This window comes from Oncorhynchus kisutch, linkage group LG22, assembly GCF_002021735.2.
Source record: "Oncorhynchus kisutch isolate 150728-3 linkage group LG22, Okis_V2, whole genome shotgun sequence".
NCBI lineage: Eukaryota > Metazoa > Chordata > Actinopteri > Salmoniformes > Salmonidae > Oncorhynchus > Oncorhynchus kisutch.
In genome coordinates, this window is record NC_034195.2 from 23,904,735 (window position 1) to 23,965,682 (window position 60,948).

At 41.9% G+C, this 60,948-nt stretch overlaps 1 protein-coding gene across 1 annotated transcript; it reads left to right on the forward strand.

Annotated features, from left to right (window-relative positions):
- Positions 1-37,309: 37,309 nt before the first annotated feature.
- LOC109867456 (NEDD4-binding protein 1-like) lies at positions 37,310-60,338 on the forward strand. The gene is made up of 7 exons (XM_020456626.2): positions 37,310-37,855; positions 39,527-41,052; positions 54,329-54,459; positions 57,428-57,524; positions 57,699-57,806; positions 57,936-58,037; positions 58,145-60,338. The coding sequence occupies exons 1-7, from the start codon at positions 37,538-37,540 to the stop codon at positions 58,524-58,526; spliced, it is 2,664 nt and encodes an 887-aa protein (XP_020312215.1). The 5' UTR covers positions 37,310-37,537; the 3' UTR covers positions 58,527-60,338.
- Positions 60,339-60,948: the final 610 nt, after the last annotated feature.

Here is a 60,948-nt window from a genome sequence, read left to right on the forward strand (position 1 = left end):
TCCTAGCCACCGTGCTTCTACAGCTGCATTGCTTGCTGTTTGGGGTTTTAGGCTGGGTTTCTGTACAGCACTTTGAGATATCAGCTGATGTACGAAGGGCTATATAAATACATTTGATTTGATTTGATTTGAGTTACTAATGCCATCACAGTACATCACGTTTCTACATAGAAAATTGTTCTCACACACACACACAAACATACATACAAACTTACACACACACACACACACACACGCGTGCAGGCTCACACACGCACATTGTATTACTGTAATGAATACCACTATTCTACTTATACTATTGTACAATAATACAATTGAAGTTGCATTCCATTCATGTACAACAAAGTTGTCTAAAACTTTACCTTATCTTATCGTCCTCCTCCCCTCTTCCTTACTTTCTTTGTGGCATCTCTGTTGCTGTCTGCCTCTCCCCATCTGCTCTGGCCACTGCTAAATTGGTTGACATCAGACATTTACACCATGGATGGAAATATCACACCCAATAATAGCTTGACCCTCAAAGGCCCTGCTAGCCATAGAAGCCATTTTCCTTTTGTTCACTGAGACAGAGGACAATATGGAGACAGAGATTAGACGGAGGAAGGAGGGATAGAATCAGACATGGGAAAGATCATGTGTGATTTCTCTGACCACAATTGTAGTCTTCCCTCCCTGGAGCCCAGAGCGCCATTAAAAACTCATTTTTACCTATTCATGATAGAAACCAATCCTCCGAGTGACTAATGGTCTCATCCACACACCGGTCATTAACGATCTGATCATCAAACATTAGGATAATTACTGTACGTGCCATTCTACAACTACCCTAAGCATTAATGACTTGCCTACTTTACAAGAACCAAGACAGTGTCAATCCAGTAATGTATTACATTTTAGGATGACATCGGTTGACACAAACACATTTCTGTGGTTTTGGTCACATTAACACTAAGAAACCAGTGATGTGTTAATGTGTTGAAAATCCCTAATTCTTTGCATAGTCAACTTACACACAGCTCTGACACACACACTTACCCCACCACACATGACACCAGGGGTCTTTTCACAGTCCCCAAATCCAGAACAAAGTCAAGAAAGTGTACAATATTATATAGAGCCTTGGTGCATGGAACGCCGTTCCATCTCATATTGCTCAAATAAACAGCAAACCTGGTTTAAAAAAAACAGATAAAGCAACACCTCACGGCACAACGCCTCTCCCCAATTTGACCTAGATAGTTTGTGTGTGTGTATTGATATGTAGGCTACGTGTGCCTTTCATTTCTTTTTGATGTAGTTCTGTCCTTGAGCTGTTCTTGTCTATTAACGTTCTGTATTGTGTCATGTTTCATGTTTTGTGTTGGACCCCAGGAAGAGTAGCTGCTGCTTTTGCAACAGCTAATGGGGATCCTAATAAAATACCCAAAAATACTGCTTTGGCCTATCATATTACAGAATATCCCTTGATGAACAGGGTGCTGTGAATGACGTTGTCACTTTTTGTTTTTAGTCTCACTGTTGTGATTGATTATATTGGTTTATATTGTGTCTCCCCAACAGGTGTGTATACTACCCAGCCTGTTATTTATAGTGTTCAGAGAGTCTTTGTCTCCTTCCATTCAGTAGCTCAGAGGCTGATGCTGTGTCTGATGTGCACATCAGTCCCATGAGAGGAGCAGGCATCAGACTCTGTACTAGACTGTACTAGACCACAGGCAGGTCAATAACGAGGCTGATCACCGGAGAAAACCACAACTCAACAAAAACTGCTCCTGTCTGTATCTCTCTCTCTCTCATCCTCAATCTCTCTCGTATAATGTATCTGTTGTGATTGGCTATTTGTGCCACAGAGACGGGTGAACACCCTTTTAATTCCTTGCTTGGCATCCTAAGGCAGAACACATGTTTAAGAAAGCACAATAATATTTGGGAAGTAAGTGGAACCATAAAGAGATGTAAATTAGAACCACCATAGTTAAGGGGGAATGGAGAGAGGTCAGAGTCATTAGGCTAACAATACTGTTCCACTCTACTCATTTGGTTTTATTTTATCCCGCAGTTTCAAGAGAGAAATTGAAATTTACCACACTCCAAATCCATTTTTCCCCTAGAGAGAGTAAACACAACCACCACTGTGTCAACATTAAACACAAACATATAATGAATAGACTACGGACATACCCCTCAAGGCCCTCTAGTTTGAAGGACGCGAGACCCTTTGTTCTCTTACCAATCTTGTATTGTGAAACTGAGTGACATGCTCTCACAACAAAACACTTGAACACAAGTCTGTGGAAAATCAGTGAGGGTTGCGAGAGAGTGAGCAATACACATCTGAAGGATGGGGCAAAGTTCATAGGTGACAGTGTCCAGCTGTCAGCTTGTTCATGTAACCAGAAGCTGCACAGAAAACCCTTCCTCGCTCATCTCCCTCAACTGCACAATTACAGGTTCTCTTCCTCGACACCTGGGCACCATAGCCAGGAGAAAGGTAGAGGGAGGGAGATGGAGGGAGAGGGAGGAAAGAGGGACAGATCAATCACATTTGTATTGTATGTTTTCTTTGTCTCTGTTTTGATGTAGATGCCAATGTGTGAAATGATTTGGCACTGCAGATCTCCTATTTGCTCTGCCAGTGATGTTATTTGACTTTGAAATTTGGATTTGGGAGAAAAGGGAAAGGCTTGAATGATGGGTGTGGGTGAAAGAGAGATGGAACACAAGAGAGGCGAGAAAGCGAGAGAGTGGAGAAAATCTGTAAAACAAACACAGAAAGTAATAACAGAGACAGAGCAAGTGAATGGAGGAGGATGAGGAGGAGGAGGAGGATGAGGTGAGAAGGATATGAAAAGAACAGTAGAGTGGGAGCGGATCAAAGCAAGCTAGGGATGAAAAATGAAATTATGAGATGAAAAGAGACGCTCTGAGGGGTTAACAAAGTCATCGGTTGGGGGAGGAGGGGCGGGTCCCTCTCTGTAGGAGATCCAGTGGCGACCTGTCATTCAGGGTGTGTGGGGCAGCCCCACCTGTTTTACATGTTATTTTGGCATTAATTCATGTCACATATTAGTTTGCAAGCAATGTAAAAAAATACAAATAAAGCCACATACAAACATGGTCTCTTTGAAGCTGCCTTACTCAAGAAAGTGAAAGTGTTTAAGCCTAGCTCAGTCATTTGTTTTGGTGGAGGGACAGCCAGCAAAAATACAGAGCGTAGGCGTTGGTAATCTTCTCTAGTTGCGCCATGATTGGCTCAGTGTTCTGTCACTCATGAGGACACTTTGTCAACGTCAAATCTACAGGGAGAGCTAGGCAGTTCAAGCCCCCTTGGGTGTTGCCATAAATATACATTAGTAGTGCCCGTCCAAGAAGGCTGAAGGTTGTTCACCACAGATAAGATAACGTCAAATTAGGTTATATCTACTGTAGCTTTGATTGGACTGACATCATACTTTTACAATCATAGCTAGCAAGCTAGACAAATTATGAAATACCTTGACAATCTACTGGCGAATCCTTTTCAATCCTTGTCATATGAAGAAAAATGATAGATAAAACGTATGTGTGCTCATTGACCATTGGTCATAAACATTACACAACAAGTCGGAAATCGCAAATTCAACAATGAGTGGTTTGGAAGGAATCAGTGGCTAACTGCAAGTATCGCAAAGCAATCACTATTTTGCTTCCCCTGCCTGCTATTTGGTGGAGAGGGTGTGTGGTCCAAGTCTGGCTTTAAGGATTTAAAACATCTGTCTGAAAGGGTCTCTTTTCCAGGCTTAAAAGGATAAACATTCACTCGTAACACCATGGGCCAGAAAAGGTTGAATACATTGGCCATGCTATCAATCCAGCATGACTCTGCTACGTTCAAAACAACTGGAAACTCGGAACTGGGAAATCTCAGACTTCAGTGCGTTCAAGGTAACTGAGAACTCTCAAAAAAATTGCTTCGACTGGCAAAATACGTTTTCAAAGGTCATTCAACTCTGAATTCTTTCAAGAGCTCCGACCTGAAAATCATTGATGTCAGTTCTCTGTTGTTTTGAAAGCAGCATTAATCCAGAGAATGACAGACTTTGATGACAAAGTTTGCCCAAAAAAAGGACTGCTGCAAGTAAAGAATATGTCTTGAATAGAGCTGCATAAATGATGTAATATGCCAGGGAGATATGTATACTGTAACTAAGAAAATAATACTAAGTGTATAATGTATAGTAAGCTGTTGGTAGCACATGTGTCTCACCATAAGAATTTGTTCCCTCTCCCCCTCAGAACTTAGCCAACTGTTCTGACTTGGTGGTGAACTTGTTGCCTATAGCCTGTTTTTGAGAAATGTCATCATTGAATATTGTTGGGTCTGTAACCTTGTTTGCCAGTGACAGTCTCTTCCCATTCAAATATTTTTTTCTACAAAAAGTTCAATAGACCCATGAAATTCCAGATAATATTGCGAGGGTTGATTTGGTTTTTGTCTGTTCGTCTGTATATTGTCTATAAAAGTGGATCTGGTGATTGTATTTTCCTTCGTTTTTAGACCACATAGGTCTAATAAAATTTTACAATATTGTGTAGTGGTTTTGCTGGCATGCATCTAAAAAATGTTTTGGAGTTTGCCCCAAGATTTACATGCTAAAGATTTACATGCTAAAATCGCCACTGAGGAGGTCAGAGGTTGGCTCGGACTCCTGTCACTTCGCCCTGCGTTCACACTACACACACTACACACATGCATCACATACTACACACCATATCAGCCATCACACAAAAGACAACACTGTTGCTGAGGCCCACCTATTTTCAGGACCTTAAGACGTATTTGCTTGGCAGATACACACACCCACCAAGTTGTGCTGTGTCCATGCTGTCCACTACTCCCAACATCCCCTAGTGGTAAGTGAATGAGTAGAACTGGCAACTTCCCTCTCTCTCTCTCTCTCTCTCTTTCTTTGTGCTATTTAGTTTAGCAGTTAGTTTCTCAATTCTGCAGTCGGTCCCAGACAGTGCTGAACTCAGCCAGACTCATTGTACAGATGTAGGAACTCCATTTCCTCTTTTGTAGATGAGAATTTTCCTGCATAGCTGGAAATGTAGTGTATTCAAGGTTTAAAAAGGCTTCAAACATTTGTAATATCCATTAATTATAATCCACATAATAATTCACATTTCCTGTTGCTGCAGAATTATTTTCCTGCTGTAGCAAACTGGCTCAAATCAAGATCCTACATCTGTTGTCTTCCCTCTCTGCTTCCTGCTCTCAGGTTTCTCTCTTCAGCTGTCACGGATTTGTTGGCGTAGCATAATTCTCCGTTACTCCCCCCAGCTGCTCTCTCTCTTCAGGATGCCTTTCTTATGTGTGTAGTTGTTGTTAAAGGCTAACTTTAAAAGGGAGGGGGCACTCCACTTCGAAAAGTTATTAATGGGTCCTTTTGATCGTCCCAATATTTCAACCGCTGGGGGGGTGAGATCTGCATGTTGCCATGGTAACAGTGTCTGCCCCCCCCCCCCCCCCAGATGCAAGTAAATGAGTCTGCACAGGTAAATGTGGCAGACCATCTCTGTCAGGTTATTGGTTCGCCTTCTACCCCCAGGCACACACATAGACACACACACATGGACACACACACATAGACACACACACATGGACACACACACATAGACACACACACATGGACACACACATGGACACAAACACACATAGACACATACACGCAGACACACACAGACACAAACACACATAGACACATACACGCAGACACACACAGACACAAACACACACAACTCTTTCATTTTTATGAGGGGTTAACACACATTGTGTGTGCATGTGTAACTTTAGTGTGAAAGCTGTGCTAATGTAATTGAGTGTGTCTTGACAAATCAGAGTGTCCGTCTGTGCATTCTGTGAGAATATGGTGACACAATAGGCTTTTTGTAGATTATCTCATACCCTTATTGCCATCTCCTTTTAGGTAAATAAACACCTTTCTTTTAGCACAAGGCTAAACACAAAGTTTTGCAAGGAGCTACATATACAGGCACACATAATGTTTATTTCCCTCTCACTGTGCCCTGAAAGAAAAGTCGATTTGGAAAAAATATATATTTTCCCTCAGCCAATCGTGGGCCTCCACGCTTGCTAAATTGAGGAGTTGAATGTCATGAATTCTTAATGCTTAATGAGCCCATCAGCCCTTGAGTAAAGGCGCTGTGTAGTGCTTCAGCTAATTGGCTTCAGTGGCTGTGCTCTCCAGCTGTGGTGGACTGGAAGTGTAGGAGAAAGGGATGGGGAGAGAAAGAGAGAGAGAGAGAGAGAGAGAGAGAGAGGGAGCGAGGGAGAGAGAGAGAGAGACAGAGAGAGAGAGAGAGAGAGAGAGAGAGAGAGAGAGAGAGAGAGAGAGGGAGCGAGGGAGAGAGAGAGAGAGAAGAGAGAGAGAGAGAGAGAGAGAGAGAGAGAGAGAGAGAGAGGGAGCGAGGGAGAGAGAGAGACAGAGAGAGAGAGAGAGAGACAGAGAGAGAGAGGGAGCGAGGGAGAGAGAGAGACAGAGAGAGAGAGGGAGCGAGGGAGAGAGAGAGAGAAAGAGAGAGAGAGAGAGAGAGAGAGAGAGAGAGAGAGAGAGAGAGGGAGCGAGGGAGAGAGAGAGAGAGACAGAGAGAGAGAGAGAGAGAGAGAGAGAGAGAGAGAGGGAGCGAGGGAGAGAGAGAGAGAGACAGAGAGAGAGAGGGAGCGAGGGAGAGAGAGAGAAAGAGAGAGAGAGAGAGAGAGAGAGAGAGAGAGAGAGAGAGAGAGGGAGCGAGGGAGAGAGAGGGAGAGAGAGAGAGGGTGCAGGCAGAGAGTTAGAGGTTGAGGGAGAGGAGCAGGTTTGTTTGGGGAGGTAAGGTGAGCAGCCAACAGGTCCAGTGGTCCTGGTCCATAGCATTTGTACCATTAGAGGTTTTCCTCCACTTTGGTTGTTTTATTGGACTTTTGTTTTCATATCAGTGATGTTTCATAGCAGAGCTTAGACAGAGACGGACAAACACATACTGTACACACACACACAACAAGCCTCATTTTCCAAGCTGTTTTGGAGCCTAAAGGTAAACTATTCAATCATGTGATTTGTCCAAAACATTGGCCAATGAATAGTTGCAATAATATGTTCATTCATCTTTGTGTGTATAGTTACATGGAAGTTAGTAATGTGTACAGATTACACACAGAAGAATGAACATTTTAAGCTTTATTGACAGATACACCATTCAATCCACTGCCTCCCCCTCTGTGGTCACTGACATATGTGGGTTACTACACTTACTCCTACTTTCCTTGCTTTCTCTACATAACCACTGCAATTGGTGAAAGATGCACACAGGCACACACCAGTAGCCCCTCCTTACCCCCTCATCTCCCTCTCTAGTGTCCCCCCTCCTGTGCTCTCTGTGCCTGTCCCGACACTTGCACCAATTACTGGGAAAGCGCAGAACCATGCCTAAATCTGTGGTGGAGGTGGAGAGGCATGTCTGTCCATGCTGTCCTGTGGAGAGGAAACAGACTCACCACCAGTCTGCCGAGGCTGCAGGAGGCCTGGACAGGATCAGGCCCATGTGGCAGGGTTTCCTAAACTCAGTCCTGGGCCCCCCTGTGTCAGCGTTTAGATTTTTTTGCCCTAGCACTACACAGCTGATTCAAATCACCAACTCATCATTAAGCCTTGATTATTTGAATCAGCTGTGTAGTGCCAGGAAGGAATTTTCTTTTTTATATATCATGAATTCAGTGGGTAGAGTCGTGATGATGAGGGAGAATAAGAGAGCTTTTGTATTTTCTATCTCTTGTCCTTCTGTAAGGACTGTCGCATTTCTCTCTCAATGGTGAGATGCACTCCAGATCATCACGGTCACTGAGGAAGTAGTCTTGTTGGTATGTTGAATAGTAATAATAATAGATGTATTTTATATAGTGCTTTTCGTTACATGTTGAATCTCAAAGTCGCTTTGAAAACAAAACTAACAGAAAACAATTTAACAAAACAAATGTAGGAAGATCTGGCTGTTCTTGGTCTTCCACAACTTTAGATGTCAGGCAGTTCAGAAAGTTAGTATCTTGAGCGTAGGCAGCGTTGATGGTACAGCCAGGAAGGGAGGTAGACACATCTGACAGACAGGCCACAGAGCTCTTCATTGGGCACCTCGTCGTCTCCGATGTTCACTATTCTTCCTCTGTAGGTAGGCTGGATTGTCCACTACTGAAATGAAGCACCCAAAGGGGGTACCACAGGTTCAAATGTGGTGTGGCAAAATGTGTATGTGGCTCTTCTGGGGCCTGGAGTTTTCCCTACTGTCATTACTTGGTCAGGTCATTGTTGTAGATAGCTTCCCTTTTCGTCTGTGCTATGGCTATCGGGCTGGGTTTTTCTTGTCGGGTCATGTGAATTGGAAACACTCCTGGCCTAAGGTGGATCTAACTTTTTCAAACCACCACAAATCTCATTAATATTCATTCTGAATCTGATATCAAAAGAGCCACCACATTTTTTTATGTGTAAGTCATAAAACCCCTAACCTTGTGTTGTTGTCCTGGTCTCCATCTGGCCCACCATAGGTTGGTTCCCTGACGCTCACTGTAGGAACTGAATGCCTGTCAAATCCATATATTCAATCATTAAAACAACTACTTTCAACATTTTAATAAAAAATAATATCCCCCATTTCCTAAAGTCGATTTTATTGAATGTCACTCATTCAATAGGCTACAGTGAGTAGGTGAGGGTCCTGGGAAAATGGTGCAAGGAAAATAACCTCTCACTCAACATGACCGCAATGGAGAAGGTGGAAAGTTTGAAGTTCCTCGATGTACACATCACTGACCTGCCCTCCAGGACACCTACAGCACCCAATGTCACAGGAATGATAATCAAGAACATCAACCACCCGAGCCACGGCTTGTTCACCCCGCTTTCATCAAGAAGGCAAGGTCAGTACAGGTGCATCAAAGCTGGGACCGAGAGACTGAAAAACTGCTTCCATTTCGAGGCCATCAGACTGTTAAATAGTCATCACTAGCTGGCTTCCACATGGTTATGCAACCCTGCACCTTAAAGTCTGCTGCCCTATAGACTTGGAATCACTGGCCACTGTAATAATGGAACACTAGTCACTTTAAAAATGTTTACATACTGCTTTACTCATCTCATATGTACTGTATATACTATATTTTATTCTACCGTATTTTAGTCAATGCCACTCTGACATTGCTCGATCTAATATTTATATATTCTCAATTCCATTATTTTACATCCGTGTGTATTGTTGTGAATTGTTAGATACTACTGCACTGTTGGAGCTAGGAATACAAGCATTTTGCTATGTACAGGGTCAGTGTGTTCATATTGTGTTCATATTGTCTGTGTAGACTGGTCTGTGGCGAAATTTCTACTTTTGAGACAGTTAAATGTGAGCCACAAACATTTTGTGACCAGCTGTGGAAATAAAATAATACGTCAACATTACTGGACAAACAAACTGGCTGACTAACCTTTTCAGGAACTTCGGTATCCCTTGGCCTTGGGAAACAACAGCAGACCGTATCATCTTCTATATCCTGTATCAAACACATTTATTCAGTGAGTTTAAATTATTAGCTTTAGCTGCTGTCTGCATGATTGCATCAACCTAGCTAGCTAATGTTAGCTAGCTAGCTGTCTAGCTAAGCAACTAAAGCTAACGTTAGTAGTTTTGTTAGCTAGCTAGCTATAGATTGGATCTATCAGGAATCAAGGTAAGACGCAAGTGCAGACTGTGTGAAGTAACAATGTTTATTGTAACAACAGGGGCAGGCAAGTGACAGGTCAAGGCAGGCAGGGGTCAGTAAACCATCGGTGCGGTAACAGTACCGTGCGGCAGGCAGCCTCAGGGTCAGGGTAAGGCAGAGGTTGGTAATCCAGAGGGGGGCAAAGGTACAGGTCGGCAGGCAGGCTCAGCGCTTCCGGGTTCCAGCTACCCTCCACTGCTAGCATGTAGAACTCCACCACATAATCTGCTACACTGAGGGTGTCCTGCCGAAGCTGGAGTAACTTCCAGGCAGCCTCGCTACGGGACATCGGAGCCTCTAAAACTTTTCTCACCTTAGCCACGAATACCTCCAGACTGAGGCAGATGGTGGATTGTTGCTCCCACACCACCGTGGCCCAGGCGAGTGCCCTGCCGGACAGTGTAATAATGTACACTATCTTTGAGTGGTCCGAGGGGAACGAAGAAATCTGCGGCTCGAAAACAAGGGAGCACTGGCAGAGAAAGGCCCGTGAGGTTCTGGAATGTCCATCGTAGTGCTCCTGGGGAGGGTAAGCGGGGTTCCCGGGAAACCGGGGTGATGGCGCTGCTACCAGCTGGGTTACTGAGGGCCTGGGAGGTTACCGTCATGGTAGGCCGCCTAGTAGGTAACCCATGGAATTGCTCCCGCAATGCGTCCAAGGTAGATATGCGTCCATTGCGTCCGTTGTTGGCCCTTCCCAACAATGCAGAGAGAAAATATAAAAAATAATAGACAAGGAATAAATACCCAATGAGTAATGACAACTTGGCTATATACACTGGGTACCAAGTTCATGGTACGAGGTAATTGAGGTAGATATGTATAGTATGTAGGGGTAAAGTGACTAGGAAACAGGATAGATAATAAGCAGTAGCAGCAGTGTATGTGATGAGTCAAAAAAGTTGGTGCAAAAGGGTTCAATGCAGATAGTCCAGAAAGCAATTTGGTTAACTATTTAGCAGTCTTTTGGCTTGGGGGTAGACGTTGTTCAGGGTCCTGTTGGTTCCAGACACTTGCCGTGTGGTAGCAGAGAGAACAGTCTATGACTTGGGTGGCTGGACGCCTTCCTCTGACACCGCCTGGTCTAGAGGTCCTGGATGGCAGGGGGCTCAGCCCCATTGATGTACTGGGCTGTATACACAACCCTCTGCAGCGCCTTTTGGTCTGATGCCAAGCAGTTGCCATGCACAAGCGGTGATACAGCTGTATAACTTTTTGAAGATCTGAGGGCCAATGCAAAATCTTTTCAGCCTCCTTTAATTCAGTCACGTAATCAATCAAACGTTAGGTAATCGATTTGATAAAATAGCTTGTCATCACATTAAAGAAGTCAGAGACACGACAGAGTGCTACGGGGCGACATCCATTTAGACAGGTTACTTTGGCGTTCTTGGGCAGAGGGACTCTAGGGTGGTCTGCTTGAAACCTATAGGCATTACAGACTGGGTCAGGGAAAGGTTTAAAATGTCAGTGAAGACACTTGCCAGCTGGTCAGCTTATGTTCTGAATACACGTCCTGGTAATCCGTCTGGCCCTGCGGCGTTGTGAATGTTAACCTGTTTAAAGGGGGATCATCATGTCCGAGGCATTTCCAGGACAGTGAGATGTGTTGCCCAGGAGGAAGGCAGGTCTGGCTTTTAAGATACACCCTATGACGGCTTCCGTGTATTGATGGGGGGGGGGCTCTATGTTATACTGATCACACTATACTACATTTTTGTGCATGTAGATATTGATGTCCTTGTTCGATAGAGCCATTGGACGTCTTTCAGCGATGTTCCTATCAGCAGATTCATTGCTAAATATAAAAGCGTGAAAAAAATGTCCAGTCACTGAAAGACTACAACTTGTGTTGGGCAGTGTTTCGTGCTCTGACCCCCATCCCTCCCCCAAGGCAGGCTTTTTAAAAATTGAGGTGGACACTAACAACACAATCCTTTGGGCAAAACTGAAAGAACTGATCAGACGCAATGGCTTCAAGTGATTCCTCTCATCAACAGGAATTCAACCATGGACATTTTTTTATGTTCTATTAGCTACATGGTGACATTCAACCATACATGTTTCAACCGGAATATAGCTAAGAGGATTCGAAACATAGAGTTGGATTTAACTAACATTAGAAGCTAAGCTACAGCCGATGCCAGCACCAAGAGGACAGATGCTTGTCACGTCTACTCCCGCTCCCCCTCTCCGGAGATCATCGTTGCCGGTCTACCAACCACCGGTCCTGGCAACCCATCATTACACACACCTGCACCACATCATGAGGCACAACTGGACTCCATCACTATCCTGATTACTCCCCCTTTATCTAGCATTCCCTAGCATCACTCTTCAGGCAGTATTGGTTCAGTTTCCAGGTCCAGATGCTTCTCTTGTTTTGTAACTCTCCATGTTTGTTATTATTAAACTCACCATCTGCACCTGCTTCCTGACTCCCTGCGTCTAAATTAGGAAGCATGATTACACCATCTTCCTGATGGTTAAGGAACAGGGTCATCTACTCCACCAACACCATGACCAGCTGGCTCTACTGGCTACGACTTTGAAGAAGGTCCTCCACGTTCTAAACTGACTCGACATCACCAGCGAGGTTCTCCATACCTCTGACGGAGGGCCTCCTACCACAGGTCATCACAGTGAGCCAGTCCCCCAGCCTACCCATCCGTCCACCCAGGTCAGCGATGCCTGACTTTCCCTTCCGGAGAAGTATGATGGTACTCCATCGAAATGCCGTGGCTTCCTACTCCAGTGCTACTCTATTTTGCCTATCAGACTGGAGCCCCCACCACCGAGAGGTCCAAGGTTGCCACAGTCATTTCCCTGCTGGATGAGTTGGGTGTCTATGAGAGGTTCATGGGTCTGTTCAGGGCGGACTTCGACCATCCTCCAGAGGGCAGAGAGGGAGGTGAGCAACTTTTCAACTCCAGCAGGGTGCCTAGACTGCTGCGGAGTACGCCCTCACCTTTCGGACTGTGGCAGCCTCCAGTGGGCGGAATGAGCCGGTGCTCCCCACTCTATTCCGCAGTGGACTGTGCAAGGAGGTCCAGACGGAGTTGGCATGTCAAGATGACAACCTATCCTTGGACGCACTCATCTTGATGGCCATCCGTCTGAATAACCTTCTTCAGGAGCGTCGGTGTCCACCTCGCCACTGGCCTCACTCCTAAGGCTGTCCTGAGGCAGAGCCTGAACCCATGGTGATGGGGGCACTGCATTGCTGGAGACACCTGGGGCGCTGTCCTGATTGTGGCCAGGAGGGACACCAGCTACAGTGGTGCCTGGTGCGTCCTAACCCCGGGTTCACTAGAGCAGAGGGGCGACCAGTGATAGTTTGCATGCCACGCCACATCCGATGAGCATCAGAGCCGGCATAGTAGGATTCAATCTTAGTCCTATATTGACGCTTTGCTGGATTTTGCTGGATTTTTTTTATAAGAGTCCGGATTAGTGTCCTGCTCCTTGAAAGCGGCAGCTCTAGACTTTAACTCAGTGTGGATGTTGCCTCTAATCCATGGCTTCTGGTTGGTATATGTACGTACGGTCACTGTGGGGACGACGTGGGGACGATGCCTGCAATGACAACAAGCTCAGTCTGATGATGCTGTGACACAGCGCCCCAGACCACAGCGCCCCCGGACCCTCCACCTCCAAATCGATCCAGCTCCAGAGTACAGACCTCGGTGTAACACTCATTCTTTCGACGATAAATGCGAATCCGACCGTCACCCCTGGTGAGACAAAACCGCGACTTGTCAGTGAAGAGCACTTTTTGCCAGTCCTGTCTGGTCCAGCAACGGTGGGTTTGTGCCCATAGGTGACGTTGTTGCCGGTGATGTCTAGTGAGGACCTGCCTTACAACAGGCCTACAAGTCCTCAGTCCAGCCTCTCTCAGCCTATTGTGGACAGTCTCAGCACTGATGGAGGGTTTGTGCGTTCCTGGTGTAACTCGGGCAGTTGGTGTTGCCATCCTGTACCTGTCCCGCAGGTGTGAGGTTCGGATGTATCGATCCTGTGCAGGTGTTGTTACATGTGGTCTGCCACTGCGAGGACGATCAGCTGTCCGTCCTGTCTCCCTGTAGCGCTGTCTTAGGCGTAAGTACGGTCATTGCAATTTATTGACCTGGCAACATCTGCAGTCCTCATGACTCCTTGCAGCATGCCTAAGGCACGTTCACGCAGATGAGCAAGGACCCTGGGCATCTTTCTTTTGGTGTTTTTCAGAGTCAGTAGAAAGGCCTCTTTAGTGTCCTAACTTTTCATAACTGTGACCTTAATTGTCTACTGTCTGTAAGCTGTCAGTGTCTTAACAACCATTCCACAGGTGCATGGTCATTCATTGTTTATGGTTCATTGAACAAGCATGGGAAACAGTGTTTAAACCCTTTACAATGAAGATCTGTGAACTTATTTATATTTTTACGAATTATCTGTGAAAGACAGGGTCCTGAAAAAGGGAAGTTTATTTTTTTGCTGAGTTTATATCTTACATATCATAATACAACCACAATGTCCCCAATGTTCCAGGAATTTGTGACTCACTGACCCTTTAATGGCATGATCTGACATATCACCCCTACAAACCCAGTGACACACACCTGGGCTCTGACGCACGCTCGCCACATAAACATTCAAACTGTGTGTGTGTGTGTGTGTGTGTGTGTGTGTGTGTGTGTGTGTGTGTGTGTGTGTGTGTGTGTGTGTGTGTGTGTGTGTGTGTGTGTTCAAGTGTGTGTGTGTTCAAGTGTGTGTGTGCATACGTGCATGCTTAACTTTGTAAATGTTCTCATGTGGTCCGAGGCAAAGCCACGGCAGGTCCAGGCGTGGCAGATGCCCTGCCAAAATTGAACACCGGCCCACCCAATCAAAATATATATTTTAATTAAATTAATTAATTTGATTTATTGTTTGTACTGCCTCCTAACTAATCCGAAATGTTAAAAAATGCTGTAGGAGGTATCTAATTGGTTATATCACAATCATATAGAACCACTACCCCCCTCCACCTCCCCAACACACGTACCTACTAGCTAGCTAACTGTGGGCAAATTGTTTTGACCCTCTGCAATTCTTTGCTAATGAGAACTAGCGCTAGCTAGTCACAAGTTATGACAAAACAAAGTTCACTCATGTGCTTTAAAAAAACACAGATGAAGGATGAAGACACAACACCTGCCCCATTACCTCTATCGGCAGAACCTAATCTGTCAGAATCAGCATCAGCCCATGAGGAGGCTAGCATGTCAGCCTATAAGGAGGTTAGCATGGCTACTGCTTCGACTTCCACAGCCCAGCTAGCTCCCCATCACCTAGTACCATTTCTTCACGAGTCCACCTGCAGATTTGTCTGCAGTTGCGAACCACCCACACAACCAAATATGTGAGTGTTCCCCACTACAGTGACCAATGTAAAATTTTGGTGTTTCTCATGGAAAAGGTATCGACCGTTTTTATCGGCTGGAATACAGTTTGACAAGGGACGCTGTTTTCGGTAAAATGTGTAGATGTTTCCCTGAGGCCACTATGGTAGGCTCATGTGTTAATTAAAGACAGATATAAGGACTGGAAGCACCTTCGCAAGGCATTCTTCAAGCACCAGGCTATCAAACCCCGCTCTTTTTGCACTGGATCAATGTGAAGGCTACAGTGTAAGCCATCACAATCAAAGCTGTGGTAGTGTTTTAAATCAACTTAAAGTCCAGGTAGCAGATAATGGACCATATCAGATATTTATGTATGTAGTTTATGTTGTATATTACTTCAAATACATGGGTCGTAACTTAATTGTACAATTTATGCTCCCCACATATAAAAACCATGACGACTGCCAGAAAGCCCATAAAGCAAAATTGTCATTTTCTATGACTCGCAGGGTGGAGGAAAATAACACTAAGTGGCACTTCACCTTTTAGTATGGTAAACGTCTGTGAGGATTTTTCTACAATACCATTACAATCTTTATAGAATACAAATACAATTTAATTAGTTACAGTGCCTTGCGAAAGTATTCGGCCCCCTTGAACTTTGCGACCTTTTGCCACATTTCAGGCTTCAAACATAAAGATATAAAACTGTATTTTTTTTGTGAAGAATCAACAACAAGTGGGACACAATCATGAAGTGGAACGACAGTTATTGGATATTTCAAACTTTTTTAACAAATCAAAAACTGAAAAATTGGGCGTGCAAAATTATTCAGCCCCTTTACTTTCAGTGCAGCAAACTCTCTCCAGAAGTTCAGTGAGGATCACTGAATTATCCAATGTTGACCTAAATGACTAATGATGATAAATACAATCCACCTGTGTGTAATCAAGTCTACGTATAAATGCACCTGCACTGTGATAGTCTCAGAGGTCCGTTAAAAGCGCAGAGAGCATCATGAAGAACAAGGAACACACCAGGCAGGTCCGAGATACTGTTGTGAAGAAGTTTAAAGCCAGATTTGGATACAAAAAGATTTCCCAAGCTTTAAACATCCCAAGGAGCACTGTGCAAGCGATAATATTGAAATGGAAGGAGTATCAGACCACTGCAAATCTACCAAGACCTGGCCGTCCCTCTAAACTTTCAGCTCATACAAGGAGAAGACTGATCAGAGATGCAGCCAAGAGGCCCATGATCACTCTGGATGAACTGCAGAGATCTACAGCTGAGGTGGGAGACTCTGTCCATAGGACAACAATCAGTCGTATATTGCACAAATCTGGCCTTTATGGAAGAGTGGCAAGAAGAAAGCCATTTCTTAAAGATATCCATAAAAAGTGTAGTTAAAAGTTTGCCACAAGCCACCTGGGAGACACACCAAACATGTGGAAGAAGGTGCTCTGGTCAGATGAAACCAAAATTTTACTTTTTGGCAACAATGCAAAATGTTGTCGTAAATGTTTGGCGTAAAAGCAACACAGCTCATCACTCTGAACACACCATCCCCACTGTCAAACATGGTGGTGGCAGCATCATGGTTTGGGCCTGCTTTTCTTCAGCAGGGACAGGGAAGATGGTTAGAATTGATGGGAAGATGGATGGAGCCAAATACAGGACCATTCTGGAAGAATGGGACGGAGATTTGTCTTCCAACAAGACAATGATCCAAAACATAAAGCAAAATCTACAATGGAATGGTTCAAAAATAAACATATCCAGGTGTTAGAATGGCCAAGTCAAAGTCCAGACCTGAATCCAATCGAGAATCTGTGGAAAAAACTGAAAACTGCTGTTCACAAATGCTCTCCATCCAACCTCACTGAGCTCGAGCTGTTTTGCAAGGAGGAATGGGAAAAAAATTCAGTCTCTCGATGTGCAAAACTGATAGAGACATACCCCAAGCGACTTACAGCTGTAATCGCAGCAAAAGGTGGCGCTACAAAGTATTAACTTAAGGGGGCTGAATAATTTTGCACGCCCAATTTTTCAGTTTCTGATTTGTTAAAAAAGTTTGAAATATCCAATAAATGTCGTTCCACTTCATGATTGTGTCCCACTTGTTGTTGATTCTTCACAAAAAAATACAGTTTTATATCTTTATGTTTGAAGCCTGAAATGTGGCAAAAGGTCGCAAAGTTCAAGGGGGCCGAATACTTTCGCAAGGCACTGTACATGTGGAAAAACATATTTGAGGAACATTAGCAAGCCAGCAGCAGATGAAATAGAAAGTGAATCTTCTCCTCCCTCTCTCCCCGGTTTTAGCTTGCGGCTATCACTGTCTAACTGGCTAGGTTTAGGATATTTACTAGCCCATACCAGTGACAGGCTGGTATGTTATCGACATATGACAGGACACAAACAAAAATCTAACTCTCTTATTTTGCCAACTAGAAAGAAATGGCCAAAAATGAATTCATAAATGGAGGAAGAGTATAGCTAGCAAGTTAACATTAGCCTCTTCAACAAGAAGCAACTGTGACCAGTAGCATGTATTCATGGATGCCAAGGAAAGCCAGGCTTCCCCACAAAAATGTACAATATTATTATTTTTTGTATTTTTTTCTTCTCTCTGTGTGTCATAATTTTCCTTCAATTCACAATTTAATTTAATGCAAGGGAAGCCAGTGAGCATTTAACCACCCTTGATATATAATCTTTTATAAAATCATAGCCAATCAGCGTTGAGCAAAACTGAGTGAGCTCAACTATGAATGGTTCTGGCGCACCCAAAAAAAGTGTCACGGGAAGCCAGTTTGGATTTGACTTCACACCAATTATATCACATCAAAAGCCAAGTCATTGACAGAAAAAAAATGGAATTGTTGCATCTCATTGTGTTGTTGTCATCTGGTGACTAGCTAGCTAGCTAAAATTGTCCTTCTCCTAAATTAGACATGGATGTATAGAGATTTGGACTTGTGATTTTACTTAACTATCCGTACTGGCCAATGATTATAACGGTGATTCTGATCCAACCATAAATTCATACATTGTGCCCCTGGCCTGAGAGGATGGAAGTTCAATATGTACCTAGATGAAGTAGGCTAATGTTAACTGAGCAAAAATTTAGAAAAACTAAACTTCTGGAGGACCTATCATCCTTTCACTTCCTCCTCTCTACCTTCTCTTCTATCAGCTGCTAAAAGCCCTTTCTACCTTGACCTCTTTGTCCGCTCTCTCTCCAGATGGCATCCTGCGACTGGTGAGGTCTGCCCACCAGACAACCTGCTCGCTCGCTCGATCCTATCCCTTCCTATCTTGTTTTTACATTCTCTGGAGACCTTCTCCCATTCCTCACTTCCCTCATCAACTCATCCCTGATCATTGGTTTTATTTCCAAACCACTTGAGCGTGCTCTCTCTGATCAACTTTCTCATTATCTCTCTAAGAACAATCTTCTTGACCCTAACCAGTCAGGCTTCAAGACGGGTCACTCAACCAAGACTGCTCTTCTCTGTGTCACAGAGACTCCACACTGCCAAAGCTGACTCTCTTTCCTCTGTTCTCATCCTCCTAGATCTTTGCGCTGCCTTTGACACCATGAACCATCAGATCCTCCTCTCCACCCACTCAGGGCTGGGCGTCTCAGGCTCTGGACACTCTTGGATTGCATCCTACCTGGCAGGCCTCTCCTACCAGGTGACGTGGAGAGGATCTGTGTCTGCACCACATACTCTCATTACTGATGTCCCCCAGTGCTCTGTTCTAGATTCTCTCCTCTTATCTCTATACACCAAGTAACTCGGCTCCATCATATCCTCACATGGTCTCTCCTATCATTGCTATGTGGATGACACTCAACTACTTTTCTCCTTCCCCCCTTCTTACACACAGATGGCCACACACATCTCTGCGTGCCTGGCAGATATGTCAACTTGGATGTCGACCCACCATCTCAAACTCAACCTCGACAAGACAGAACTGCTCTTCCTCCCGGGGAAGGCCTGCCCGCTCAAAGACCTCTCCATCACTTTTGGCAACTTCACAATGTTGCCCTCTCAGAGTTCAAAGAACCTTGGCATGACCCTGGACAACATCCTGTCGTTCTTTGTAAATATCAAAGCAGTGCCCTGCTCCTGCAGGTTCATACTCTACAACATCTGTAGAGTACCACCCTACCTCACACAGGAAGCGGCGCAGGTCCTAATCCAGGCACTTGTCCACAGCCATCTGGACTACTGCAACTCGCTGTTGGCTGGGCTCCCATCCACTCCCTACCTCCCGTCCCCTCCCTACGGGAGGGCAGCTCCCGCTCATCCAAGTTCAAGCTCCTCTCTGTCCTGGCACCCCAATGGTGGAGTCAGCTTCCCCCTGAAGCTAAGAGTCCCTGCCCATCTTCCTAAAATATCTGAAACCCTACATCTTCAAACAGTATATTAAATAATCCTCCTCCTCACCTAGACTCCCATCCCCTTCACGCTCTGATTCTACTGATAGCTACGTTATTGAGGAAAAATGTACTTTCTATGCTTGTGATGTGGTTGTTCCACCTAGCTATCTGGAGATGAATGATGTGGTTGTTCCACCTAGCTATCTGGAGATGAATTATGTGGTTGTTCCATCTAGCTATCTGGAGATGAATGATGTGGTTGTCCCTCCTAGCTATCTGGAGATGAATGCACTAACTCTAAGTCGCTCTGGATAAGACCGTCTGCTAAATAACTAAAATGTAAATGTAACTAGCTGGCTCATTGTTGCCCATGAAAGTAAGTTAGACTAGCGAGCAAGCATTTTAGCCAGGTAGCCTAGGATAACAAAACATCAAAGCATGTACTGTATGAAAGAGTCATAGACCATTTTGGCAAAATGAATGAGAAGAGGATGGCATTGGCGTTTCTCTACATGTAGGGTGAGTCAACATGTTTTTTAAATTGATTTGCAAGCCCGCACACACACATTGAAATCAGTACCGTGGACAGCCACATCCTATTTATCTTATAATGATTGGAATAAATTGGGTTTTGGTATATTTTAGTTGTCACTGTATTAGACTAAGCAAAGGTGATTTGATGATGTTAAAATGTTAAAGTTGAAATGGTGCTGGAATAGTGGGGACTGTCACGCCCTGGCAATAGAGGCTTTTATTCTCTATTTTGGGTAGGCCAGGGTGTGACGGGTGGGCATTCTAGTTTCTTTATTTCTATGTTTTCTGTTTCTATGTTTTGGCCGTGTATGGTTCTCAATCAGGGACTGCTGTCTATCGTTGTCTCTGATTGGGAATCATACTTAGGCAGCCTTTTTTCCTTTGTATTTTGGGGGTAGTTATCTTTGTTAGTGGCACTATAGCCCTAGTAAGCTTCACGGTCGTATCCTTTGTTTCGTTTGCGACATTTACATAAATAAAGGAAAATGTACACTCACCACGCTGCACATTGGTCCGGTCATTTCCACAACGACGTCCGTGACAGGGAAAGCTCCTGCTTTCCTAACTCATCGAGGTTCTAAATCAGTGGTTGTTAAGTAGTCTGAAAATGTCGGAAACATGAACTTGCTTGACCATGCTGTAGGTGATGTGACTGTCTGTTACATGCAATATGTTTTGTGGACTTCACCAGACAGATGTTGCTCTCCGGTTTTGTGATAAAACAAAGGTGTTTTTGAATTTATTCTGCCACTGTCTTCTTATTGTCTCGGCCTTAGGCCTATATACAGTGAGGGAAAAAAGTATTTGATCCCCTGCTGATTTTGTACGTTTGCCCACTGACAAAGAAATGATCCGTCTATAATTTTAATGGTAGGTTTATTTGAACAGTGAGAGACAGAATTACAACAAAAAAATCCAGAAAAATGCATGTCAAAAATGTTATAAATTGATTTGCATTTTAATGGGGGAAATAAATATTTGACCCCCTCTCAATCAGAAGGATTTCTGGCTCCCAGGTGTCTTTTATACAGGTAACGAGCTGAGATTAGGAGCACACTCTTAAAGGGAGTGCTCCTAATCTCAGTTTGTTACCTGTATAAAAGACACCTGTCCACAAAAGCAATCAATCAGATTCCAAACTCTCCACCATGGCCAAGACCGAAGAGCTCTCCAAGGATGTCAGGGACAAGATTGTAGACCTACACAAGGCTGGAATGGGCTACAAGACCATCGCCAAGCAGCTTGGTGTGAAGGTGACAACAGTTGGTGCGATTATTCGCAAATGGAAGAAACACAAAAGAACTGTCAATCTCCCTCGGCCTGGGGCTCCATGCAAGATCTCACCTCGTGGAGTTGCAATGATCATGAGAACAGGGAGGAATCAGCCCAGAACTACACGGGAGGATCTTGTCAATGATCTCAAGGCAGCTGGGACCATAGTCACCAAGAAAACAATTGGTAACACACTATGCCGTGAAGGACTGAAATCCTGCAGCGCCCGCAAGGTCCCCCTGCTCAAGAAAGCACATATACATGCCCGTCTGAAGTTTGCCAATGAACATCTGAATGATTCAGAGGACAACTGGGTGAAAGTGTTGTGGTCAGATGAGACCAAAATGGAGCTCTTTGGCATCAACTCAACTCGCCGTGTTTGGAGGAGGAGGAATGCTGCCTATTACCCCAAGAACACCATCCCCACCTTCAAACATGTAGGTGGAAACATTATGCTTTGGGGATGTTTTTCTGCTAAGGGGACACGACAACTTCACCACATCAAAGGGACGATGGGTGGGGCCATGTACCGTCAAATCTTTGGTGAGAACCTCCTTCCCTCAGCCAGGAGTGGCTCAAGAAGAAGCACATTAAGGTCCTGGAGTGGCCTAGACAGTCTCCAGACCTTAATCCCATAGAAAATCTGTGGAGGGAGCTGAAGGTTCGAGTTGCCAAACGTCAGCCTCGAATCCTAAATGACGTGGAGAAGATCTGCAAAGAGGAGTATGACAAAATCCCTCCTGAGATGTGTGCAGACCTGGTGGCCAACTACAAGAAACGTCTGACATCTGTGATTGCCAACAAGGGTTTTGCCACCAAGTACTAAGTCATGTTTTGCAGAGGGGTCAAATACTTATTTCCCACATTAAAATGCAAATAAATTTATAACATTTTTGACATGCGTTTTCTGTCTCTCACTGTTCAAATAAAACCACCATTAAAAATGATAGATGGATCATTTCTTTGTCAGTGGGAAAACATACAAAATCAGCAGGGGATCAAATACTTTTTCCCTCACTGTATCACCGTGGCAAGGCATATTACTAACAGGTTATAGAGCAAACACCGCAATTATCACAACACATAGGTTGTAATATGGCTATTTTTACTTGGCTTGGCTTCCCCAGTGAGTTTACCAACACACCGCTACTGACTGTAACCACATTGATCCTAAGATCAAAAAATAAACTTTCCCATGGACCAAAATCCACAATCTACGCCTCCAAAGAAAGCATACCTCAGGGCCTTCTCCAAATGCCCCCTGATCTGTAATCAGCATTTGAGTTTAGCCCGCACCCTGCAGTCCTATGTGGTACGTATAGAAAAAAGAGCTATATAGAATGACCGAATTACCGCGCAATATGCAGCCCCCACAAACACCTTGAAAACGAATATTTCCCATTGGCTTGTACTATCTACGACAGCATCATCAGTTAGCGACCAACAACTGCAGGACATGTTTACATTTGGTTAGTTCTATCAGTGTTATTTAGATGAAAGACGCAAGCTAACTGAGGTAGCTCTTTAGCTAGCCAACGTTGGCATAGCTAGCTCTTTCACTTACCAGTTCACCTCCATGCCAGTGATAATGCTCACGGTCTCTGCAGGTGCTGGTGGCTGTTTGAGATGCTTTCGAAGCCACGTTAATGGTAGGGACAGCATCCACTTTGAGAAGCAACATCTTGCTGAAGCACTCCTTCCATTGTTGATAGCTGTGGAAGTGCTCAGGGATTAAATGTCCCCCGCAGATTGATGAATATTTTTCACAAATGTATCCCACTTTTTTAGAAGTATTCATACCCACCCTGATATTAGGCTATGTATGATGATTTCATGTTTTCATGCCTGCCTCGATAGGCCAGGTTTATGTTTGCTGATTCAAGCGAAATATTGTATTCATACCCACCGTGGTATTATGTATAATGATTTCCTGTTTTCATGCCTGAATGCCTATACAGTAGAGTTTGCTTATTCAAAGTGAGCTATTCATAACTGCCGTACAGTTCAAGATATAGGCCTAAAGTGTTTGTATTGTATTGTGTGTGGCTCTTTTGATATAGTAAAAAGTGTGCAATTCTGGGCTTAATGAAAACACTTTCAGGGATGTGTCCAGCCGATGCGCTGACCATGGTCCTGAATGCATATTTTGTGTTTGTACTGTAGATCGCTCCTTTGAGCGGGAGTAGTCGATATTTAGGTGATATACTGTACATGTTGTGTATTTCATGTTTGTTTATTGTCAGCGGTGTTGTTGTAAGCAGTTGTGTAGTTGCGCACTTTCTCTGCCTACTTAGCAATAATAACTGGCTTGTTTGTCAAGGGAAATTTGTTGTGTTTTTTTGGTCACATTCATCCTGCGTTAAATGATACAATGTGTTTGCACAAATGTTCACTTAAATATGTTAGGCAGTAGTGTAGTGGAGGTTATTCGTAGGTATGCGCCATATACCCACTTTTTGGGGCATTATTTATACTCACTTTTTAATCACCACTGACGCGTATCAAAGTAGTGTAGTGGACGTATACGCGGTATCAATTATGTAGTACAATAGATAAATCATGCACAAAGTAGCCTATACAAACACAAATCGTGTGACATATTTGGCAATATGGGTTTGAAGAGTGTGAAACCATAGCATAGGGCTACATTATTCAGCACCACCAGCAGGTATTGCGGCTTGGCTAGAGCCAGCCAATGTCAGATCAAAGATCTCAGCAGCGGACAGCTCCGCACTCCGCTCTATTCTCTGATTCCTAATGTTTGCATTCACAACAATAATTGCACATTTATTCCCATGTCTCGTGAGTTCTACAGTTAGCCTATCCTCTTTATTTTGCTTCTCGACAAAATAGCTTTAGACCAGGGCCCTGACTCGATCAGGTAGCGATCACCATTTCCCCGATAGACCAAATAGCCTAGGCCTACAGAATTCATGTGGCAAAGACTATAGCCTAGAAAAGTTATTCAATGATAGTAATATTAGGGTGGAAAGCATGGTGTATGGATTTTTTTTGGAACCCATAAATCTCCTCTAGTAAAACGCACAATACACAGATTAGTCAGCAGTGACTAGCATCCAAGCCTTAAATTGCCGTGAAGTGTAGGAACTCATCGAGTATCCCGTTCTCATGTAATGTGCCACCACAGAAATATGTTCCCTTTCTTAACTCTGCGCTTATCTGGTCTCTTAGCCCAACATATAAGTCATAAAGGCTAGGCCTATTATTTCATTCTGGATATAATGGTGGATGTATTTCGCATTGCCATGATTTTAGGTCCTTCAGAGTAGCCTACATCTGTTTCTCAGAGTTTTTCACACAGGGCGCCTTTCATTCGCCAGGCAGGCCATTTTGAACAAAAATTGAGTATGCACCACGACAACACCACGGAGTTCTGAGTAGTTTTCAGAATTTTTTTGGCCCAGTCACTTTTACTCATGTCCAGCCACATAGCAATTTCTGCCTACGTCACTGCATGTAGTATCTGCCAGTGTGCTTGAAACTTTGATAGATCCTTCAATAACCCACTGTAATAATCTAAGTGCTGAATCCTGAGAGACTGATCGTTGTCTGATGTGCTGTGGCCACCGGAAAAGCCCAATTTGTCTCCTCTCCCTGATCTTACACAAAATAACATTTGCATTCAGCCAGCTGCCTGTAATAAAGCCTGGCAGTTATGGGGTCTGCTCAGACGCTTCACCATTAATCACAATTAAAGAGAGCTCAGCGCTTGTCACATGAATATTTACAGCGTGGTCGGGCCATCACACACTGTAAATTCATAAATCATCAGGCCAGATTATGGAATTTATGACCGTTTTATTATTCATGATCTGCCTTTTATCTGGTTTTATATTTATTTCCAGCACCAAATGACCTGCTATAGGGAGGGGGTGGGGCTGTCTCTTACCCAAGCTGTCCAGTTACATATGTAAACATGTGTGTATGTGACACTCACACGTGTTAACAGAGAAGTAAGCAAGGCCTCCCATCTGCACCTCACGACTCCTCCCACATCTCAAGCCAAGGACTCCTCCCACATCTCACTTCTCTCATCTGTCTCCTCTCTGCTCCTGCACTCAGCCAGGATATGATATGTCACCCATCCGTTATGTGATGTGTCATTCTTTTTTTAGCACTCAATTATGGTATTAGATGTCATGTGACAGATACATTCTGCATATCCTCCCTCCTCTTAAGGAAACCAACCAATCCAGCATCATGTTCCACAGTACACAAACTTGTCAAAATGGTTCCTGACTGCTGTAGTGATGGATGCTCAGAGAGACTCATAATAATAATTCATAATTGATTGGATTTATATCAAACTTTTAGAGGGCCTGGTTGTATAAAACAACTCGAAGTTAATATATGCAAATTACTGAGTGGTGTGGAGATTCTCACAAACACCTTTTCACTTAACTACTATCAAGCTTGGTTTTCTTTACACCATTTCAATTTTGTAGAGAGAAGCCGATGGCTTAAATTAGTATTTGTGTATACAAGTGTGAGTGTGAGGAATATGTGTGTACAGTACGTACATGCTCTGATGTCTCCCAGTTCTCCACATCATCATGCTACAATGGCTCCTGGTGTCCAGTCATCCCAGCTGTGGCTGAACAGTGAACAGCCAAATGGAACTAAAGTGGAGCATGTGTCACAGGTCAGTGCTGCTCTCCACCTCACAGCTGTCCACTGGCCATTGAAACAGGCCCAATGGCTGGCCGTAGACACAGCATTACACTCCCGGACTGCAGAGCAGGCTCACTGACAGCTCCATTTATTAAGACCACTTAACCCAAGGAGTCTTCAGTGATCCAAAACAAGAGTTTGATTATATTGAATGTTTATATTGTTGGAGAAATTGGCCCTCATTCTGTTGTGCTCCTTCCTATCACATCACACACGTGTCCCTACAACTCAGACAACATCAGCTTAGAGTGGAAATATTGAGTGATATGTACAGCCATATTTCTCCAGACATTTAGAATGTGTGATTTCATGTGCATCGCTATGGTTCAACCGTGTCATATAAATTAAAAGGGGTAGCATTTCCTCTTCATTGTCAAATGAGGAGAATATAGAGTAATCACTGATTGACATATTGATGAACTATTCCCAATGGACTGTGGTGTGTGTATGTGTGTGTGAGAGAAAGAGAGTTTAGTGGATGAGATGGGCAGACTAGTTGATTGGCAGGCAGTAGTAATCACAACATGAGGAGAAAATGAGCTGATCAAGGTGTGGCTGTGTTGTGGTTGTAGTCCAACAACAGTGGGTGTCAGTTTGTGACTGTAGGCTTGGTGCACTATGAGGCTGCCAGAGACAAAGGCGCAGGCAGGATACCTCTGCTGATATTACTGTCATCTGGACGCTGATGGTTCACGGCACGTTCTCCTCCCTTGTTTAACACTTCTCCTCAATGAACTTTAATAAAGACTATATTCCCCTGCTCTGTGCGTCTGAACTTCATATAATGAAAAATATTGATCTGAGACATTTTTTTTGTCAATATTACTCTCTGCCATGGGGAGGGGAGAGAGTCTGGTTTAGAGGTTGTTTGGTGTCTAGAAGATGAGAGCACCATCTAGTGGACAAAGGATAAATAAAAGTTGTCAGTCTGTTGCCTTCACACCACACCCTCCACAATACAATACAATTTCACTGGTACATATATGAATAATATTCTAAATTACTTTTATCACCAGCACAATTGCTAGCTTCATAATGCTATGGTGATCACATTAACCTTCTAGTAACAGGCATGTAGCAATTATTCTATCATCTGTGAACTGACTGTATGGGGCTGTCTTATGTCTGAGAATGTGAGCGTGAGAGCATGGATGCAAGCACACTTGTGACAGTGCTTCTGTCTATCTCACTATGTGTATCTTTATGAGTATCTATTGAATGCCCAATCAATGTTCCTGATGGACAGAGAGAATACTTTGCCATTGCCATCAGTGTGGGTGATGCGTTATATTTCTGCTGCTGCCACTGTGCTTTGTGTTTCCCTCCATCTCAAGGCCTCGGCGCCTGACAACAGCCTTGCCTTTTGTTCCCACCTCTCTCTCCATTCCCTCTGATCATCTAGTGCCCACACAACTCCCTTTGTCTTTCACTTCATGCTTCACTCCATGAAAAGCACAAGCATGAAAATAACACATCTCTTTCACATACAGAAACAAATAATAAAACAAGTCACATCACTTCGTCAAAGGCTAAGTGTCCCAGTCTGTATAGCTTGAATGTGCAAGGAGAATTTGGATTGCATGCAAAAAAATGTGTATGCAAACCTGACCTAATGAAAATACCTTGCATAGTAAACAATTGCACTTATTTTTTCCTACTAGCACTGACTTTGCTGATAAGTGATAACTACTTTGACGAAAAATGTACTTACTATGACTGTGAAATGTGGTTGTCCCACCTAGCTATCTTAAGATGAATGCACTAACTGTAAGTCACTCTGGATAAGAGCATCTGCTTATTGACTGAAATGGAAATATATTGGTCTCTTGAGATTAAACTGACACAAATGTTAGTTCCTTGCACGTTAGCAGATACACTCTAGTTAGAGGAGTGAAAGTAGTATTGAAAAATTATGCTCAGCTTTACCGAAACTTATTAGGCAAATGCATTACACTCAGAGACATGTATTTAGATATGTGGTTCTGATTACACTGTACCAACAACAATAGTCACATTACCTTTCAGCACAGTTATGTAGCTAGGCAAAACGCATCTATCAAGTTTATGTTATGTAGCTTCATCACTAGTAGGTGATGCAACTGTATAATTTTAGATCAGCTATGAGTCGATGAATCAGCTGCCATAATATGGTTTCCGGTGTTTCACAAATATGCTTGGAATAATCGACACTGATCAGAAATATAAACCCAAAAGTGCTGGTCCCATGTTTCATGAGCTGGAATAAAATATTTTCTTCTTTTAATTCCAGGCACAAAAAAAATAAATTATCTTCAATTTTGTGCACAAATTAGTTTACATCCCTGTTAGTGAGGATTTCTCCTTTGCCAAGATAATCCATCAACCTGACAGCTGTGGCATATGAAGAAGCTGTTTAAACAGCATGATCATGACACAGGTGCACCTTGTGCTGTAGACAATAAAAGGCCACTCTAAAATGTGCAGTTTCGTCACACAACACAAGACCACAGATGTCTCAAGTCTACAGAGGAAGTGTTACAGCTGATTTCCTCCTCTGAAGAGGTGAAACAAGGATCTGACCAATATGCGTGGTAAGTGTCCATGGTATTTAATATGAAAACTCAACATGAACACAAATACAAACCAAGAAAGTGAACTGACAACGAAACAGTCCCGTGTGGCACAAACACTGACACAGGAAACAATCACCCACAAAATACCCAAAGAACATGGCTGCCTAAATATGGTTCCCAATCAGAGACAACGATAAACACCTGCCTCTAATTGACCTAACCAAAATAATAAAGAAAACAAATATAACTAAGGCCAGGGCGTGACAGGAAGGCCCTAAAAATTGTCAAAGACCCCAGCCACCCCAGTCATAGACTGTTCTCTCTACTACCGCAAGGCAAGCGGTACTGGAGTGCCAAGTCTAGGACAAAAAAGGCTTCTCAACAGTTTTTACCCCCAAGCCATAAGACTCCCGAACAGGTAACCAATGGTTACCCAGACTATTTGCATTGTGCCCCACCACCCGCCAATCCCTCTTTTTACGCTTCTGCTACTCTCTGTTCATCATATATGCACAGTCACTTTAACGATACCTACATGTACATACTACCTGAATAAACCTGACTAACAGGTGTCTGTATAAAGCCTTGCTACTCTTTTTTCAAATGTCTTTCTACTGTTGTTTTATTTCTTTAATTACCTACACATGCACACACACACACACACACACACCTTTTTTTTGGCACCATTGATGAGAGCCTGTAAGTAAGCATTTCACTGTAAGGTCTACACCTGTTGTATTCGGCACACGTGACAAATAAACTTTGATTTGATTTGATTCTCTGAAGGGGCCTACCATTACTCCTTAAGGTCTAAGGACCTTATCTGTTATTTTCAGAGGTAGACTGGCAGCCAAAACAGCCAAATACTCCATCTAAACAAGAATCAACTCTCACTTACGATACAGTTTTAGAAACATAAAACCCTTTACTTTAATGTCACATAAAAAATAAGTTCACAAATGCAAAATACACAATGTTTACTGTTATAACCAGCTTTATTACAGTAGCAGCCAACAGTATTTTTCAGTGACACGTTTTTGGCGGCCTCCTTTATTCATATTTTCTATTTTCTACATTGTAGAAACCATGAAATAACACACGGAATCATGTAGTAACCGAAAAAAGTGTCAAACAAATCTAAAAATATTTTATCTTTGAGATTCTTCAAAGTAGCCTTGACGACAGCTTTGCACAATTTTGGGATTTTTTTTTGTTACAGAACCTTTTTGGCCGGATCCGGTACCTCTCCCTCAAATTAAGCCATGACAACTACACTGTACACACCTTTTCCATTCATACAGTGCATTCGGAAAGTATTCAGAACCCTTGACTTTTTCCACATTGTGTTAAGTTACAGCCTTATTCTAAAATGGATTCAATAGTTTTTTGATGTATCACACACCATGAGAAACAAGATTCTTTGGTCTGATGAAACCAAGATTGAACTTTTTGGCCTGAATGCCAAGCATCACGTCTGGAGGAAACCTGGTAGCATCCCTACTGTGAAGCATGGTGGTAGCAGTATCGTGCTGTGGGAATGTTTTTCAGCGGCAGGGACTGGGAAACTATTCAGGATCGAGGGAAAGATGAACGGCGCAAAGTACAGAGAGATCCTTGACGAAAACCTGCTCCAGAGTGCTTAGAACCTCAGTCTGGGACGAAGGTTCACATTCCAACAGGACAATGACCCTAAGCACACAGCCAAGACAACGCAGGAGTGGCTTCAGGAATGAATGTCCTTGAGTGGCCCAGCCAGAGCCTGGACTGGAACCCGATCGAACATCTCTGGAGAGACTTGAAAATAGCTGTGCAGTGACGCTTCCCATCCTACCTGACAGATTTTGAAAGGATCTGCAGAGAAGAATGAGAGAAACTCCCTAAATACAGGTGTACCAAGCTTGTAGTGTCATACCCAAGACTCAAGACTGTAATCGCTGCCAAAGGTGCTTCAACAAAGTACTGATTAAATGGTCTAAATACTTATGTAAATGTGATATTTCAGTTTTCTTTTTATACAGTGCCTTGCGAAAGTATTCGGCCCCCTTGAACTTTGCGACCTTTTGCAACATTTCAGGCTTCAAACATAAAGATATAAAACTGTATTTTTTGGTGAAGAATCAACAACAAGTGGGACACAATCATGAAGTGGAACGACATTTATTGGATATTTCAAACTTTTTTAACAAATCAAAAACTGAAAAATTGGGCGTGCAAAATTATTCAGCCCCTTTACTTTCAGTGCAGCAAACTCTCTCCAGAAGTTCAGTGAGGATCTCTGAATGATCCAATGTTGACCTAAATGACTAATGACGATAAATACAATCCACCTGTGTATAATCAAGTCTCCGTATAAATGTACCTGCACTGTGATAGTCTCAGAGGTCCGTTAAAAGCGCAGAGAGCATCATGAAGAACAAGGAACACACCAGGCAGGTCCGAGATACTGTTGTGAAGAAGTTTAAAGCCGGATTTGGATACAAAAAGATTTCCCAAGCTTTAAACATCCCAAGGAGCACTGTGCAAGCGATAATATTGAAATGGAAGGAGTATCAGACCACTGCAAATCTACCAAGACCTGGCCGTCCCTCTAAACTTTCAGCTCATACAAGGAGAAGACTGATCAGAGATGCAGCCAAGAGGCCCATGATAACTCTGGATGAACTGCAGAGATCTACAGCTGAGGTGGGAGACTCTGTCCATAGGACAACAATCAGTCGTATATTGCACAAATCTGGCCTTTTATGGAAGAGTGGCAAGAAGAAAGCCATTTCTTAAAGATATCCATAAAAAGTGTTGTTTAAAGTTTGCCACAAGCCACCTGGGAGACACACCAAACATGTGGAAGAAGGTGCTCTGGTCAGATGAAACCAAAATTGAACTTTTTAGCAACAATGCAAAACATAACGTTTGGCGTAAAAGCAACACAGCTCATCACCCTGAACACACCATCCCCACTGTCAAACATGGTGGTGGCAGCATCATGGTTTGGGCCTGCTTTTCTTCAGCAGGGACAGGGAAGATGGTTAAAATTTATGGGAAGATGTATGGAGCCAAATACAGGACCATTCTGGAAGAAAACCTGATGGAGTCTGCAAAAGACCTGAGACTGGGACGGAGATTTGTCTTCCAACAAGACAATGATCCAAAACATAAAGCAAAATCTACAATGGAATGGTTCAAAAATAAACATATCCAGGTGTTAGAATGGCCAAGTCAAAGTCCAGACCTGAATCCAATCGAGAATCTGTGGAAAGAACTGAAAACTGCTGTTCACAAATGCTCTCCATCCAACCTCACTGAGCTCGAGCTGTTTTGGAAGGAGGAATGGGAAAAAATTTCAGTCTCTCGATGTGCAAAACTGATAGAGACATACCCCAAGCGACTTACAGCTGTAATCGCAGCAAAAGATGGCGCTACAAAGTATTAACTTAAGGGGGCTGAATAATTTTGCACGCCCAATTTTTCAGTTTTTGATTTGTTAAAAAAGTTTGAAATTTCCAATGAATGTCATTCCACTTCATGATTGTGTCCCACTTGTTGTTGATTCTTCACAAAAAAATACAGTTTTACAGCTTTATGTTTGAAGCCTGAAATGTGGCAAAAGGTCGCAAAGTTCAAGGGGGCCGAATACTTTCGCAAGGCACTGTACATTTACCAACATTTCTAAAAACCTGTTTTTGCTTTGTCATTATGGGGTATTGTGTGTAGATTGATGAGGGAAAAAAAAGATTTCATCCATTATAAATAAGGCTGTAACGTAACAAAATGTGGAAAAAGTCAAGGGGTCTGAATACTTTCCGAATGCACTGTATACATTATATATACAAAAGTATGTGAATACCCATTCAAATTAGTGGATTCTGCTATTTCACCCGCACCCGATGCTGACAGATGTATAAAATTGAGCACACAGCCATGTGATCTCCATAGACAAACATTAGCAGTATGGCCGTACTGAAAAGCTCAGTAACTTTCAACGTGGCACCGTCATAGGATGCCACCTTTCCAACAAGTATATTTGTCAAATGCCCCAATGCATAGTGCACACTGTAAAGTTTGGTGGATGAGGAATAATGGTCTGGGGCTGTTTTTCATAGTTCAGGCTCCATAGTTCTAGTGAAGGGATATCTTAACTCGACAACAAACAATGACATTCTAGATGATTCTGTGCTTCCAACTTTGTGGTAACAGTTAGGGGAGGGCCCTTTCCTTTTTTCTCTCTCTTTTTTTTATTAACAACAAATCAATACAGGGAGTACATGTGGGAATACAAGTGTATATGAATAATATACAATGGACAAGGGCCTTAAGGGACATACATACACTTATAATTCTAACAGCTTTTTTGTTAGTAGAGTATTTAATTGTCTTAAAATATAGTTCAAAATAGTTCAATTATTTTTGTAAGGTAAGAAAATGTGTTTTTTGTTTGTAAATTTACATTTGTGAATATGAAATTTGGCCAAAAGAATAATGAAATTAATTACATAAAAATGTTTCAGCTTATTTCTATCATAGGTAAAGAATCCAAGCAGTACATCTCTCCACAATAGTATAAGATCTTCATAAATGTGTTCAATTATAAATCTACTGATGTCTTGCCACATTTTTCTTACATTAATACAATTCCAAAAAAGGTGCAACACTGTTTCTGGGTGGTCATTACAAAAGGAGCCATTTGAGTTGATGTTTTCCTTAAACTTCTTCATATAGTGGTTGGCAGGATAATATTTATGAATAATTTTAATGGAAACTTCCTTCATTTTGTTAACAAGTAGGTATGTGTGTGGCAACATCCAAACTTTTTTCTAACAGATATTATCAATACATTCATTCCAATAAGGCATGGCATAAGGTATAGATACAACATCCTGCTGAAACAAGGATCGTATCGCTCTGTTGTTGAATGGACCAAAAGAGAAACAAATCTTTCCTACTGATGAGTCAACAGGGTCAATAGAAGGTAGGCTCTGAGGGTCAGGTCTTGATACATTCCTGAATAACAAAGCAACACCTGAGGGAATGGCATCTAAAACAATTGCAAAGTCTTTAGGTGTTACAGGGACCTTGTAAAGTGATAAGAATTCGTTATAACTGAGTAAAAGACCCTCTGCATTCACCAGTTGGCTCACCGATATGATATTATTTCAGACCCAATATTCTAAAAACAAAGAAGTATTTTTACACAATATATCCCGATAATTCCATATATAATATCTTTGTGGATAAAAATTATGCTTATAAATTAAGGACCATGACAAGAAAACCTGCTGATGAAAAGCAGAAAGTTTCACTGGAACTTTTCCAATACTATAATTGCAAACCAACATGAAGTTAAGGCCACCAAAGTAGAGAAGTCATGATGAGGAATAAAATTCCACATAGAAGTGGGTCTTCTTAGAAATTGACTTATCCAATTGATCTTAAAAGTATTATTTCAGGTAGTAAAGTCCAGAAAATTCAGTCCACCATTCTCATAAGTTTTCATTACAACAGTTTTTCTAATACAGTATAATGGGTACGGTTTCTCCACAGAAAGTTGAAAAGCATCTGGTCTATCTCCTTGCTTATTTTACTGTCAAGATATAAAGATAGAGCTCCATATGTTAGTCTAGAGAAACCTTCAGCCTTGGTTATTAGGACTCTTCCTTTTAAAGATAAGTCCCTCTGTAGCCATTGATTTAACTTCTTCTGGGTTTTTTTAATAAGAGGGTTCAAATGTAGTAAGTGTCTAGACTTCTGATCCTTTGTAATGGTTATACCTAAATATGTAAGTTCTTCTTTTACTGGAATAACATAATATGAAGGGGTCACACAATGTTTGACAGCCATGAGTTCACATGTATTAATGTTAAGATATAGACCAGACTCTTGGGAAAAGGATTGTATCACATTGATCGATATGGGAATTTGGTTAGCATCTTTCAGAAAAAGTCTAGTATCGTCAGCCAGCTGCCTTATAATACTTTCTTTACCAGCTATGGAAATACCTTGTACAGGACTATTATTTAAAGAATTTGTAAGGAGTTGGGTGATTAATAAAAACAGGTACGAGAGATAGGACAACCTTGCCTAATTCCTCTCTTTATCTCAAATCTAGGTGAGGTGCCATATTTCAATTTGATAGAGCTGTTACCATTTGTATAGAGAGTCTTAATAGCCTTACAGAAAAAATCCCCAAAGCCAAGTCTCTCAAGGGAGTGGAAAAGAAACTGATGCTCTACTGTGTCAAATGCTTTATAAAAATCTAAAAAATAATATGAAGCTATCCTCGGTTATTAGGTCTGAGTAGTCAAGTATGTCTAATACTAGTCTGACATTGTTAGAAATATGTCTGTTCCTCATAAAGCCAGACTGTCAATGATTGCATCCAGGACTTCTTTAATTATTTTTGCAAGTAGTAAGGCTAATATCTTATAGACATTATTAAGAAGACAAATTGGACGCCAGTTATCGATGAGCAGCACTTTTTTTTAGGCTTAGGTATCAGTGTTAATTACCCCTGACTCATTGTAGGGGGGAGAACAGTGTTTTATTACTCTATAAAAAGACTTCAAATAGGAAGGGAGCTACTTGTTCAGAAAATAATTTGTCAAATTCTATTGTAATTCTATTCTGACAGTAAGTAGATGTCATGTTCTGTCTGACCTTCGTTCCTTTGTTATGTCTTTGTTTTAGTATGGTCAGGGCCTGAGTTGGGTGGGTTGTCTATGTTCGTTTTTCTATAATTTGGGATTTCTGTGTTCGGCCTAGTATGGTTCTCAATCAGAGGCAGCTGTCAATCGTTGTCCCTGATTGAGAATCATACTTAGGTAGCCTGGTTTCACTTTTGAGTTGTGGGTGTTTGTCTTCCGTATCAGTGTTTGTTACCACACGGGACTGTTTTGTTTATTCACGTTTATTGTTTTGTTCCGGTGTTCTGTTGTGTTTGATTTAACATTATGGACACTTACCACGCTACGCATTGGTCCTCCGATCCTTCTCGCTACTCCTCCTCAGAAGAGGAGGACGAGATCCGTTACAGTAGAGCTATACAATTTCCTGAAAAAATTGCTACAGTATTTAGCGATTAATTTTTGGTCATCTGTAATAACACCATCAATGTTTAACTTATGGATAGTGTTATTTTTAGAGTGAAATTTCTCAAGTCTAAAGAAATAGGGTGAAATCTGTTCTCCCTCCTCAATAAATTTTTCCTATATCTAATAAAGGCTTCTTCTGCTTTTAATCTATATATATTATCCAGTTTATTTTGTAACTCAATTAGTGCCATCTTCTCCTCCCCGGAGAGGCCGGCTGGGGACCTCTGAGAAAAGGAAGTTATCTTAAGGATCACCTTTTCCTCCTCAGCTCTTCTGGTCTTAGCAAGATTACTACCATATTTTCTAAAGTATTTGGACACCTCAAATTTAAAGAGCTCCCAGTTCTTGCAATAAGATTTTTCTTCACAAGCCCTTTCCCAAAAGTGTGAAAGCAGATCTTTAACCTCAAACTTAACTATATCATTATTTAATAATGAGCTATTTAGCTTCCAGTAGGATGCTCAACCAAGGTTAGTATCATGGCCAAATATTTTGATATCAATGTAAATGGCCCTATGGTCTGTGAGGGGAGTAGTACAAATATTTGTAGTAACACACTCACTATCAATACATTTGGATATAAGCCAAAAATCTATTCTGGATTGTCTGGAGCCTGTTTTGTTACTCCAAGTGAATGATCTTTCGGCCGGAAACCTCTCTCTCCATACATCAGTAAGATCAAACTTTTCCATAAAAAGTATTAAACCCAAATTCTGATTGATTAATGCACTTGTGGCTGAATGGAAGCAAATCCCTGCAACAATATTCCAACATCTAGTGGAAAGTCTTCCCAGAAGAGTGGAGGCTGTTATAGCAGCAAAGTGGGGGACCTACTCCATATTAATGCCCATGATTTTGGAATGAGATGTTCGACAAGCAGATGTCCACATACCTTTGGTCATGTAGTGTATATTTATATTTCATATTCTGACATTGTTCATTCTAATATTTCTTAATTCATTAATTTTTATTTTGGGGATTTGCATGTATTGTCTTGTTGCTCTGTTGGAGTTAGGACCGTAAGCATTTCGGCTCCGCCCATAATAACATCTGCAAAATTATTGTACCAACCAATTAAATGTGATTTGTCTTCAGCCGGTCTTCTGCAAAAAGTGATGTAACCTGGAGATATGGCGTGTTGGAACATTACTATAAAAAGGTGTGTTTCAATTCAACATTTTGGAATTATTATTTCTCGCTGATATGACAGAAAAGCAGCTCCTCATGCTTCCTAAACCGATGCATGTTTGTTCAGACTGAGCGTCCGGGGCTCTTAGCAAAACTCCCCAGTACAGAATATGCCTTAATTCCAATTAATGTTATGTGTAATGGAACTGAGTCATGATCAAGGGCTAGCACCTTCTGCTCCTCGGATACAAAAAAACTAAATAAGTCCACTTCTTGTTATCCTCACTGACGCAACCTTATCCAGATAACGCCACCCTCGCTCCAACTAAAGAAAGAGTCAGAGCAAGGCTTGGCTTTACATATTCCAAAACCACTTCTCTTATTTCCCCTTTTGTTCGCCACTGCAGTCCATTCCTTTTCACTCTTAACAGTCTACTCCACTCGACCCGCCATCAGTTTCAAACAAAACATCCGCCTCCGCCATCTTCATTTCCGTACGTTCCGTAGTACACATTGTCTTCTTTTGATGACATCATCATTGGGACTTTCCGGATGCGTTGGGATTGTCGTGTAAAAAGTTGTTTTAAAATAGGATTACTCTAGGTAATATATCACCGCAGGGAAGAGGAATATAGATCACAGGAAACCAGGAATGAGGGTAAAGATCGACATGACACCGAATGGTTAAAATATTAAAACTCTCCGTTGTCAACAGGCACAGATATTCATGAACAGAATGTCAACAACGCGGCCCCTCCTTGATATGAAGCGAGTCACCGAGGTAACCTGTTCGGAACCACCTGAAAACAGGCTATCACCAGTAGCGAGCAAACAACAGCAAGAGGTCCTGACAGTGGACGAATTTGCGGTCCTTGAAAACAAGCAAGAAGAACTGAATTGCGCTAAACGCAAAGTAGAACAGGTTTTCCAGGTAGCTTTCACAATTATCGGCCTTTTGGACCATACTGGAGCCCACTGTAGTACAGCATCAAGGCAGATATGGCTTAAACTCAAGGGAAAGAGAGACGACGTGTCGAAGGCAAAGGTAAACATTGACTGTGATTAATGAAAGGCCCGTTCTTCAAGTGTTTATTTATTTTAGTCAGTTATGCAGTTCAATAGCAAAGACATTTCGTTGGTAGAGCAAAGGTCCATCCTTAAATGTTATGTGGTGGTAGTAAAATAAGAGGTACCTGATTGGAATAGGTATGATATGACCAATGTAAAAATGCTGATATGAAAAGTTGTTTGAGTTTCATAATATAAAGGCTTTGTGTAATCCTCTTTCTAGCTAACTGTACAGATTATATTAGTACATATTATAAAACTAGTCCATCTGGGTGCCAGGTTTACAACATCATTACATACATCATTACATAAGATCCCGACTGCATGATGGGTGTCAATGACACTTTTGTGTTCAAGTTCAGTACTGATTTCCCGTTTATTCTACAGCTCTAAAAACAGCAGTCATAACATATTTTACACTTCAGTATCTTGAGTTTCCCTTTGCCAACATTGTGCAATGGGCAGATGAAGTTCAATGTACAGGTCACCGGATTGGGTAATATTATATTACTATTGGTGCCAGTAAACTTGGAATCCCCTTCAACCCGATTGAGAACACAGAAAACGGAAGCCCCAACCTATTTATGCCTTGCCACGTCATTTTTCTCCCTGGTGTACATAGTCATCAGGAAACCATGTGCACTCTATGGAGAGGAGACACACGTATGTATTGTGACAGCCAGGGCATCTCAAACTTGAGGCTGATTCATCAAATATTTCAGGAAACTGTTGAGATTTCCTCGTTGGGTTTCAGTTGATTTCTTACAACTTCCCATCTTCCACTTTTCAATCTTACCAATTTACAGTCAATGTGATGATGACCGAGTTGTCATTGAAGATGATGAGTGACGTTTTCTTGGGCAGGCGGAGAGGGGGTATCCCTGAGCATCCTATTATCCGTTTCAAAAAGCTTTGAACATGGACCTTCTCATGTGAAATGTAATCAAATCAATTTAATTTATATAGCCCTTTGTACATCAGCTGATATTTCAAAGTGCTGTACAGAAATCCAGCCTAAAACCCCAAACAGCAAGCAATGCAGGTGTAGAAGCACGGTGGCTAGGAAAAACCTCCTAGAAAGGCCAAAACCTAGGAAGAAACCTAGAGAGGAACCAGGCTATGTGGGGTGGCCAGTCCTCTTCTGGCTGTGCCGGGTGGAGATTATAACAGAACATGGCCAAGATGTTCAAATGTTCATAAATGACCAGCATGGTCAAATAATAATAATCACAGGCAGAACAGTTGAAACTGGAGCAGCAGCATAGCCAGGTGGACTGGGGACAGCAAGGAGTCATCATGTCAGGTAGTCCTGAGGCATGGTCCTAGAGCTCAGGTCCTCCTCCGAGAGAGAGAAAGAGCGAATAAGAGAGAGCATACTTAAATTCACACAGGACACCGGATAGGACAGGAGAAGTACTACAGATAATACAAACTGACCCTAGCCCCCCGACACAAACTACTGCAGCATAAATACTGGAGGCTGAGACAGGAGGGGTCAGGAGACACTGACACTGATGTAGTCTAGATCCCCATCCATGGTACTTTATGAACTAGGTGTGTTGCCTACACCTGTGTAAGTTGATGTTGGACAAATAATTTTATGTTGTTGGCTACTTCTCTAACTGGTGTTGACTCTGTGTTGTTGCAGGAGTACCTGAAAGGTCTCTGTGACCCAGAGCTGCAGCAGGTGGAGCGCTACCCTGTGGACATCCACTGCATCTTTGCCGGTGCCCGGGGTTTGTTCCTGGATAGGCTGCTGCGGGACACTAGTGCTGAGGTTGTGGTGCTGGAGCCAGGGCGATTGCGCCTGCTGGGCTGCGTTGAGTCTGTCGTCATGGCACAGAGCCGTGTGCAGCAGTTTGTTGCTCTCTTCCAAGAGAAGCGGAGCCTGCCCGGAGACAGGGAGCAGACCGTCAAACGCACCTTCAAGACGTTTGTGGAGGAGCGAGACGATAAGTACGCCATGGAGCTGCTCTTGCTACCCAGTGCCCTGAAGGAGGAGCTGCTAGGTCTTGCCCAGAGCCCCACTCAGCCTGGTGGGGTTATAGACGTGGACCAGGATCGCTCCCAAAGCAGCACCCCTGTCACTGACCTCTCCAACCGCATCGTGGACACCAGCTTTGAGGAGAACTTGGCTGGGGCTCCAGCCGGGGCCGAAGCGGGGTTGCTGAATGGCATCCGACCCTCCCACAAGCGGCGGTCGTCAGAGAGCGAGCTGAGGGACACCAAGAGGCAGTTCTCCCTAGAGAGGAGGGGTGAGTCGATTGAGAAAGAGCGCCACACTGTAACCAGTGACAGCCGAGCTAAGACTCCCTCCAAGGCCAACATGGGGCTTATGGTGCTGGACTCCACTGATAGTGCGGATGACCGGGAAGCTGTGGCCCCTGAGACCAACCTGCGGTGCCTGGTGAACTTCTTCAGGACCATGGGCTACCAGCAGGAGGTGGTGGAGAGGGTGGTGAGGGAGACGGGCCAGACAGAGGACACCTTCCTGCTGCTGGAGCGCATTGTGGAGGAGAGCCAGAGAACAGAGGGGCAGCGAGGTGGGGCGTCCTCAACCCACAACCCTGAGTCTTCATCTTCCTCCTCCACTACTTTCTCCAGGGATAAGGACAGAGGGCCAGATAGAATACCAAAGAGAGCCCTGGATGTAAAGTCCAAGGAGAACATTAAGCCACTCAGCAGCAATGCTGTGGGACAGAGAGGACAGTGTAGCAGCATGCTGCAGACAGTGACACTAAAGAGGAGCAGCACTGGTCAGGGGGCTGCTTACAATATCATCACCATTGATGATGACGAGGACAGTTCCGACACTATGACTGGCGTTAAGGCCAGGACGGCAGAGCAGCTGGATCCTCCATCGGGGTCCAGGATGGACTACTTTTCCCGGGGAGGGGCTCAGACCATGGGGCCGGTACATGTGGAGAGTGTGACGGCACTGCGGAGCACACCACAGTGTCCGACCCAGCCAGCAGGTACAAGGCCAGGCTGCTCCTACCAGACCCTGTCAGCCAGGGTCCCTCCACCCCGCACAGAGCCCCCTCCACCACCCCTGACTGCCACGACCCGCTTCCATGAGTCCCTAAGAACCCCCTACACCCTGACCCTACAGAACGAGCCTGGACACCCTGACCTCCGCCACATCATCATCGACGGCAGCAACGTGGCCATGGCGTGAGTAATCCCCCCTCTTACTGTACCCACACACATTTTGTCATCATCAGATAAGACTTTGTCTGGACCACCTGTGTGTAGGCCTATGTGAGCTCTGGTGTGTGAGTGAAAGCAAGAGTGTAACCCTCAGTCAGGACTTTCTAATGGGTAACATTATAAATGCTCATAGCTTAGAGCTCTTCCAGTAACCCACTGTAAATGTATGTGTTTATATATATGAGTAGATAGGCCTAGCACATGGCTGCAGTGGGGGGCGTCTAAGTGGCTTTCCAGATGGGAAAATCTTTCTCTGACTATGAAATAAGTAATAGTAATGGGCAATTCCACAGTAACGGAATTGCGCTGAGACTGAAATGTTTCACTTAAAATATATGCAAAAACCATTGGTTTCAAAGTTGAACCAACCATACAACTCTCTGCACAATGACTACTTTGAACAATTTACACTGAACATTTTACAAAAACACATTTAATTAATGAGCTCTGCCCCTAAATAAGACCAAATTTGGTTGGTCCAGACCAAATCTGAACAAATCATGACATCTATGTTTCACAACTTTGGACATCAAAGTACAGCCCAGTAGAGTACCGTACAGAACAGTACAGTGGAATATATACAATAATGTAGATTACAGTACAATACAGTAATTATAGTGTACGCAACTCTAGTGTGCTTTACTGTGTACTGAACTATACTCTACTTTTCTTTACTGACTGATCTCTACAGTACTGTACTGAATAATACGCTGATATTATTTTACTGTGCTGTGCTGTACTGTACTTAATAATAAATGAGGCCATGTGCTATGACATTTTTATCATGGCTGTGACGTGGCCATATCCTAACTAGAGGTTGACCGATTATGATTTTTCAATACCGATTATTGGAGGACCAAAAAAAGCCGTTACCGATCAATCGGGCGATTACATTTTTTTTCTTTTTAAATCATGTATTTGTAATAGGGACAATTACAACAATACTGAATGAACACTTATTTTAACTTAATATAATACATCAATCAAAATCAATTTAGCCTCAAATAAATAATGAAACATGTTCAATTTGGTTTAAATAATGCAAAAACAAAGTGTTGGAGAAGTAAAAGTGAAATATGTGCCATGTAAAAAAGCTAACGTTTGAGTTCCTTGCTCAGAACATGAGAACATATGAAAGTTGATGGTTCCTATTAACATGAGACTTCAATATTCCCAGGTAAGAGGTTTTAGGTTGTAGTTAATATAGTATTTATAGGACTATTTCTCTCTATACCATTTGTATTTCATATACCTTTGACTATTGGATGTTCTTATAGGCACTTTAGTATTGCCAGTGTAACAGTATAGCTTCCGTCCCTCTCCTCGCCCCTACCTGGGCTCGAACCAGGAACACAACGACAACAGCCACACTCGAAGCAGCGTTACCCATCACTCCACAAAAGCCACGGCCTTTGCAGAGCAAGGGGAAAAACTACTCCAAGTCTCAGAGCGAGTGACGTTTGAAACACTATTAGCGCGTACCCCGCTAACTAGCTAGCCATTTCACATCGGTTACACCAGCCATTAGGCTAATAGGCTTGAAGTCATAAACAAACAAAAATCGCTGAAGTTGGAGACTTTTATCTCCCTCACCAATTTCAAACATCTGCTATCTGAGCAGCTAACCGATCGCTGCAGCTGTACATAGTCTATCGGTAAATAGCCCACCCAATTTTACCTACCTCATCCCCATACTGTTTTTATTTATTTACTTTTCTGCTCTTTTGCACACCAATATCTCTACCTGTACATGACCATCTGATCATTTATCACTCCAGTGTTAATCTGCAAAATTGGAATTATTCGCCTACCTCCTCATGCCTTTTGCACACAATGTATATAGGCTCTCTTTTTTTTCTACTGTGTTATTGACTTGTTAATTGTTTACTCCATTTGTAACTCTGTGTTGTCTGTTCACACTGCTATGCTTTATCTTGGCCAGGTCGCAGTTGCAAATGAGAACTTGTTCTCAACTAGCCTACCTGGTTAAATAAAGGTGAAATAAAATAAATGTAAAAAATTACGTAAAATTCTGGCAAATTAGTTCGCAATGAGCCAGGCTGCCCAAACTGTTGCATATACCCTGACTCTGCGTGCAATGAACGCAAGAGAAGTGACACAATTTCACCTGGTTAATACTGCCTGCTAACCTGGATTTATTTTAGCTAAATATGCAGGTTTAAAAATATATACTTCTGTGTATTGATTTTAAGAAAGGCATTAGTGTTTATGGTTAGGTACAGTCGTCCAACAATTGTGCTTTTTTTGCAAATGCGCTTTTGTTAAATCTTCCCCCAGCGTTGCATCGATTATATGCAAAGCAGGACACGCTAGATAAACTAGTAATATCATCAACCATGTGTAGTTATAACTAGTGATTTATGATTGATTGATAATTTTTTATAAGATAAGTTTAATGCAAGTTAGCAACTTACCTTGACTTCTACTGCATTCGCATAACAAGCAGGCTCCTCGTGGAGTGCAATGAGAGGCAGGAGTGCAATGAGAGGCAGGTGGTTATAGCGTTCGACTAGTTAACTGTTTTCTATTGACATTTCTTTGTATATATCCATAGGTCATGTGTATATTTAGTATATCATAGGCAGGATAGACTCTAACAATGGGAATTCCACACCATAATTAAGCAATAAGGCCTGAGGGGGTGTGGTATATGGTCAATATACCACAGCTAAGGGCTGTTCTTATGCACGATGCAATGCAGAGTGCCTGGAAACAGCAATTATCCTTGGTGTATTGGCCATATATCACAAACCCCAGAGAGGTGCCTTAATGATTACCAATATAATTAGAGCAGAAATCAAAGCCAGAAATCAAAGCCTTAGCTTATTCCTAATTTTTACAATGCAAGATGGTTGAAAAATGTATCTATGCTGAAATTTCTCTGAAATATAGACTCTTAGCTTTTATTTGACACCCAATTGGATATGCTCCTATGAACATCACATTGGTGCTCATGGGTCCTTTTACATGGAAATGGCCTAATACAAACTCTCTTTCTTCACTTTTGTCAGTTTTCCTGTTTCTTCCTTCTTGCCCTAAGCAATTTTATTCTGTCTACTGAAGTCATTACTGGAAGTATGAACAAGTATGGGGGTTTTATTTTAGAAAACTACAAGGGGGAACTTTTTTAAATATTTTTTTATATATATATTTTTTTGCATATTTCAAGGTGATTTTACTATCCACGTCAATGGTACTGGGGTTAGTTGCACATCCTGTTTGAACTCACTTTCTCTTTAAGAGGGAACTTCCCAGTGACTTTGTATTGTATTGTGTGTTTTGGGCTTTTGTGTGTATGTGTTTGTCATGCTTTCTGGAAGTTTGTTTGCAAGGCCTGTTATGGTTTCTACTTAAAACGGTCTCTGCCCATATTGTTCAGCACTCTCACTATTTTTACTTGGACTCCAAGTAATATAAACTAACCCTATGTCAATCTTATTTTTAGATAAACATTGCATTCGGAAAGTATTCAAACCCCTTGACTTTTTCCACATTTTGTTACTTTACAGTCTTTTCTAAAATTGATTAACTTGTTTTCCCCCCCTATCAATCTACACACAATACCCCAAAATGCAAAAGCAAAAGCAGATTTTTGCACAAAACTGAAATATCACATTAAAACCGGCATGGTGGCTTGTTAGACAAAAGGGGAAGTGGGGGTCAACTAAGAAGTCACTACAGAGTGATAATTATAACAATTGAAATGCTAATCCTTTGCACATGAATGCTCACTCATTCGGAAACAATTGCAATCAATATATATTTACGCTCAGTGTGTCTTCTTGATCGCTGGTGAAAAGTTTGTTTCTGTTGGAGAGTTTCGTCCTCTCTCTCTCTCTCTCTCTGTCTTGGTTAGAAGGGATAGTTCAGAGTGACATTCATTCATTTGTTATAGAATGGATGTTTTGGCGGTTGTTGTTCTTCGCGTTCAATGATACCAAATTCCTAGCTGCAGACTAGTAATTTATATCAAAGACTTGTTCTTATTCTTTCGGTATCGATGGTCTAAGAGTTTAACCACGTGGTATGGTTAAAAGATTCAGCAATTGTCTACAACCTTTCTCCCCTCCTAATGGAGAAAAACATGGTCTGGTGATAATTTCTCAAAGTTGGGTCTTATTCAGAATTGCAGAAAGGGGCTGTCCCAGGACGCCTGACCCTAACTGGGCTCAGGGGCGGTCCTCTGATTTAGTTAACTACAATTTCCTTTTTGAGTTTTCCTTCATTAAACAGTCCAAAATCACATTGTAAAATTGTGTAAACAGTATCATACTCACTCATTCATCTTATACCACAATTAGATGTAAACCTCATATCTGAGGCTATTATATAAACAGCGTCATGGTAATGTGGCCACACCGTCTCCCATGATCTTCCCCAAGTTGTAACAAACGGACCAGTTTGTAGCTGGATTCTTCACCGATCTTTTATACTTTCTCTGGAACATGAAATTTGTTCGTACCTCAAGTTCTGTGAGGTGGAAGAAATTCCTTTGTTCTCTATGAAAATGTACTCTCTCTATACTGTGTGTCCATGAGGAGATCCTCAAGAATTTACGACATCTCTCAAAAACCATCAAGTGCTATGATGAAACTGCCAAAGGAAAGGAAGACCCAGAGTTACCTCTGCTGTAGAGGATAAGTTCATTAAAGTTACCAGCCTCAGAAATCGCAGCCCAAATAAATGCTTCAGAGTTCAAGTAACAGACACATCTCAACATCAACTGTTCAGAGGAGACTGAGTGAATCAGGCCTTCATGGTCGAATGGACATTAGACCGGTGGAAATCTATCCTTTGGTCTGATGAGTCCAAATTTGAGATTTTTTGTTCCAACCACTGTGTCTTTGTGAGACGCAGAGTAGGTGAACAGATGATCTCCGCATGTGTGGTTCCCACCGTAAAGCATAGAGGAGATGTGATGGTGTGCTTTGTTGGTGACACTGTCTGTGATTTATTTATTATTCAAGGCACACTTAACCAGCATTCTGCAGCGATGCGCCATCCCATCTGGTTTGCGCTTAGTGGGGACTATCACTTGTTTTTCAACAGGACAATGACCCAACACACCTCCATGATTACATCATGTACCTTCGTTATATAGGTATGCATGTCAGCTGTGACATCGGTTTTGCACAACGGGCGTTAAACTAGACATTGGCCAATACCGATGTTGGCATTTTTAGCTAATATCGTCTGATTCCGATATGTTCACTAATTATATCGCGCATCCCTAGTAATTAGATTCATGTATTGTGAAGGATCAACAACTTGGGGTAGAATTTGATGTATAATTGTACAACTTTCAGAAAGTGACATTTTGGGTGCTCAAAGTTGACCATTTTGCATACCCCACCATACCATGAGACAGCCACATCTTCATCACTGGAAAATAAAACCAGTTGAGATTGATTTTATTTAAAAGCTGACAAACAGGGTTGTCATTTAAAAAAAATATAATCTGGAAAAAAAGGTTTTGCATAAAAATAGTATTTTTTACCATTTAATGTCAATGATCTAGTTTTTTTCATATTCACATATGTTGTAGCTTAGACTCTATTTTACATCATCTAAGGCAGGAATTGGCAACTGGCGACCCCCTTTTGTAGGCCCCGCGGCCAGCTATCTAAACTTGTAGTAAAGCATGGTCGAATTACCCACCGGGGAGGGGCCCATTGATCATCCGTTAACTGCAAACATTTGCCTCCACCCTCTGGCAATGTGTAGAATTGCATGAAATTAGTTTTAAAGTTGCCCATCCCTGATATAAGGTTTTGTGTTATGCCCGCCATCGGTTCAGACAGAGCATGCTCTTGAATACAGGGTGGATGTCATGCTTTGGTTGATAAATGTACTAAAATGGGAATACAATTTTCAACATTCAAATAGTACCACAAAGATGGTTGGACGTCCACTTATTCTGAAATAGTTTCTGTTGTTAGTAACATATACAACTAGCTTTCCTGAAAATATTTTGTTAAAATATAATTTGATCTCTGAGAAATTAAGCTAATTGATTGCACCTAAATTGGCCATTTCTTTATTTATAGGATTCACAAAATATTCAATAAATATAGTACCCAACATCCGATTTGGGCCAACTTGTTCCGACCAATGAGTAAGACATGAGGAATCCCGGGGGGAAAACAACAGCCATTCACAAACCCCACTATGTCATGTATTCCCTGTGAATCTGTTGATGGGTTTCTTCCCCTGTTAAAAAAAATAGACAGCAGATTTAACTACAGAAAAAAATTCTGAACAAACTGAAATGGTGGGTGTCATGGCTTTCTGAAATGTCATGGAATGATTAAGTTGACTTGAATAGGAATATCTGTTTTATATCATACTGTCAGTCCTCCATAGGAAACATATTGATAGGTTGTAGCTAGAAATATACATAATTGAATAGACATTACCATTTAAGTGGACATTCGATCGTGGGTGGGTTTGTGTTAGTAATTATACTGAACATTAAATATAAATGCAACATATAAAGTGTTGTTCCCATGTTTCATGAGCTGAAATAGAAGATCCCAGAAAGGTTCCATGCACACAAAAAGCATATTTCTCTGAAATATGGTGCAAAAATTTGTTTACATGCCTGTTGGTGAGAATTTCTCCATTGCCAAGATAATCCATCCACCTGACAGGTGTGGCATATAAAGAAGCCGATTAAACAGCATGATAATTACACAGGTGCACCTTGTGCTGGGGACAATAAATGGCCACTCTAAAATGTGCACTTTTGTCACACAACACAATGCCACAGATGTCTCAAGTTTTGAGGGAGCATGCAATTGGCATGCTGACTACAGGAATGAACAACAGAGCTGTTGTCAGAGATTTGAATGTTAACTTCTCTACCATAAGCTGCCTCCAATGTTGTTTTAGAGAATGTGGCAGTACGTCCAACCGGCCTCTCAACCGCAGATCACATGAAACCGCGCCAACCCAGGACCTCCACATCCGGTTTCTTCACCTGTGGGGTCATCTGAGACCAGCCACCTGGACAGTCCTCAACTGGCGGCTGCCAGTTGAGGACTTGTGAGTCGTCTGTTTCTCAAACTAGACACTAATGTACTTGTCCTCTTGCTCAGTTGTGCACCGGGGCCTCACACTCCTCTTTCTATTCTGGTTAGAGCCAATTTGTACTGTCCTGTGAAGGGAGTGGTACACAGCGTTGTACGGGATCTTCAATTTCTTGGAAATTTCTCACATGGAATAGCCTTCATTTCTCAGAACAAGAATAGGCTGACGAGTTTCAGAAGAAAGTTTTTTTTTTATGGCCATTTTGAGCCTGTAATCGGCACCCACAAATGCTGATGCTCCAGATACTCAACTAGTCTGAAGAAGGCCAGTTTTATTGCTTCTTTAATCAGCATAAACGTTTATCTGTGCTAAAATAATTGCAATGATCAATTAGCCTTTTACAATGATACACTTGGATTAGCTAACATAACATGCCAAATTCTGTTTGAATATAGAAATGCTACAAAAGCAATGTGTTGAAACTTGTTACAAATGATGGAATCACGCATGATTCACCAAATGATATTTTGAAAGAGGAAGTAAAGTACATTAAGAATGTTTTCGTTTCAGTCTCTTCCATCTCCACTAACTGAAACTAATTGTATGGATTTTTTCCTAATAATAATGTAAAATTAACATCTGTACAGAAAGACTCATGTGAAGGCCAAATTACAGAGGAGGAACTTCTTGACGCAATTAAAGCCTTTAAGGCTGGGAAAACTCCAGGGCTGGATGGTATACCTGTAGAAGTATTAAGGCTGGGAAAACTCCAGGGCTGGATGGCATACCAGTGGAAGTATACAAAACATTTTTTGATATACTCAGAGGACCATTATTAGCATGTTTTAACCAGTCCTATATAAATGGTAGATTATCAGACACGCAACAAGAAGATCTGATATCATTATTACTGGAACAGGACCCAAGTTGTATATATAAAGATCCAGTTCATTTAAAAAATTTGAGACCTCTTACACTTCAGTGTTGTGATGCAAAAATCCTAGCAAAATGCTCTGTGCATTGAATTTAAAAAGTATTGTCAGATATTATTCATCCTAATCAGACAGGTTTTTTACATGGACGATACATTGGAGATAATATAAGACAAGTACTGGAAACAATAGAATACTATGAAATATTGGAGACACCAGGCCTGGTTTTCATAGCTGATTTTGAAAAGGCTTTTGATAAAGTATGACTGGAGTTTATATATAAATGCCTAGAATATATTTCAATTTTGGGAAATCTCTTATAAAATGTATTAAAGTTATGTCTAGTAACCCTAGGTGTAAAATAATAAATAATGGCTACATCTCAGAAAGTTTTAAACTATCTAGAGTAAAACAAGGTTGTCCACTATCGGCATATTATTGCCTTCGAAATGTTAGCTGTTAAATTAGATCAAACAATAATATTAAGGGGTTAGAAATCCGTGGCTTAAAAACGAAGGTGCTATTGTATGCTGAATATTAATGTTTTCTTTTAAAACCACAATTAGAATCTCTCCATGGACTCAGAGGATCTAGATACTTTTTCCTCTCTGCATGAAAAAATGCTAATTTTACATTACCGTGTAGTTTACCAATTAAATCGTCTGACGGAGATGTGGACATACTCGTTATACAAATCCCAAAAGAAAGAAATGATCTCACTCCAATAAATTTTTATGGAAAGTTAGCAAAAATAGATAAGATCTTGCTACCATGGAAAGGAAAATACCTGTCTTTGTGGAAAAATCACCCTGATTAACTCTTCAGTTGACCTATTTGCTTATGGTTTTGCCTACACCTAGTGACCTGCTTTTTAAATTATATGAACAAAAAATATTCAATTTTATTTGGAATGACAAGCCGATATATATTGGATATAACAAATATGAATTTGGAGGGCAGAAATGATTAAGTTGTACTAAGGTTATATTTAAATCCAAACTGGTTCTCTAGTATATTGGTAGGAATGTCTCATCCTATGTTCAAGAATGACCTTTTTCCCTTTTATTCAGGTTACACCTGCTCACTTTTGGTTGTTTGGAAAGGAAATAATCTCCACAATATTTTTTTTTTTTTTAAACAAGCCCTAGGAAGTTGGTTGCAATTTCAGTTTAATCCACCTGAAACGCCAGAACAAATAATACAACAAATATTGTGGTTAAACTCAAATATACGAATTCATAATTTATTTATGTAATGTATTTTTCGAATAAATGTTTAAAAAATGTATTTTTTTGTGAATGATATCATAAATAAGACTGGTGGAGTTATGTCACACATGCAGCTAACAGAGAAATATGGAAATGTCTGCTCTACCCAAAATTACAACCAACTAATTGCAGCATTACCACAAAAATGAGAGGCAAGTAGAAGGGGGAAAAAGTAAGAACTTGTATGTCAGCCCTGTATTAAAGAACATAAATGATTAAAGAAAAGTGTAATAAATAAATAAAATATACCAATTTCATTTAAGGACCAAAAAACTGACAGCTGTGCCATATAAATTGGGAAGAGATTTTCCATGTACCCATTCCATGGCACATGGTTAATGAATTGATACGCAAAACAACGCTGGATTCAAAACTTCAAATTTTTCAATTTAAATTACTATACAAAATTCTTGCAACCAATAGAATGTTATATATATGGGGGGATACAATCTTCCCAGCTCTGCAGATTTTGCTGTGAGGAGGCAGAGTCATTAGATTATTTATTTTGGTATTGTCCATATGTAGCTCGTTTTTGGTCACAGGTCCAGGAATGGCTGAAGAATTGCAACATTTGCATCAGTTGAAAAATATATGGCAAATAGAAATCCAAAATGGATGGTGTTGAGAGTTAGATGGGAGGGGTTGAATGGAGCTGAAGGGTGGGACTAATAAGATAACCAATGTAAAACATACGGGGTCTGTAAAATGTGTATAGGTTCAGAAATTTTCTGAAATAGCACAGTTACAAATAGAAATCAAACTGGATGGACATCAGAAATAGAGGAAGGACTAAAAACAAACAAAATATAATTATTGTAAAATAGATTGTGACTGTAAAATGTGTATAAGATGTATATACTGAAGGTAGAAGCCTAAGTCTTATTGTTTATTAGTTTACTCCAATTGGTGGAAGGGTGGTAGGGTTTGCGGGGAATAATGAAGGTATATTAAAAAAAAAAAAAGATCTATGTCTATATATGTATATGTATGTATATACAGTGGGGAGAACAAGTATTTGATAACCTGCAAAATCGGCAGTGTTTCCTACTTACAAAGCATGTAGAGGTCTGTAATTTTTATCATAGGTACACTTCAACTGTGAGAGACGGAATCTAAAACAAAAATCCAGAAAATCACATTGTATGATTTTTAAGTAATTAATTTGCATTTTATTGCATGAGATAAGTATTTGATACATCAGAAAAGCAGAACTTAATATTTGGTACAGAAACCTTTGTTTGCAATTACAGGCACACACTGCAGCAGGGATTTTGGCCCACTCCTCCATGCAGACCTTCTCCAGATCCTTCAGGTTTCGGGGCTGTCGCTGGGCAATACGGACTTTCAGCTCCCTCCAAAGATGTTCTATTGGGTTCAGGTCTGGAAACTGGCTAGGACACCCCAGGATCTTGAGATGCTTCTTATGGAGCCACTCCTTAGTTGCCCTGGCTGTGTGTTTCGGGTTGTTGTCATGCTGGAAGACCCAGCCACGACCCATCTTCAATGCTCTTACTGAGGGAAGGAGGTTGTTGGCCAAGATCTCACGATACATGGCCCCATCCATCATCCCCTCAATACGGTGCAGTCGTCCTGTCCCCTTTGCAGAAAAGTATCCCCAAATAATTATGTTTCCACCTCCATGCTTCACGGTTGGGATGGTGTTCTTGGGGTTGCACTCATCCTTCTTCTTCCTCCAAACACAGCGAGTGGAGTTTAGATCAAAAAGGTCTCATCAGACCACATGACCTTCTCCCATTCCTCCTCTGGATCATCCAGATGGTCATTGGCAAACTTCAGATGGGCCTGGACATGCGCTGGCTTGAGCAGGGGGACCTTGCATGCGCTGCAGGATTTTAATCCATGACGGCGTAGTGTGTTACTAATGGTTTTATTTGAGACTGTGGTCCCAGCTGTCTTCAGGTCATTGGCCAGGTCCTGCCGTGTAGTTCTGGGCTGATCCCTCACCTTCCTCATGATCATTGATGCCCCACGAGGTGAGATCTTGCATGGAGCCCCAGACCGAGGGTGATTGACCGTCATCTTGAACTTCTTCCGTTTTCTAATAATTGCGCCAACAGTTGTTGCCTTCTCACCAGGCTGCTTGCCTATTGTCCTGTAGCCCATCCCAGCCTTGTGCAGGTCTACAATTTTATCCCTGTCTTTTTTTACCTGTCTTTTATACAGGTAACAAGTTCAAACAGGTGCAGTTAATACAGGTAATGAGTGGAGAACAGGAGGGCTTCTTAAAGAAAAACTAACAGGTCTGTGAGAGCTGGTGATCAAATACTTATGTCATGCAATAAAATGCAAATTACTTACTTAAAAAATCATACAATGTGATTTTCAGGATTTTTTTTAGATTCCGTCTCTCACAGTTGAAGTGTACCTATGATAAAAATTACATACTGGAAAACCTGCAAAATCGGCAGTGTATCAAATACTTGTTCTCCCCACTGTATATGTATGCGTATGTATATGGATATATATATTTACAAAAAATATATATATGGGGAATTGGAAATGATACAAACAATGACATTGATGGAAGCAACAATCTTTCCGCAATATTAAGCTGATCCACACCTTTAAAAAAAAGGAGGGAAAAAAACAACACAACGTGCCATTGGAACACAGGAGTGATGGTTGCTGATAATGGGCCTCTGTACGCCTATGTAGATATTCCTTTAAAAATCAGCCATTTCCAGCTACAATAGTCATTTACAACGTTAACCGTGTCTACACTGTATTTCTGATCAATTTGATGTTATTTTAATGGACATAACATGTGCTTTAATTTCAAAAACAAGGACATTTCTAAGTGACCCCAAATCTTTAAACTGTAGTGTACGCAAAAAATAAGAAAATCTGAGTTTACGCATTTTTAGATCATTGATGTTAATGGTTTAAAAATGACAATTGATGTGTTTTCTTCTCAAGAAATAAGTCATTTGACAACACTGTTTGTACGCTTTTAAATTATACACTCAACCGTTTATCTTTCCTAGTGATGAAGACATGCATGTCTCATGGTATGGTGGGGTATGATAAATGGGTCAACTTTGAGCAGCTTTATCTCCTGAATGTTTTGGCATTCAGGTCCAAAATGTCACTTTCTGACCAATTGTTCCATGGGCAAACGTGTATTGAAAGTTTGTTTAAATTAAAAGGGATGCTGTCAAAAAGTGATTCAAATGGATTTACCTCATACACTACATGCTTGTCTCAAATCTCATTCCAAAATCATGGGCATTAATACGGTGTTGATCCCCCCTTTCCTACTATAACAGCCTCCACTCTTCTGGGAAGGCTTTCCACCAGATGCTAGAACATTGCTGCAGGGACTTGCTTCCATTCAGCCACTAGAGCATTAGTGAGGTCGGCACTGATGTTGGAGTGAATAGGCCTGGCTCGCAGTCGGCGTTCCAATTCCAATCCCAAAGGTGTTTGATGGGATGACGTCAGGGCTCTGTGCAGGCCAGTCAAGTTCTTCCACACCGATCTCGACAAACCATATCTGTATAGACCTTGCTTTGTACACAGGGAAATTGTCTTGGCTTCCCCAAACTGTTGCCACAAAGTTGGAAGCACAGAATCGTTTAGAATGTCATTGTACGCTGTAGTGTTAAGATTGATCTTCATTGGAACTAAGGGGCCTAGCCTGACCCATGAACAGCCCCGGACCATTATTCCTCCTCCAGCAGGTAGAGTTCTCCTGGCATCCACCAAACCCAGATTTGTCCGTTGGACTGCCAGATGGTGAAGCGTGATTCATCACTCCAGAGAACTCGTTTCTGCTCCAGAGTACAATGGCAGCGAGCTTTACACCACTCCAGCCGACGTTTGGCATTTGTGACAATATCGTTTGAAGGCAGTCATCAATTTGGCAATCTGAAATACAATAATCACTTGATGTATTAGTTATAAGGCCGTCCTAAACCTAATCACTGCTAAATAACCCTTCCTCCCTGTCTTCCTCCTGCTCCTCTTTAGGCACGGTCTCCACCGTTTCTTCTCCTGCCGGGGGATAGCCATTGCTGTTGAGGCCTTTTGGAGTCGGGGCCACCGGGAGATCACAGTCTTTGTGCCTCAGTGGAGGCAGAAGAGAGACCGCTATACCACAGGTCAGAACAGACACGCCACAGCACAGGCCACCTCAACCTGTGCTAAATCTCATCCTTCTGGTTTTGGGTGGTAAAAAATGTACATGAAATGTACCAGTAGGAAAGCCATCCAAGGCTTTGGTCAGTTGAAAGACGATTGGAAAATAGTTGGGAGGATTCATGTTTGAATAGTTATAATGTACTCCATGTGTGCTCTGTTAAGGATATGTTTAAATGCAGTGGTGATTTTAGCATGTAAATCTTGGTGGGGTAAACTCCCAAAAATGTTTTTAATGCATGTCAGCAAAGATAGAACACTAAACAATACATTAATTTCACCATAACGGTGACAAACGGTGCCCACAAACTGTTAGGTCCTATATAGAGCTGTCGCAACAGCAGTGCTTTCTTTTCAGCACCATGGAGTGAATCTTTACCACTGCTACACCTGGCTTTCAGCGGAGCCTTGTCTGACAGCGAAAGTTAATTCAGCCTCATTTACAGCCTTTTTTTTAAACAGCTGATATGGCTGACTTGCTTGAAAAAATGTGGCTTCTACTGACAATTGAAATGTACAAACTATGGCATAAGGGGACGACGAGCAGATAAGAAGCAATCTGTCATTTTGATTTAAGACATTAATGAGCGAGGTAGGACAGACGTATGGTACCAGTCAAAAGTTTGGAGACACCTACTCATTCAAGGGTTTTTGTTTTTAATATTTTCTACATAAACTATGAAATAACACATGAATCATGTAGTAACCAAAAAAGTGTTAAACAAATCAAAATATATTTTAGATTCTTCAAAGTAGCCTTGATGACAGCTTTGCACACTCTTGGCATTCTCTCAACCATCTTCACCTGGAATGTTTTTCCAACGGTCTTGAAGAAATTCCCACATATGCTGAGCACTTGTTGGCTGCTTTTCCTTCACTCTGTGGTCCAACTCATCCCAAACCATCTCAATTGGGTTGAGGTCGGTTGTGTGGAGGCCAGGTCATCTGATGCAGCACTCCATCACTATCCTTCTTGGTCAAATAGCCCTTACACAGCCTGGAGGTGTATTGGGTCATTGTCCTGTTAAAAAATAAATGATAGTCCCACTAAGTGCAAACCAGATGGGATGGTGTATCTCTGCAGAATAATGTGATAGCCTTGCTGGTTAAGTGTGCCTTGTATTCCAAATAAATCACAGACGGTGTCACCAGCAAAGCACCATCACACCTCCTACTCCATGCTTCACAGTGGGAACCACACATGCGGAGATCATCCGTTCACCTATTCTGTGTCTCACAAAGACACGGCGGTTGGAACCAAAAATCTTACATTTAAAACAGACCAAAGGACAGATTTCCACTGGTCTAATGTCCATCGCTGTAGATATTCCATTAAAAAAATTGCCGTTGCCAGCTACAATAGTCATTTACAACATTAACAATGTCTACACTGTATTTCTGATCAATTTGTGTTATTTTTACATCTCTAGGGTATGTGGGACGCTAGCCCACCTGGCCAACATCCAGTGAGATTGCAGAGCGCCAAATTCAAATACAGAAATACTCATTGTAAAAATTCAGAATAGATACAACTATTTTACATAGGTTTAAAGATTAACTTCTTGTGAATCCAACCACGGTGTCAGATTTTAAAATGCTTTACGGCAAAAGCATACCTTACAATTATTTGAGAACATAGCCCAGCAGACAAATCATTACAAACCGTAACCAGCCAAGTAGAAGAGTTGCACAAGTCAGAAATAGAGATAAAATTAATCACTTACCTTTGATGATCTTCATATGTTTGCACTCAGACATTAATTTATTCAATAAATGTTCCTTTTGTTCGATAAAGTCTCTTTATATCCGAAAACTTCCGTTTTGTTTGCGCTTTTTCTTCAGTAATCCACAGGCTCAAACGCAGTCCCAACAGGCAGACAAAAAAATCCAAATTGTATCCGTAAAGTTAATAGAAACATGTCAAACGATGTTTATATTCAATCCTCGGGTTGTTTTTAGCCTAAATAATCAATAATATTTAAACCGGAAATTAACGTCAGCAGCATACCACCCTGCATACCACTGCTGGCTTGCTTCTGAAGCTAAGCAGGGTTGGTCCTGGTCAGTCCCTGGTTGGGAGACCAGATGCTGCTGGAAGTGGTGTTGGAGGGCCAGTAGGAGGCACTCTTTCCTCTGGTCTAAAAAATATCCCAATTCCCCAGGCCAGTGATTGGGGACACTGCCCTGTGTAGGGTGCCGTCTTTCGGATGGGACGTTAAACGGGTGTCCTGACTCTCTGCGGTCATTAAAGTTCCCATGGCACTTATCGTAAGAGTAGGGGTGTTAACCCCGGTGTCCTGGCTAAATTCCCAATCTGGCCATCAAACCATCACGGTCACCTAACAGTCCCCAGTTTACAATTGGCTCATTCATCCCCCTCCTCTCCCCTGTAACTATTCCCCAGGTCGTTGCTGCAATGAGAATGTGTTCAGTCAACTTACCTGGTAAAATAACGGATAAATAAAAACGTTGTCAATATAAAAGGTAAACAAGAAATGCACTCTCTCGGTCGTGCGCATGAAAAAGCTCTGTGACACGGCAGGGTCTACTCATTCAGACTGCTCTTACTCCCTCATTTTTCAGAATACAAGCCTGAAACCATTTCTAAAGACTGTTGACATCTAGTGGAAGGCATAGGAACTGCCTAAGTCAATGGATACTGTAATGGCATTGAATAGAAAACTACAAACAAACAAAAAATCCATCTGCTGGGCCTGAGTAGAAGGCAGTTTAATTTGGACATGCATTTCATCCAAAATTCCCCTAGAGAGGTTAATGGACAAAACATGTTTTTCTTTAAAAAACATGGGCATTTCTAAGTGACCCCAAACTTTTGAACGGTAGTGTATATATTTTTTTTGTGCCCCACCTGCCCTGAATGACGGGTCATCACGGTGTAAATGTGTGTATTTCCTCCACGTGTCTCAACAGAACAACATTACCTGAATCAACTGGAAGACCTGCGTCTGCTCTCCTTCACTCCTTCCAGAGAGGTCTGTGGAAAGTGGATTTCCTCACATGATGACAGGTACTGCTAAGTCACGCATCTCACCTCGTCATACAGCCTGCCCACCCTCTGTATATTCAACCCGGTGTCCTCACCGCTCTGCCACTCGGGAGCCTTGCCCACATTCTCTACTGCCACCTCATCCATACTGACTCACTGTCAGGTGACTCAGTCCTTTCACTCTCTCCCCTGCAGGTTTCTGCTCCATCTGGCAGAGAAGACAGGAGGGGTTATCGTCACCAATGACAACCTGCGGGACTTTGTAAATACATCACAGGCATGGTTGAAGATCATCCAAGAGAGGTGAAGGCCTTTTAACCAATCATCAGACATGCACTAATTTCTCCACAGACATTTATATATATATATCATCCATGGACACATTATGTTAAGAAGCCTTCTCCACTAACACTGATTGTCCCCTTTTTCAAGGCTTTTGCAGTTTACCTTTGTGGAGGACCACTTTATGATCCCAGATGACCCCCTGGGGAAACATGGCCCCCACCTGGATGTTTTCTTACGGAAGGACAACAGGTGTGTGTGAAAGAAAGGAGTATTGATCATACACTATGTCCTGACTGTAATATGTGCGTACATGCATGCACATGTGTGAATATTGACCAAACATGTGTCTCTCACAGACGGAGCCCAGTTGCACCTCTTCTGAGGCCGGACCCCCAAGCCACCCCGCAGCATGTCCACGCTATGCAGTCTGCTCCCTGCCCCTCAGCTACCCCCCATCCCTCAGCTACCCCCTTGATGAGGCCACCCTCCCAATGGCCGCACTCTGGGCCCCCTGGGTGGCACCGCCCTTGCCCTACACCATCACCCCTTCTCCAGCGGTCACACCCCCCTCCCCCAACACCGTCCCCCCCTCCACAGCGGTCACCCTCGGAAACCATAGAGCTCAAAAGTAAGCTGTACGATATCTTCCCCGGCCAGAATCAGCGCATTGACCGTATCCTGTGTGACAACCCCTACATGAGGGACCTGAACGCACTGTCAGGCCTTCTGCTGGGATGAAACCAAGCTCACATACAGTACTCAGCCACTCACACACAGATACACTTAAAAGTCTGTCTGTCGAATGATGGCGCCAAGAGAAGGCCTATGTACAGAAAACTGAGATGTTTTTTATTAAAGACGATGATCAACTGCACTGCTATTGGGGATGGCTATTTGTTTGGAAGGCATCAGTCTCCATTTTCTCCACATTTTGTTTAAGTTCAACAGTGTCCATGGAACATATCCACTAGCACAAATGCACTTCTATGACATTTCTAAATAGTTTGCTTTCTAGTGAAACCATGGAATGTGGGGAGAAACTGTCCAGCTGGCATATGATGTGCACATATTTGTTCTGAGTACTTAGGTCTTTAAAGTGTGAAACCAAAATTGTGTCGAAATTGCTGTTATAACTGCTGATGAAAAAGTTATTTTGTTCATGATGTAATATAATTACAGTTTATATTTGATTGAGCAAATATGAAAATTGTGACATGTGTAGATATTGTTTTATGTGAACATCTACGAAAAATACAGCAGCCCATAAAGACCTTCTTTTTTTTTTTTACTTCAATCTGCCTAATTGCTCCAGTGAATCACAAAACCGTGCTTTAGTACCAGGTTGGCAGGGTCTGGAGGACCCAGTGCCCTGTCCTAGCACACTCCTGTGCTGAGGTTAATGATATCTTATATTAATATTTGATCTAAAATGAGTAAATTACATTTCTTACCTACTACACGTCAGTCTGGCTGCCTCTCATCTTCCAGTACTGAATGTCCACTACACTCACTGAGGACATAACCATTGTATCTTCGGGAGAGTCCCAGACTGACTCGGATGCCAGAAGAGACAATTTACCCATGTTACTCAATGATCTGGCACACCTTGGCCATTCTCTTTTGCAAGTCACTACCTTGTAATGGTAACACATAGCAAACCTGGAGTTCGTGGTTGGTCAATAGGATAAGACCCCAGTCACCAGCTATGGCCACCAGAGGTCACTGTACACTAAGCTGTCAGGGGCTAGTTGCTACTGAATCACTTCCTCATTACCACAAACAGAAGAGTGTCTATTATGAATAAATTAATTTTCTTCAGTTGTATATAACTTCGGTTTTGTATAACAGTAGTGATGGGGGGGGGAATCGATACAGTTACAGATTGGGATATTATATTTCACGATATATCGTATCGATATTTGACAATATCGCAATATTATTTTTGCACTAGTTGGCTATAACTGCACCAAAACTCCAGTGTTTTTCCTTAGCTTATTTTCCATCTTTTTAAATAGGGAGACAATTTGTTTTCAGCACTTTTATATTACTGATCAAAACTTGTTTTCTCATGCTCTCTCATCTCTCTGCAGCAGCCATATAGTGAGCAATGTTTGAACCATGGAATCGCAATAAAATCACAGTATTGAATTGCAATACACATAGAATTGCAAGACATATTGTATCAGCATCATATCGTGAGGACCCTGGCAATTCCCACCCCTGTATAATAGTAATATTCAACTATTTTTGGATATGTTTGTCAGTGTATTCTACCAGTGAGGTAAAACTTTGGTCTATGTCTCCAAGTCCCCATTTGTTTACTCTCAACAAAATGCAATGGATGTCAGTCACTGATGTTTGGTTTAAAAAGATTTTTTTTTTTAAACATTTTCAGATTTCTATGAGAAGGGAAATGCTGTGGTATCACCAGTACAGACATTTTGTGGGTATCTCACAGTTACTTGAAAGACAGGGTGTGTATATGATCTCCACAGGCTGGTAAAGTTAAAAAGGCTATGTTTTTGTCATAAACAATCATTAATTTTCTTATTCTGTATGTTGCCTTTGTTCTTACCATACATTTATGAGCTGTTTTGTTGGGGTGTGTAGACATGGACTGAAAACTAAAAATAGCCATATACATTATAAGAGAAAGAGTGAATGCAGAAGGGTAAAGCTGTGAGGCATTTGCTCAAATAAATTTATTCAGGCTGAGTAACTTACCAAATGTCTGAAGGGAGAGACAACTGGCCAGCCTGGTCTCATAGACTAGACATGAGGGTTGAAGGGCGGGAACCCGGTTACCGAGATTTACAGCCAAAAACCACTCCCTTTTCCCGAGATAAATAACTGTAAGAAACCGGTCAATTATAATAAGTTATTTATATAAACAGCATGGCGTGAAATGGAACTGTTAAATGATATGCGATATCTAAATCTGGCTTCTCTACTGCTTCTGCATGATGAATCAGACAGCCCATCTCAGTATGGAGCGCAGTTCACAATGCATGTAGACAGACCTATCATCTCATGGTAAAAATGTTTTATTGCGACAGGTAGTTCTGCATTTGCTGCAGCATAGTTTATGCTACAGTAATATAAAGACCAAATGCGCGTCAAATGTACCCATATCCATCGGATTTTACGGGGGTCACCTTGT

Excerpts from the sequence above, each read along its gene's own strand:
- LOC109867456 (XM_020456626.2), top strand. The coding sequence starts at position 37,538 with ATGAACAGAATGTCAACAACGCGGCCCCTCCTTGATATGAAGCGAGTC. Across the intron at positions 54,460-57,427 it reads GAGAGACCGCTATACCACAG|AACAACATTACCTGAATCAA; the intron begins GTCAGAACAGAC and ends GTGTCTCAACAG. Across the intron at positions 57,525-57,698 it reads ATTTCCTCACATGATGACAG|GTTTCTGCTCCATCTGGCAG; the intron begins GTACTGCTAAGT and ends TCTCCCCTGCAG.